The sequence below is a fragment of the Nomascus leucogenys genome, chromosome 22a (assembly GCF_006542625.1).
Source record: "Nomascus leucogenys isolate Asia chromosome 22a, Asia_NLE_v1, whole genome shotgun sequence".
NCBI classification, from domain to species: domain Eukaryota; kingdom Metazoa; phylum Chordata; class Mammalia; order Primates; family Hylobatidae; genus Nomascus; species Nomascus leucogenys.
The window spans coordinates 35,780,980-35,853,068 of NC_044402.1; the positions used below are offsets into that span (position 1 = coordinate 35,780,980).

Genomic DNA, 72,089 nt, shown 5'->3' on the forward strand with positions numbered 1-72,089 from the left:
AATGTGTAATTAATGAACATACTAAAATTAAATTACTGAATATCTTGATACAAATGGCCAAATGTTGAGGCTCCCTGTGTATTCTGGAGATGTTGAAGGCTTGATATGTATAATTCATTATGAAGAAAGGATTAAATTTTATACAATATACTTTTCAAGATGGCCAGATGGTATGTAGCTAATTGAAAAAATAAAATAAAATAAAAAAAACCTTGACATTTAAAATGATTAACATGAGAGTTTGATGTTTAAAATAAGTAATTCCCTCATTACTTATGTTAGATGCAAATTTTGTGAAATGAAGAGGGCCTCACTGAATTCTGAATATCATGATTTGTTTTTTATGCCATATTTCCTTACCAAAGCTTCCCAGTGAATCCAAAATATTCAACTGGATTTTGATAATTCTTCTGGATAGCAATTATTTCAGATTTGCTTGGGGCCTGCACTGATGCCTCCACACTATTTCTCTTCCGCTTTCATGTAAAAACTCACTTGTATTTTGATCTTGTCATTTCTAGATTAGCTGTATTCAATTTCTTTTTTTTTTTTTTTGGAGACGGAGTCTCGCTCTGTCGCCCAGGCTGGAGTGCAGTGGCGCAATCTCGGCTCACTGCAAGCTCCGCCTCCCGGGTTCATGCCATTCTCCTGCCTCAGCCTCTCCGAGTAGCTGGGACTACAGGCGCCCGCCACCACGCCCGGCTAATTTTTGGTATTTTTAGTAGAGACGGGGTTTCACCGTGGTCTCGATCTCCTGACCTCGTGATCCGCCCGCCTTGGCCTCCCAAAGTGCTGGGATTACAAGCGTGAGCCACTGCGCCCGGCCCAGCTGTATTCAATTTCTAATGGAGTCTATCTCATATAATAATCACGATCACTCACTTTATTTACTAAAAAAGTTTGCATCTATCTTAAGACTTCTCGTCAAGGGACAGTTGCATCACATGAGTATAATGACAATCATTTCTTCTTCCTTCTATTTTTCTTCTTTCTGTCTCCTTCCTTCTGTCTTCCTTCTCCTTATTGCACTGTGAATACAATGTTAGTTGAAGTGGTGATAACAAGCATCTTTTTCTCATTCCCAATCACAGAAGAAACATCCAATATTTCAAAATTCAGTATGACTTTTTGTAGAGATTTCTAGGTGCTATTTATTGAATAAGAAAGTTTTATTTTATTTCTGATTAGTAGCTTCTAATGAATAGACATGTAACTTTGAAAATTACTGTATTTTCCTGTATTTGAGTACATAAAACTTTCCTTCTTTATACTTTTAATACGGTAAATTGCAAACATTTAATTTCTATTGTTAAACCAATTCTAAAATCCTAGATTAAGTGTTTCTGGTCTTGATTTTCACGTGTTATTGGATTTGACTTACTAATATTTTGTTTGGGATTTTATTTCTCTGTGTTCTTGATAGAAGTCAACTTAGGATTTATCTGTTTCGCTGACTGTATCCTAGTCCGGTTTTGTTGTTAAGATAATGATGACCTGACTTTTTTTAAAGATGAGATTTATTTCCTATGTTATTGTTATTCTAAGAATTTTATTTGAATACTTTTATTTCTTCTTTAACTATTTGGAAGAAATTGCCGATAAAGTCAACCTGGGCCTATAGATTACTTTTTTGAAATATTTAAAAATATGAATTCAATTTCTTTGATAAATACAGAACTGCTTAACTATACTATTTGTGTCAACTTTGAAAACTGTACTTTCTAGGAATTTGCTTTTATCTTCCAAAATATATGGGCAGTAACTTGCTCAATGTCAAGTCCAGTTCCTGGTGATAAACCTATGAGTGATCATTCAGACCTCCCCATAGATAATTTCAGAGGTTTTAAATGAAAGGCAGGTAAAGCTAGGAAAGCTGCCCTTCCCACACCACAACTGGTGCAGCTAGTGCACTGCAACCTCTAAAGGAAGCTACAGTCAAGATATCAGCACCCTGGCCAATCATGGTATTTCACATATTTACCTTCCTGGTCTGGTGGTGCTCTGATACCCAGGGCTCTTTATCTGAGGCCTCAGGCAGAGGTCTTTCTCAGGCTCTTCTGAGCAGGCCTCCTGATAGTAGGAGGAGAGGAAAACGTTAAAGACACTTTTTCTCACTGATACAATCTCCAGTATTTTTTTCACTCCTATTGCCTCCTGCACTCCAACATCCCTGCCATAGTCCATAATAGTGCTAGAGATTTTTCCTTGAAGATCTCCCTGCAATGGGACAAACACCAAATCTGCACTCACCCACCCTACCCTGGAATATGCATCATTTCATTTGGGAAGATGGAAATGGGGAAGTTGGAGCTTTCACTGGATTTAGGGTGTTGCTTATCCCACCACAATAAGTTATAAAGGGCTGAACCCATTCATTTTTGGCTTATTGCTTTGTAGTGGTGGTGGGGTTTTTTTGTATTTTTTGTTTATTTTTTAACCTGTACATTTATTTTTTATATTTTTATATTTTTTAAATTTTACTTTAAGTTCTGGGATACATGTGCAGAACGTGCAGTTTTGTTACATAGGTATACATGTTCCATGCTGGTTGGCTGCACCTATGAACCCGTCATCTATGTGGTAAGCCTCTCATGCATTAGGTATTTGCCCTAGTGCTCTCCCCCTACGCCTTGCTCCTCACCCCTAACAGGCCCTGGTGTGTGATGTTCCCTCCCTGTGTCCATGTGTTCTCGAGTTCAACTCCCACTTATGAGTGAGAACATGCAGTGTTTGGCTTTCTGTTCCTGTGTTAGTTTGCTGAGAATGATGGCTTCCCGTTTCATCCATGTCCCTGCAAAGGACATGAACTCATCCTTTTTTATGGCTGCATAGTATTCCATGGTATATATGTGCCGTATTTTCTTTATCCAGTCTGTCACTGATGGGCATTTGGGTTGATTCCAAGTCTTTGCTATTGTGAATAGCACTGCAAGAAACATACATGTGCATTTGTCTTTATAGTAGAATGATTTATAATACCTTGGGTATATATCCAGTGACAGGATTGCTGGGTCAAATGGTATTTCTGGTTTTAGATCCTTGAGGAATTGCCACACTGTCTTCCACAATGGTTGAACTAATTTACACTCCACCAACAATGTAAAAGCATTCCTATTTCTCCGCAGTCTCACCAGCATCTGTTGTTTCCTGACTTTTCAATAATTGCCATTCTTACTGGCGTGAGACAGTATCTCATTGTGGTTTGATTTGCATTTCTCTAATGACCAGTGATTCGATGAGCTTTTTTTTGTATGTTTGTTGACTGCATAAATGTCTTCTTTTGAGAAGTGTCTGTTCATATCCTTTGCCGACTTTTTGATGGGGTTGTTTGTTTTTTCTTGTAAATTTGTTTAAGTTCCTTGTAGATTCTGGATATTAGACCTTTGTCAGATGGGTAGATTGCAAAAATTTTCTCCCATGGTGTAGGTTGCCTATTCACTCTGATGATAGTTTCTTTTGCTGCACAGAAGCTCTTTCGTTTGATTAGATCCCATTTGTCAATTTTGGCTTTTGGTACTGGCACCAAAACAGATATATAGACCAATGGAACAGAACAGAGGCCTCAGAAATAACACCATACATCTATAAACATCTGATCTTCGACAAGCCTGAAAAAAAATCAACAGGGAGAGAATTCCCTACTTAATAAATGGTGCTGGGAAAACTGGCTAGCCATATGCAGAAAACAGAACCTGGACCCCTTCCTTACACCTTAATACAAAAATTAACTCAAGATGGATTAAAGACTTAAATGTAAACCCCAAAGCATAAAAACCCTAGAAGAAAACCTAGGCAATACCATTCAGGATACAGGCATGGGCAAAGACTTCATGACTAAAACATCAAAAGCAATTGCAAAATAAGCTGTACATTTCTTCTTTAAATTTTACTTGTATAAATTTATGGGGTACATGTGCCCTTTAGGCTTACTGCTGTAATGAGCTACTTCAGCCACCTGAGTTAGAGCTTACTCTGACTCTCCCAGCTCAACTGAACTCATGAAAAATATGTTAATGACATGTAATTACCATTATATAACATAATCTATAATTATCATTATATATAATCTATTGTACTGTATAATAAATAGATTAATAATAGTATTATTTGTTTAACATCTCTAGAAGCTACGATACTTGTTTTTTTTTTTGCATTAACGAAGTCCTCCTTTGAATCTTCTCTCTCCAACTTTCTCTTTCTATTTGAGTCTTTCTAAAGATGGATTAATTTTTCAAATTCCAACTTTAGTATCTAATTTCTCTTTTACACATTTGTTTTATTCACTTTTTTGATAATGATTTGCTTGATAGTTTTATCAATTTCTGTTCTAATTCTGTTACTCTGTTCTGCCTGTTTCCTCTAGATGCAATCTTAACTCTTAAAGATGAATACATAATTGATTTTCAGCAATTTTTTTCTTGATACACATAGAAAAAGCTACAAATTTATCTTCTGAATGCCTTTATCTGCGTTACATCTTTTTATATTATGTTTTATTTTTATTATTATCCACCTCAATTTTTCTAATTTGTATTTTTTTTTTATTTTGATCCATGGGTTGTGTCATATGTTACTACTTACATCTCAAAAATTTGGAGGAGTTTTTTTCTTTTTCTGTTTCTTTTTGTATTCTAGTTTAAGTTCATTGTAGTCAAAGAATTGCCTTTATGATTTAAAATTTAAAAATCTTGTTGAAGCTTTTTTATGGCCCAATATACGGTCAACTCTGCTAAATGTTTGACGTGTGGACTAGAAAAAAATGTGGATTCTGCAATGACTTACATATATCAACAGTTTAATTTTTAACTGTGCTCTGATTATTTTGTTTAATTTTGTGTCATTTGTAGCCTACTTGTTCCTACAAGTATGAGGAGGATCTTATTATGGATTTTATTTTCATTTACCTAATGTCTATGACGTTGAGCATGTATGTGTTTATTGTTCATTTGCGTATCTTCCTTAGAAAATGTCTTTCATGTCCTTTGTTCATTTTTAGATTGAGTTTTTGGTTGTTGTTGAATTGTAAGAGGTTTTTAAATATATATTCTAGATACTAGATCCTTATCAGAAATATAATTCATAATTTTTTCCATTCTATTATTGATTAATTGACTAGTTACCTCAGGATATTAACATTTTATTCTATTTTTGAATCACAGTGCCTGGAAAATAGTAGTCACTCAATAAATGTTTGTTTAATTGATGTAATTAATTAGACGGTGAAACCTTAGTAATCTTTTCACATGCATTATGACATGTGTGTTTTACTCTGCTCATTACCACATATTTAGCCTTTCAAAATATATTTTGAGTTATGTATTTTTAATATTTAAATAATTAATTTAAATATTTTAAAAGAGACTTTGAGTCAGTAAAATCCATTGTTTGAGAATAATGACTTAAATTTCTACAAATCATAGTATGCTTACGTAACATTTAACTTATAAACATCAACTACTAGGGAAAAATAATTTTTAAAATATAAAATTTTCCGGTGTTTCTGATCACACAGCTATGAGCTAAAGAAAGCTATTGTATTTGTCTTTAAATATAGTTGCTTTATTATTTCTTAAGTATCCTGTCATGTTTCAAAGTCATCTGCTAAAAAGATATTAAACAAAATGAGGGAATCAAAACAAGAAAGAAAATGAGACATTTTTCATAGATTGTACAGCTTAGATATTTCATTAATTGGCTGAATTGAAAAGTTGGAATAGGTTAGATAAGCATTATCTCATTAATTTCTATTGTTATCTTTCATATATTTATAGAACAATAAATGCACTTTTTTTATGTATTTCCTTTCAAACATTCAAGATAATATCTAAACCAATTAAGTCAGTAATAATTGGACTCGTGTTTCTTAAAAAATGACATTAAAAATATGAACATGGATTTTATAGCTATAAAAAGTATAAAATAAATAGTATAATAATATCATTTGAATTTTAGCTTTAGAGATAATTATTTCTTTAGCTTTATTTCTTGGTTTTTGTTTGCTTTTGATAAGAGGAATGAAGTATGAGAGCTTAAGAGACTTGTCCAAATTGACCCAATTAGAAAATAGTGAAAGCCATGAAATAGAAAAGCATTTCCATGAATTTTGTCTTTTAAAATGTATCTGAGAAACCACTAAACTGGCAATTCTAAGCCCAATAAGATAAATATGCCATGCAAGAAAATTATGTTATTCTCATGTAGCAAAATAAACTAATTATTCGGTGAAGATAAAATAGTCAAGGGTTTATAACAAAGAACAGAAAAAAGAATCAAGTTGGTATTCAAATGAATAGAATACCATGGAATATGGTATATTGAAGGAATATATAGAAGGAACAATGTTAAATCACTTAGATATTAGAAATATCTAATGACAAGTTGGTTTTAATTTATGGCTAGTATTTATGAGATAACTTTTTCAAGGTTCCAACAACATATTTATGAAGACTCGGAAATAAATAAATGGTCAGACAAATTTTTAAAAGACAGTTTACAAATCTACTTCTTGCCAATATCTTGAAGAGATTTTGATAATTTGGCCAAGCCTAATTTATTATATTTACTTTATTTTTATAAAAACTATCAATATTCTTTTGAAGGGCAGAAATTCCAGTAAGTAACAATGAATGGTGAATAACTCCAACATACAAATGCCTTGCATTAATACAATTTATCTTTGATGTCAAATAATATAATGATACATGCTGTGTTAAAAACATGGGAAAACTTATTGACAGTGTATCATGTGCATTCTAATTCTATATATACCCCTCTTATTTCACTTGTCAGGCAAGTATCAATAAAACTATGAGAAGATGATTTTCAAATTCCCAGTGCTAGTGAATAGCCATATCATGAAACTCTGATAGTATCTTTGATTCCTTCTCTCCTTCATCCCTTGCACACACACATAAATTCACACCCACAAAGTTGGCAAGTACTAACAATTCTATATTTTAAATATTTTTAACATCTCTTCTGTCTGGCCCTGCATCAATTTTTATGCAAATTATGCTTACCTCCCAATGATCACTATTCTCCAGTACTGTCAATTTGAACAGGATAATTTACATAAAACATTAATTTAATTATATCACTCCCTTACCTAACCTATTATTAAAAGAAGTTCTGTTTATTATCTTTGAGCTGTTTTACCATATATCTTGTGATTTGACCTACTTGCTATATCTTCCTTCCTATATCTATTTATTATCTTTGAGTTGAGTTGAGTTCTATTTATTATCTTTGAGTCATCTCACCATATATCTTATTATTTGACCTACTTGCTATATCTTTCTTTACTATGAATTTTGTATTCAATACTCATCATAGGTCATTACATAATTTATTCAAAATTATTTAAGGATAACTTATTTATTATTTATTGACTTCTATAACTTCATTAACTAAAATTATTTAATGACTTCTCATAGGTCATTAGATCATTTATTCAAAATTATTTAAGGAACAACTACTTTACACATGACACCATGCAGGAACTGGAAAGAGACTACAAGACAAATATTTAAATGAGAATATTTGGATATTTATATACAGGCATATCTCATTTTATTGTACTTTGCAAATAGCATTTTTTAAATTGAAAATTGTAGCAACCCTACATTAAGCAAGACTGTTAGCATCATTTTACCAACAGCATGTGCTCACTTTGAGTCTCCTAGAAACATTTTGTTAATTGTTTTAATATTTCAAACTTTTTAATTAGTGTTATATCAGGCAGAGTGCTCTTGATTACTTATCTTTGTTATTAATGTTGTAATTGTTTTAGGGTACCATGAAACATGTCTATACGATACGGCAAACTTAATAAATGTTTTGTCTACTCTGATTGCTCCACAATAGGCCGTTTTTCTGTCTCTCTCCATTTCCTCACACATCTGTATTTCCAGAGACACAGCAATGTTGAAATTCAGGCTATTTAATTATTCTACAATAGCATCTAAGGGTTCAAGTGAAAGAAAGAGTTGCATGTCTCGGTTTAAATCAAAAGCTAGAAATGATTGAGCTTAGTGAGGAAGGCATGTTGAAAGATGAGATGTGCCCAAAGCTAGGCCACTTGTTCCATTTAACTAAGTTGTGAATGCAAGCCTGGATGACAGTACATCTGTTTGCAACATGGTTTACTGAATATTTTATGCCCTCTGTTGAGACCTACTGCTCGGGAAAAAAAAAGATTTCTTTAAAAATATTACTGCTCATTGACATGACCATTAGTGCATCTGGTCATCCAAGAGCTCTGATGTAGATGTACAGATTAATGTTGTTTTCATGTGTGCTAACAGAACACTCATCTGCAGTTCATGGATCAGGGAGTAATTTTGAACTTCAAGTCTTATAACTGTAGCCATGGATAAAGGAGTAATTTCAAGTCTTGTTTTATTTAAGAAATACATCCTGCAAGGCTAGAGTTGCCATAGATATTAATTTCTCTGACAGATCTGGGAAAAGAAAATTGAAATCCTTCTGAAAAGGATTAATCATTTTTAGATGTCATTGAGAGCATTCATGATTAATTAGTAGAGAACAGGATATTAACATAAATGGGAGTTTAGAAGAAGTCGACTCCAACCTTCATGGATAACGTTGAGGAGTTCAAGACCTCAGCAGAGAAAGTAACTGCAAACGTGGTAGAAATAACGAGAGAACTATAATTAAATGGCATCTGAAGGTATGACTAAATTGCTACAATCTTATGAAATTTAAATGAATAAGGAGTTATCTGAATGAGCAAAAAAAGTGGTGTCTTGAAATGAAATCTATTCCTAGCAAAGATGTTATAAACATCGTTGAAATGACAGCAAAGGGTTTAGAACATGCCATAAACTTAGTTAGTAAAGCTGTAGCAGGGTTTGAGAAGATTGACTCCAATTTTGAAAGTTTTACTGTGGATGAAAATGTGATCAAACAGCATCATAAGCTACAGAAAAATCTCTCATAAAAAAAGAGGAAATCAATGCAGCAAACTGCATTGTTGTTTAAAGAAATTGCCACAGCCACCCAAAATTTAGCAATCATCAACCTAATCAGTCAGCAGTCATGAACAAGGCAAGAACCACCACCAGCAAAAAAGATTATGACTCATTGAAGGCTCTGGTGATTAGTAGCATTTGTTTAGCAATAAAGTAGTTTTAAATTATATACATTTTTAAGATAAAATGTTATTGCACACTTAATAGACTACATTATAGGGTAAATATAACATTTATTGCACTGAGAAACCAAAAATACTGTGTGACTCACTTCATTGCAATATTTACTTTACTTCAGTGGTCTGGGAGCAAACCCATAATATGCCTGCAATATGGCTGTATTAATATTCCATATGGACAAAAGGGAAAATATAGTAACCTTTAGCCCTATCTATTATAAAATATGCTCACTATGGTATCATAGTTTTAATTTCAGAAAATGATAACAGAAATACTAAAATGACATTAACCACAAAAATAAATGCCCACATTATATATATGTATATATGTATATGTGTGTAAATATATATATGATTTCTAAAATTTTGTGACAATAATAGACATATTTTTATTACCCAGAAAAAGGATTTGTGAAAATGTTTTATCACAAATATATTATTTTACCAAACTTTTAAATAATTAAATATTATATAAGGTATGTGGCCTCAGCTTGGAGCAGAAAACACAGGAACAACATAAAAACAAATAAAAAAGTGGTGTTGACTTACATCAGAAATAATTTCAAGATAGTAAAACAATTTTTATTGAAGAATTAAAATTTATGACTCTGCAACAGAAACCAGAATGAACAAAGCAAAATAAATTTAATAATGGTCCTATTGGAAAAGCACCAATGGTAAAGTAAATACAAGTTTCTTTGTTCCTAGGTAAATAAATGGAAAGGTGAAATGGATTTTAGTGCTTTATTTTTTTTTTTTTTAGGTCTCCCTAAAAGATCTCCCTCTGTTACCCAGGCTGGAGTGTTGTGGTGTGATCATAGCTCTTAGAGCCTCAAACTTCCAGGCTCAAGTGATCCTCCTGCATCAGCCCCCCAAGTAACTAGGAATACTACTTGCCTACATGTAGTATTGACCTTATGTGCATGACACTATGTAAGGCTAATTTTTTTTAAATTATTTTATTGTAGAGACAAGGTCTTGCTATGTTGCCCAGGCTGGTATTGAACTCCTGGCCTCAAGCTATTCTCCCACCTTGGCCTCTCAAAGTGCTGGGATTGCAGCATGAGTTTCCACACCTGGTCTTCATTTTTGAAAGGATAAAAATAATGTAGAAATATTATGTAATGTATGATTTATAAAATATAAACCATGTTATATAAAAATTATGGTAATAGACTCAAATATACTAGAATAATAAGGAATGAGAGAAAAACATGAAAATAGTATGAAATTTTTTGCAAAAAGTAACATTTTTGCATATGCTGTTTAGAGTAATTCATTTTTTTAAAAAGAGATAATAAGATAAGTGGAAAACATACCAGAAACATTAAAATGTGCACAGTAAAAGGAAGAATACAGTAAGAAAACATTAGCAAACTAACACAAGAACAGAAAACCAAACACCACATGTTCTCACTCATAAGTGGGAGTTGAACAATGAGAACACATGGACACAGGGAGGGGAACATCACATGCCGAGGTCTGTCAGGGGTGGGGGGCTATGGGAGAGATAGCATTAGGAGAAATACCTAATGTAGGTGATGGGTTGATGGGTGCAGCAAACCACCATGGCACGTGTATACCTATGTAACAAAACTTCATATTCTGCACATGTACCCCAGAACTTAAAGTATAATAAATAAATAAATAATTAAAACCAAACTTAGCCTCATAACAATAAATGTAAATGGTTTAAATTATTTCAAAAGTAAGTGACACTCAAAATTTTTGTGTATGATATGTTAAATAACTGTATGCTATTAAGATGAGGAAAATCTAAGCACATAAAATGCCTTATTGTCATCTACATCTAGATTTTCCAGATCAATATTCTTTGGTCCTTTGTAAGATAGTTTTCCTTTTTCATGTTAAAAACAAAGCTATTGGTAGAATAAGCAGTATATGATCTTTTTAGAAAATAAACCTAAATTTCATATAGTCACCAAATTCAGCAATAATTTTGTGTTAATACAATGAAGCCATTATTATTTTTCCTATTAATTATTTATGGTACAACTCTTAAACATTTTTGAAAATTGCTGAGAAATAAAATCAGCACAGCCAACGAAAAGTACAGTATGAAATGTTTTTTAGATTGTTCTCTAAGGCAATTTTGAGTAAATTAAACTAAATTGAAATAGTAAGGAGAAAAATCACATAATGAAAATTCAAATTTCCCATATTTATTCTTGCTGGGTGCAAACATATAACTATAGTATTGAAATCAATAAAAGAAAATATAGCAATAACATCAACTTGGTATAATACAATAATAAAATTATAATATCTGATATAAAAAGTTAGCATCTCATGGCGATATCCACAGTGACATTAGGAAATGTACTTTAAAATTATACTTTCTTGGGTATCAAATGCTTGTGGTCCCAGAATATGCCAATTTTCTGCCAATATCTGCAACCCAAAGGTCTATTACTTACTTGGCAGAGCTCTCATCTTTCTACAGATCTCACTGTCACCCAGGCTGGAGTGCAGTGGCAAGAATTTGGCTCACTGGAGCCTCAACCCATATGGGTGCAAGTGATCTTCTCATCTCCACTCAGCCTTCTGAGTAGCTGGGACCACAGGCACATGCCACCAAATCCAACTAATTTTTTTTTGTATCTTTTGTAAAGATGAGTTTTATTTTGTCTAGGCTGACAGAATTGCCTTTTTAAAAATGATAAATATTTTCATATAGATGGATTGGAGCAAAATTCACCCCTAATTATCTAAAAGATTTACTCATATCAACTAGATTGTAATAAATTAAACAAATGTACCTCTCTTAAGAAAGGTAAGTATATGGACATCACAGGCAATTGTACTTTTTAGATTGCATAGTGCGTATGTAAAATTAAAATAATGTTTATTATAGTAGAGGAAAATGAATTGGCTTAAGGAAATAGGAAACAGAAAAATGTGTCCTTGTTCAAATGTTTATTACCTTGATATTTGTCAAAGTATATCACATATTTTAATTATTTCAGATGAGAAATTAGATTAATCTGAATAGAATACGATGTAGCTTGAATGAGTTAAAAAGTCATCCACCATTCATCCTTCATCCTGAGTGAAAAAGTCATTTATATAGGCCAATCAAAAGAGTTTATTTTATACACAAGCCCACACATGCACACATACCTCATTTACTTATCACAAAATGTCTGCAAAATATGTATTAAATGTTTTAAGAAAATATTTCTCAGAGTTGTTAAGTAACTGCTCCATTTTAAACAAGTAACTGGTGACAGACTGGGATCCAAAACTAATTCTGTCTGATTCAGATATCTGTTTTTTGTTTATTTTGTTTTTGCTTATTTTTTGTTTGTTTGTTTTCAAAATACTTGATGAAGGTATGTACAGTTCCATTACCAGATGGGTTTTAGTGGGAAGCAGACGTGGGGAGAGAATGTCAGTTTTGGAGTGACCTTAACAGCTGCGAGTAGATGCATAACAGTAAGTTATAAAGGAATATAAAGGAGAATACCTACAGTCATATCCATGTCCAAGTAAAGACTTCATTCCCAAACTCAGGCCATATTTAAAATAGTTTGGGGGGGATGTGAGACCATATGATATTTGAGAGACCATATGACATTTATCTTTGTTTCCTAAAACAAAATGCAGAAAGCATCTCATGAATAACTCAATTTAAAAACAGGTAAAATGAGGGCTTACATGGGTAGCCTGGGAGACACCTAATAATTCCCATAAAAATTAACTATTTCTTTTAAAAACAGGAAAATGGTTAAGGCTTATTATTTTGATGTCTCTAACTTGGAAAGAAAGCAGAGGGGAAAAGAGGCATCATCATAAACACTCTCAGAATTTATGTCTTAGCATAATGTAGAGAAAAAAGAAAATCCATAAAACTTTGAGTAAATACATTGTTTCAGCACACAAGATAAGACACCATATACTCCTTTACAGCCAAATATTGATTCCCCACTCAGTCTTAGAGTGAGGAATAGAGGGAGAAAGTGCCAGGAAAAGACTGGTGAAATGCGGGATGAAGGTACATGAGATGACTCAATGATACAAGCAAAGCCTTGGTGGCTCTGCGCTGAATTAAGGAAGAGATTTGAAAGCAAGGCTATTTCCCTGGCAGCAGTAAAACTGCCTCCTGGAAAGAGAGCAAACTATGGGATTAGATATTTAATAAAATTTCAGGCAAGAGAAAGAGTCCAGGTCTTTTACCTAAATTGCACACCAATTGAGCTCATCTGCTTATTCTCTACACACTCAGGCTAGGGAAAAAGTGGGCACATTTCAAAACTCAATCCTTAAACTATAGCTTGATGTGAAAAATTAGAGACAAATTTGCCCATGCTACATCAAAGTGTAAGAACTGTCAATCTTAAGCTGGGAAACCTGAAAATCATGGCAGGTATAAAATCACTTTTTAGTAATAAGACAAGGAAATAAAATAACATAAAAGCACATGCAGACAAACTATTAGGAATCCATCCTACGAAATACAATTTTTAAAAATGACACAATGTCCCAGGAATAATTATACAGAAAGATGCAATGAAAACAAAAATTCAAAGAATCCATCAAGGACATACACACAAAATTAAAATGAAATGAGAAATCCAGAGCCAAAGAAATACATCTGTGGCTAAAATAACACTGTTCACAAAATAACAGAATTAGAAATAGCAAAGCAAAGTATCTGTAATATAAATAATTTTAAACCATTTTATAGATTCAATGTTTGGCAAGGTTGTCGGCAAATAAGCACTTTTTACTTTTGTTTGTGGCAACCCTACATTAAGCAAGTCTATTAGCATCATTTTACCAACAGCATGTGCTCACTTTGAGTCTCCTAGTCACATTTTGTTAATTGTCATTATATTTCAAACTTTTTAAATTAGTATTATGTCTGACATAGTACTTATCTTTGTTATTAACATTGTAATTGTTTTAGGGTACCATGAAACATGTCTACACAATATGGCATTGTAAATTGGTGTAACTTTTGCACAGGAATGTGGTAATACGGAGCAAAATTTAAAGTATTCATATGATTTGACTCCACCATAATCTCAAAATTCCATCTAAAATATACTGGCAAAAGCATGTCAAGTTATGAATAAGAAGGCTTATCATAACACTACTTGTTTAGCATCAAATTTCCAATTTACAACAAATTGGAAACAACCTGGATGTCTCTAGCTAGTAACCTAGAAAAATATGTAACAGATTAAAAATTTAGATAAAACTCTATCTTTTGTGTGTATTGGGGATATATGAATAATAGTCACACTTCTGAAGAAATGGATACAGATGTCATAAATATGAACAGCTTTCTTATTGACAAAGATGACTCTAACAATGTGGCATAATCACTAGCCAGTTTAACTACTTTATTCCCAGAATTAAACATATTCATGTATCATTAAGGATCTCCAAAGGGTAATAGTGGACCCTGCTCTAGTAAACTCATTAAATTGAGAAACAGAATTAAAATAAACTGAGAACAGAGTGCTCCCAAGAGAGGTGACTTGAGACACATGTTCAGACCTTTATTTCCTCTCTCTCACCAATCTGATAATTCTCTGCTTCCTGAGGGAGAAGAACAGAGATAAAAAAAAGTTACCCTCTTGTTAACTGTACTGTCTGAAGGAATGAGTGGAAGTTTTTATTCCTTGAGCCATGGCCAGAAACAACTAGAGGAATAAAATATTTCCTCTAATGATGTGAATAAAGCAAAGTGTGGAGCAATGTTACCTTACAAGTATCTTTATGCAAATTAAATGCATTTTTTGTTGTTATTTGACATCTCACTTCATAAATGAGATTCGACCTGCATGTAGGAAATGAAAAAGATGATCTTGACTTAACTAATATTTCATCCATAAGGGTAATTTTTGATTTATGGGCTGAACTTGCCCATAAAAACATTGTGAAAAAGAAAGTTTATCTTCAACTTTCTTCACCTTCCTGTCTCCTTTTCTATGTTTCCTTTTCACTTCCAGATCCCACTGTTTTTTTCTGACAATATTCTTCAGGCTGTAGGTGTCCATACATTTCCTGGATCTTCATCTCTTACCACAGAATGTGGAGTTGGTATCTTAAGTTATTACATATCCTAAAAAAACAGGTAGATCCATATTAAACAGAGTTTCATAGAAAGGTATGGATTTGAATTCTGTTTATTTCCTTAGTATTCTAGATGTTATTTACTGAGCAAGTTACTTTAGATCCATTAGCTCCCTTGTTTTTCCCATACTTAAAATACAGATATCTAAAATTACTACAGTTTTTCTTATTAAGAAATTCCTAGATGAGTGGATATTTAATTACACTGTAATTATTAAGAAAAAGCAGAAAATACCATGACATTTTTCCAGTGGTGGCTTTCAGGATTTAGAAATAGTCCATTAAAAGGCTTATTTTTAAGTGAGCTTCTCTTCCTGGAATCCATGGGCTATGTATATTGAGTTTAGAAAATATTTGGATATTTTCTCATATGCCATATATATATGAAATATATATATTTATATTTATATATATCACAGTTGTATGATGATAGACCTGATCACATAATAATCAGGAGACCACAAGGTGAATTGGAGACATACTCAGTTAACATGTGCAGTTCTAAATATTTTTAAATATCCGTATGATCACTTGGTTTATTTGCCTAAAAAACAACCATTAACACATGGAAGAATTTTGTGAAAAATCCCTTGTCAGTGTGAATTAATTACCCATGACCATTTAAGAGAAATACCTATATGATAGCTACCAAAACTGTTAGGCTAAATCAATTAGTTGGAGTTAAGGATGCTACATAGAAAGATTAATTCAATTACAAACTAATTGGCCTAATACTAGCTAATATGGAATTTCCTTTATATAGACACAGCCTAGAGCTCCAAATGAAAATGCACTATACTGTGCCAGAAAAAAAATATAATGAATGCATAAAATATTAGCAAAAACTATTTTAAAATATGTAGTTACAGCTTATGACAGACTATCAGTGAGAGAATTGTAAATTTGGAAATAAAATCTCATTCTTCTCCACTTGATCTCTTCTTTGTCTTCTATTTTTTATTAAAATATTTCAAACATCTGGAACTTTACCATTTAGGAAATTTGTGGTTAATTTATGTGGTAGAGCATGTTGATACGTAACTCTCAAAATTATTTGTTGTGAACTATGTCTGAGACCGTGCAATACTGTTCTTACATCTATTTACTTTATAATCCTTTCACTCTCCTTCCCCTAAAATGTGCTGATAAAGCTAGCATTATGTAAATGTTACTAGTTACTATAATCAAAGAAATGCTCCTATGCAGGCATCTTCCCTTTCCAGTGTATGAACACACACACACACACACACACGCACATGCACGTATTATTCATTTTTAGAAATGAGCCTAATCATATATATATAATATATACATTATATATATATGCAAGAGACACAGCTTTAAATTATACAGAATGACAGTTTACTAAGTTGTCATAGAGCCTGCTATCTGAGGGGAAGAATATCTATTGGATTCTTTCTATAGCCAACCAAAAAAATAAAAAATAAAAAACAAAAAACAGAAAGCCCCTCCCTCCAATGTTTGTCATTTAAGTCCCAACTGTGCTGTAGCCTTTAACTGTGTAAGACAGCAAGACAGCACATTTTGTAGATTAAACCAATAAACTCACAAACATAAAAGAAACAAATCTCATAATTGCGGATTTCAATTAAAGGAAGGGGGATCAAAGCAAACATTCTGCTGGAAATTACACAGCTGCTATCTATACAAAATGAGAAAAACGTCTAGAGCCAGCCATAATTTTACAGAGGGAAAAAAAAAAACATGCAGCAAACCCTGCAGTAGGACAGATTGTCTATGCTCCTCACGTCCCAATCAGTAATACAGAAATATTGGGTAATAAATTCCCTGCCTCTCTCGATCTGAAAAGCTCCCACCATCTGTGAAAGACAATTTGTAACAGCCTCAATATTAAGATTCAGTAAACAGACAATCACTCCCCTTGTGCCAAGCCGTGGCTACATTTGGATAAAAGCATAAAGCAAAACAATTAGTAACACCAAGACCCCTCTATTACAAATTATCGAGCTACCAAAACAACTAGTTTCAATCGCAGTTTCCCTTCAACTGGAGAGGAATGCAGGAGATCCTACATATTTGGCTACCTCTGTGGCCCATGCGTAGGCCTCATCCTAATGCGTTGAATTATTATTGATGGCTGAGAGGCAGTTCTGCTCTGTTGGTGAACCAATAATGTCAAGGCACTACCTGCAAGATTAATTATAGGAGAGAATAGGCTGAGGTTTCTCGGGACTGAGACATTAATACAGACTGAGCATTAGTTTCAGGGGATTCAACAGACAGCTGAACTAACGCCTCAAAGAACGTGATTCCAACTAAATCCCGGTAGCTGTATATTAGCAGCATGTGGAAGCTTAGAACAATTGTTTTTAACTATGGGGTACAGCACATTATATATAATAAAAAAAACCCTAAAATACAAAATCAACAATTCTACCTGAGTTACAGATTCATCCTGAGCTTTGTAGAGAGCATAGATGATTTTCACCACTAAGAAAAGATCACACCACTTTCCTCATGCGTTTGTCCTTGGAACATGTAAAATATGTTCTTATTTACTGTATTTTATAGGGTTTTGAGTAGGGTGACAAATCTTCTTGGTTTTCCTGGAAAAATCTCAATTCACACTTGGTATCCTGGAGTGATTATTAAAAGCACACATATTTTATTCTTAAACTGTCGTGGTTTGGATGATAAGTTACACAGTCATTTTAGTTCTAAGGCATATGGAGCCTGAAGCATTTTCTCACTGTGGCTATAGCCATCTTTTATGTAAATATTTTATTTGCTTATGATATGCAGATATTTGTACACTTTCTTGGAAATAAAAATTTTAAAGAAGCTGAAGTGTGAAGTTAAATAGAAGGATATGCTACAGTTTTAATCTCAATGAAATTTAACTTGGGGCTTCTACCTCACTTTGCCAAATTCAAAGTTGTATGATATACAATTATATTATATATGTGTGTATATACATAAATGCATATACAAATATTTATATATATGTATATACCCATATGATATCAGGTAACAACATTCATTTAATTCTTAATTCTTAATCTGTACTAGACACTCATCAAAGGATTTTACATACGCTAATTCTTGTTTTATAGATAGATAAAGGGATATGTGTGTGTGCAAATATTTATGCGTATAGAGAGAGATGTATGGAATCTGTATGTATCTATATATGTGTATATATAGATTCCATAAATATATGTATGTGTGTATATATATGTAGATACATATAAAATATGTATGGAATCAATCTCTCTCTATATATATACTCTATATATATGTTCTCTCTATATATATTTTATTAATATTTTCAACTGAGAAAAGTGAGGCACAGATGGATGAATTATGTTCATGGTAACAGAGTGAGCAAATAGTAATGTTCAGATTCAAATTCAAAAACACTGTCCTTAGGGTCCAGTCGGTAACCAGTGAAAAAGCTGTCTTATAATTCATATACGTATGCATTTAATACATGCATTGCGGAGGTTTCTGTATCAGTCTCACTATTTAAATCATCTGGAGTATACCAGAGAAAACAAACCATGGTAGCAAAACTAGTAAGCGTGGAGAATTACAACCATGCCCTGCTGAATTTTTTATTGTAACTAGGAGGCTGTTTTGTATTCTAATATAGAATAGTTATCTCAAACTAATTTATTTTACTTTGCAAGTTAATGCTATTCTCGACTATCTCTCTATTCTCCTCCCAGCAGCAATCAAAAGGAACTCGAAAAAAAAAATCCAGGATAGATTTGATCTATTGTCTTAAAATGTCATGACTGTGGAGCGTATGATAGTTAGAAATAAGTTATCAGGCATCTCCACATTAGTAAAGACAAATGTCTTTGTCAGTTTTAAATAGACAGGGAGGAACACTTTGCTTATGAAGGAACCTAAATTCCAAGTAACTGGAAGGACTGCATTAATATATATGTATACACCACCTATCACTTGCACTCCTGTTTAGAGTGTTTGAATAGAAAATTTATAATTAAAAGATCTTGTAATCTGAATACACCATGTACAGTTATGCATGTTAAGAGTCTGTCTAGTTTTATTGATGTTATTATTTCACATGAGGAAAACATAAGATTAGAGACCACACATTTTGCTAAGCAGAGAAGATAAGGAGCAAGGGTCAACCTGTCCATGAGATTCTTTCCACAGGGCCTTAGATCCCATTTAAAAGACTAAGTAAAGCAAAGTTTAGAAAGATTCTGCAGCTTTTCTAGCATTCCATAGTTGTGCCTGCCTCCAGGAGATTTTCACGCCAGTTCTTAAAATGGTCCTCTTTCTATAGCTGTTCATCCTAAATATACTCTTTAGTTATTAAATAAACATTATGTTTCAGTCACCATTCAATACTGGGGTAGATGCTTGAGCAGTGAGGTGAATGAGACACACAAGGAATCTGCCCTCATAATGTGTAACCTTGTGGACAAGGTAAGTAATGAATATAGAAATGAAAAGGCAGTTGGGATATTTGCTCACTCTTCTTTTTGCTGATAAAACCCTTAACACTTTTCTTCCTTTTACTTCAGTGTCACCTCTGACTTTTCTTATTTCTGTTATCAGTACCTCGCCAAATTCTTTTGATTTGATATTTCAGAGAATTTCCTTCTTGTTGTTCCTCTTTTCCTTTCCATTCTTACGAGATTTTCAACCGCAAAAGGTATGTATAAAATTTATGATAGCAGCTACGAAGTCTTTAGTATTACTTTCTTGGGTTTATTGATTTTCTGTAATTATCTTTCTAAAATGAACTGCACCTTCTGTTCTTATATATTGTTTGGCTTGCTTATCTTTAGTATTGAATATATATTATGTCTTTATACTTGTGACTATCTTAAATTTAGTTAATGATTTTAGCTCAGAATTCTCTCTGAATCTTATTTTTTAAATATGATTTATTGTTAATTTATTATTAAAATGTGGAATTTGGGTGCCGTGTGTTGAATTCATAAAACTCCTTAGTTGATGGCACATCATCATAACTGATCTGTGCCACAAAAGTCTTGAAAAATGTTATTTACTTTATTCTGTATTCTTTATTCCTATTTTCCTCTCCCTTATACCACATAGAAAGACATTTTATAATGTTGAACATGGAAAAAATTTTGGTATACATTTTTTTTAAAAAAATAGGCATTTACATTCAGTGCTTGAATTTTAAGTTGCATAATAAAAGTGTTGGATATTCAATTTTAGAGATTTGTTCATTTTGTTATTTTCATATCTAGTCTTTTAACAGCTGGCCAGAGTTCCATGGTGCATGCCCATCAAAGCAAACTGCACACTTGCCTAATGACGTACAACTTGCTACAACAAATCTCACTGTAATACCATACTTGAATATATTCCCTCATACTTACCTATGAGATAATGTCTTTGGTTATATACCAAGTGGAATTTCTATGTCATAGTTTATGAAAGGAAAGAGTTAACAGCAGGCCTGTGATCTATTTTTTCCACCTCTTCTTTAAGAATGGGACAGAATGAAAGATGTTCCAGTCAAATCATCTTTTAAACATATTAATGTCAGGACTTCTGCGAACGTATGTTGTTATTTTCTAGTGGGCGAGCCCTTATCTTTGAAATATTTTGGACAACTCTATTAGTTTGCCAGAGCTACTGCAACAAAATACCATAGACTGAGTGGCTTCAACAACAGAAATTTATTTTTTCACAGTTCTAGGGGCAAGAATTACAATATTGAGGTACCAACAGATTTGATTTTCTCTGGTGTCTCTCTCGTTGGCTTGTGGATGTCCACCTTCTTGCTATGTGTTTACATGGTTTTTCCTCTGTGTAGACACATTGCTGGTCTCTCTTTGTATGTCAAAATTTCCTCTTATGAATACACAAATCAAATTGAATGAAGGTCCACTCTAACAGTCACTTTTTAACTTAATTATCTCTTTAAAGGCCCTGTCTTCAAATACAGATACATTCTGAGATACTGGGGATTACAGCTTTGACCTAAGAATTTTGGGAGAACATGATTCAGCCTATGTACCTGGTTGATCTATGTTGCTTATTGTAAACTCACCTAGAATATCCCCTTAGAAAATGTCTTATAGACCAAATAATTTTCAGAACGTAACAAAAACATTTCATGACTTGCATACCTCCTTTTTGTGTAAGTTATATCCTTCTAGCATAGCTGAGACCTATATGTTAAATCTGTGTCTGATGCACCATAAAATAAAAAGTTAGGACTCAAGAACAGTCCTGGATTTCTCCATGCCTCTTCTATGCTTCACAATTACCCATGTGTTCTGTAAAAGGGTGATATATGCAAAATGGCCTCCAAGTGCCAAAGGAGCCAAGAAGCTGAAGAGGGAGGCAAATAAATCCAGTTTGTTGGTTTTGAGTGATTTATTAAGGGAACTTGCAGAAAGAATAGTGGCCTTGAGCAACCACAATACAGGTAGACCCACGGCTTACATCTTGGGGGGAAAGCCTATGTACGCTAGAAGGAATGTGTAAGTGGCTGCAGACATTTCAGCCTATGATTTCTGTGACTATAAGGGTTGTTTTGGAGGAAACTCTCTGTGAATAGGTGTTCTTACATAAGGAGCAATAATATATCAACTAGACATTTTGGCGGCATTCCTGGACTGGAGTTAGTCAGATGTTACATGGCAGATTAGCATTTAATAAAGTCACTCTTGTCCCTACACCATGGTCCTAAAATTATTAGTAAATTTTGATATTTAATAAGATCTCAGATTCATGTGTGTCTTGTTGAACAACTAGCACTTTGTGTTGTGACATGCAGTTATAGAAACTGATGGGGTTTTTTGTTCTTATGTCTACACGTTATTAGTCCTTCTATCACTCTATTCATAAGGACTTTAGAATCATTACACTTAACTCACATTATTAGTTTTAAAACATATTGAGGATCTATTGATCATATTTTTGTACCATGTTATTAAACAACTCATTACTATGTATTATCAGTTTTTTTGTATTGAGAAATGTTGAAAGGTATTCAAAAAGAGAAGCCAAAATACCTTGTAGTATAAGAAGGAGTAAAAAAATATGAAAAATGTATGATGACATGTATCCATCATTTATTATCATCTGGAGTAAATTTATTGCCCCCAGAATTTTGTCTTCTACCTATTTATCCTTTCCTCTTGCAACTCCTGTCAACCACTAATCTTCTCACTGTCTCTATAGTTTCGCCTTTCCTATATGCCCTATAGTTGGAATCATACAGTATACAGTCTTTCTAAATTGATTTATTTCACTTAATAATATATGTTTAAGGCTCCTCCATGTCTTTTCGTAGCTTTATAGCTCTTTCTTTTTAGGAGTGAATGATATTCTATTATTTTAACACAGTTTATTTATCTGTTCATATACTGAAAAACATCCTGGTTGCTTCCAAGTTTTTGACAGTTATGAATAAAGTTGCTATAAACATCTGTGTGTAAGTTTTTTATAGACATAAGTTTTTAACTCCTTTGGGTGAATATAAGAAATGTGATTACTGAATAGTATGATAGGACTATGTTTAATTTTGCAAGTAACTGCCAAATTTCATTCCAAAGAAACTGTACGATTTGCATTTTCACTAGCAATAAATGAGATTTCCTGTTGCTCCACATCCATGTCAGCATTTGATGTTGTCAATGTTCTAGACTGTGGCCAATTCTAATATGTATGTAGTAGTTTTTTATTATTGTTTTAATTTTCATTTTCCTGATGACATATAATGTGAAATGTGTTTTCATATGCTTAGTTGCCATCTGTATATTTTCTCTGGTGAGGTTCTGTTTAGGTTTTTCACCAATTTAGAAACCTAGTGTCTTTTTATTGTTGAGTTTCAAGGGTTCTTTGAATATTTGGCTAATAGTCTTTTTTATCAGATGTGTGTCCTGAAAATATCTTCTCCCATGCTTGTCTTTTCATTCTCTTGACAGTGTCTTTTTCAGGACAGAAATTTTTAATTTGAATAATGTCTATTTTGTTAACTTTTTCTTTCATCAATCATGCCTTTGGTGTTGTATCTAAAATGTCATCCCCAAATCAAAGGTCATCTATTTTTTCCTATATAATTTCTAAGTGTTTTATGGTTTTTCAATTTAACATTTAGGTCTGTGATTTATTTTCAGTTAATTTTTGTGAATGGAATAGGGTCTGCGTCTAGAGTCATCTTTTTGTGTGTGGATGTCCAAGTGTACAAGGACTGTTTGCTGAAAAGACTACAAGGGATCTTCAAAGAGTTCATAAAAATTTTCTAAATTTTCCATGAATTTCAACTTTTTTCACAAAAACAAACTTTCATTGTCTTGTTGTAACATGTCTAAACAGGATCTAGTTTGAGGTACTAAGAAGAATATGACACCAGTTTGAAAATAACCCCTATCAGAGCAACATGATTTCTGCTAAAATGAAGCAAGAACAAGCATCAGATTTATGGTGAGGCCTGAGCAGAAACAGAGAAATAATTGACCAAAAGCCTATGGGGACAATACCCAAAAGAAATCAGCAGTTTACAAATTATAACTCAAGTTAAGAAGGGACAAGATGATGTTGAAGATGAAAGCTCACACAAGCAGACCATCCATATCAGTTTGTGAGAAAAAAAAAAATCTTGTCTGTACCCTAATTGAAAAGCACCAAAAATTAACAGTTCAATTAGGTAACAGCCTGGAAACCTCAATTGGTCCAGCCTACACAATTCTGATTGTAAAATCAAAGGTGAGCAAACTTTTCAATTTGTGGGTGCCAAAACCATTGCACATAGATGAGCTACAGATAAGAGTAGAGTTTCAACTGACATTTTAAAAAGTGGAATCAATATCATGGAGCATTTCTTTGAAGAATTGTAACAAAAGATGGAACATGGCTTTAACAGTGTGATCCTGAAGACAAAGAAGAATCAAGGCAATGGCTACCAAGAGATGGAAGTGGAATAGTCAAAGTAAAACAGATCAGTCAAGAGCAAATATCATGGCAACAGTTTTTAAGGATGCTCAAAGGAATTTCGATTGTTGACTTTCTGGAGGGCCAAATAATGATAACATCTGTTTATTGTAAGAGAGCTTTGAGAAAGTTTGCCACAGCTTTAGCAGAAAACACCTGAGAAAACTTCACTAGAGTCTTTTCTCTGCCATGACAAGGTTCCTGCTCATACCTCTCAAACAAGAGCAATTTTGCAAGAGTTTCAATGGGAAATCATTAGGCATCCCCCTTGCAGTTTTAATTTGATTTCTTCTGATTTCCTTTTCTAATATTAAAAAAAAAAATCTAAAAAGGGCGGCCATTTTTCTTCAGTTGATAATGTAAAAAAGCATTGACATTATTAAATTCCCAAGACCCTCAGTTCTTTAGGGATTGACTCAATAATTGGTATCATATCTTACAAAATTGTCTTGAACTTGATGGAATTAATGTTAAAAAGTTTATATCTTTAATTTTTATCTTTAAATTCCATTTTTCTACATATTTTTAAAATTTCCCTCATATCTTTCCTGCATTGTATTGCCTTTGTACTTTGTGAAAGATCAATTTGCCATATTTATATGGGTTTATTCCTTCACTCGCTATTCTTTTCCATTGATCTATTTGTGTATTTCTTTGTCAATACAACCCGGAATTGATTACCCTAGCTTTATAGAAAGTCTCAAAGCAAGGTAGTATCAGTCCTCTAACTTTATTCTTTTTCTTTAGTACTGTGTTTGCTATTCTGCATCTTTTGCCTATTCATATCAATATTAGAATCAATTTGTCATTATCCATAAGATAATTTGTTGGGATTTTATATTGAGATTACATTGAACCTGTAGATTAGGTTGGAAAGAATGATATCTTTACAGTATTGAGTCTTCCTCTTTATGGACATGAAATACCTCTCCAAGTTTTTAGCTCTTCTTTAATTTCTTTTATCACAGTTTTGTACTTTACTTCGTACAAGTCTTGAACATAGTTTGTTAGATTTATACATAAATATTTCTTTTCTGGGTGCTAATGTAAAGGTTATTGCATTTTTTATATGCAAAAGTTACCAATGTAAAATATAACAAATAAGTGCTTGCATTATAAATACATTTATTGCAAATAACAGAAAGTCCAAATATCAGTGGCTTTAACATAAAATAGATTTACTGTTTCCTTATGCTTATAAGATGCTCCTTCAGGTAACAGACTGTATTCCAGGTACACAGAAGAAGGAATAAAAACCAAAGACATTTATGAGCCTCTTTTTTAATCAGGAAGACATTAAAACTCTCACTGAAGCCTTTTATCAAATTCCTCTTACATATTATTGGCTAGAATTTTATCTCATGATCAAGCTTTGCTGCAAGAGAATATAAAAAAGGTGTGTATTTTGAGCATTACATGTTGAAACTTCAATATACATATTTTTACAGTGGGGAAAAAAGAGTACAAAAGATATTGAATAGACAACTAAGAGTTATGGCTAAATTAATACTTCAGAAACTTATGTGTAGAACAGCTGAATATTCGAAAGAACAGGCCAACAAACTTATATTAGACTTGAGTTCTCTAATTTATATATTTATTTTAAATTAATATAAAAATAAGCGTCTGTTTCTGTAAAGCATGTGGTTGTTAAATAGATATTCAATAATAAAGTTTGCTTTGTTTATGAAAGAAATAGTTGCTCAGAATTTTTTCCAGGAGACATTAGCAAATGATGCTAGGAATCAAAATTTATTCATGATTTCTCTATTTTCCAATACTATGAACAAATAATCACCATTAGAAAATGTAAAAGGGACCTGGGGTTTTAGTAAATCTCTGACATATCCCTTGCCATTATCACAGAATCTGTACGCATATGATCTTCTTGTATAATCTTGCCAATCACTACTCTTTGAAGTAATCACTCCTTTGATTGAGATTTTAACCTCTATTGTTGCATGAAACTATTTTTAACTGATTGTATATTTACTTGAGAAGTTGTCTTTTTTATATGACTACACTCTACATATCAGATATATGACTTATTCATTTATATATCCTTTTATTATCTAACCAATTTTTAGCAAAGTGGGTTCCTCACATACACTTGTAGAACAAATATTAATAAGTCATATGAATACTGATGGCCTCATGATTCCACCAACTTGTTGTGTTTAGCAAACTTGTCTGAAACATAATTTCAACCCTAAACAACATATGAACTAAACTTTATGCTCATGAGGGGTGTGTGTGTGTGTGTGTGTGTGTGTGTATGTGATTTTCACATTTTAGTAACAATCTATAAGCTAGGGATGCTGTGCAAAGTTCAGTAGAAGTTTTTAAGGGTTTCTGTTGTTGCTATTGTTGTATTTTATACCCTCATAATGTCATGAGAAAATTTATGAATTCACACATGCTGAGTGATATGATTTGGCTGTGTCCCCACCCAAGTCTCATCTTGAATTGTAGCTCCCATAATTGCCCTGTGTCATGGGAGAAACCTGATGGGATGGAATCGAATCATGGAGATGGATCTTTCACATGCCATTGTCATGGTAGTGAGTTAGTTTTCACAAGATCTGATGATTTTATAAGGGGCTTTTCCCCTTTTGCACTGGACTTCCCTCTTGCCTGCTGCCATTTAAGACATGACTTTGCCCCTCATTTGCCTATTGCCATGATTGTGTGGCCTCCCCAGCCATGTGGAACTGTGAGTCAATTAAACCTCTTTCCTTTGTAAATTACTGTGTCTCGGGTATGTCTTTATTAGCAGTGCGAGAATGAATAATACAATAAATTGTTACTGGGAGTAGGGTGCTGTTGTAAAGATACCCAAAAATGTGAAAGTGACTTTGGAACTGGGGAACAGGCAGAGGTTGGAACAGTTTGGAGGACTCAGAAGAAGACAGGGAAATGTGGGAAAGTTTGGAACTTCTGAGAGACTTCTTGATTGGCTTTGACCAAAATGCTGATAGTGATATGGACAATAAAATCCAGGCTGAAATGGTCTCAGATGGAGATGAAGAACTTTACTCTAGTTGGGAACTAGAATAAAGATCACTGTTGCTATACAGAGAGACTGGTGGCATTTTGCCCCTGCCCTGGAGATCTGTGGAACTTTGAATTTGAGAGAGATGATTTGGAGTATCTGGTGGAAGAAATTTAAGCAGCAAAGCATTCAAGAGGTGACAGAGCATAAAAGTTTGAAAACTTTGCGGCCTGATGCAGTAGAAAATAAAAACTCTTTTTCTGTGAAGAAATTCAAGCCAGCTGCAGAAATTCATATAAGTAACAAGGAGTGAGATGCTAATTTCCAAGGCAATGGGGAAAATGTCTCTAGGGCATGTCAGAGACCTTCATGACAGCCCCTGACATCACAGGCCTGGAGGCCTATGAGGAAAAAATGGTTTTGTGGGCTGGGCCCAGAGTTCCCCTCCCTGCTCTATGTAGTCTCCAAACATGGTGTTCTGCATCCCAGCTGTTTCAGCTCCAGCTGTGGCTAAAGGGGCCATCACACAGCTCAGTCTGTTCCTTCAGAGGATGCAAACCCCAAGCCTCAGCAGCTTACATGTGAAGTTGGGCCTGTGGGTGCACAGAAGTCAAGAATTGAGGTTTTGGAACCTCCACCTAGATTTCAGGATATATGGAAATGCCTGGGTGTCCAGGCAGAAGTTTGCTGCAGGAGTGGGGCCGTCATAAACAACCTCTGCCAGGGCAGTTCAGAAGGGAAATATGGAGTTGGAGCCACCACACAGAGTCCCCACTGGAGCACTGCCTAGTAGAGCTGTGAGAAGAGGGCCACTGTACCCTAGAACCCAGATGGTAGATCCATTGAAAGCTTGCTCCACATGCCTGGAAAAGCCACAGGAGCGGAGCTTCCCATGCCACAGGAGCATACCTTTTGCTTTAGCATGAACTGGTTATGAGACGTGGAGTAGAAGGAGATTATTTTGGAACTTTAAAGTTTAATGACTGCCCTTTTGAATTTCAGTCTTGCATGGGGCCTATAGCCCCTTTGTTTTGGCCAATTTCTTCCATTTGGATATTTACCCAATGTCTGTACCCCCATTGTATCTGGGAAATAACTAACTTGCTTTTGATTTTATAGGCTCATAGGTGGAAGGGACTTGCCTTGTCTCAGATGGGAATTTTGACTGTGGACATTTGAGTTAATACTGAAATGAGTTAAGACTTTGGACTGTTGAGAAGGCATGATTGGTTTTGAAATGTGAGGACATGAGATTTGGGAGGGACCAGGGGTAGAATGATATGGTTTGGCTTGTCCCCACCCAAAAGTATCATCTTGAATTGGGAGGAACCTGGTGGGAGGGAATTGAGTCATGGGGATGGGTCTTTCCCATGCTGTTCTCATGATAGTGAGTTCTCATGAGATCTGATAGTTTTATAAGGGAATTTTCCCCTCTTTTGCACTGCACTTCTCTTTTGCCTGTTGCCACGTAAGACATGACTTTGCTCCTCATTTGCTTCTGTCATACTTGTGAGGCCTCCATAACCATATGGAACTGTGAGTCCATTAAGCATCTTTTTCTTTATACATTACCCAGTCTTGGGTATGTCTTTATTAGGAGCATGAGAATGCACTAACATGTAATTTCTCTGTTTTATAAGATTTGTCTCATTTTTGCCTATTTTTGATAAGAAATTATGTTTTGTATATATTTAATTTGTTCCAACTTCAACTCTTGTGGGAACCATTAAAATGTTCTTCCCTCAAAGTTGCTCATGTTTAATGCTGAGAACCTGTGAATATGGCAAGAAGGACTTTACAGATGCAGATGTGATTAAGCTAAACATCTTGAGATGGAGGGATTATCCTGTATTACTCAATGGAACCAATGTAATCACAAGGATGCTTATAAGAGGGAAGCAGGAGAGTCAACCTCAGAGAGAGAGAGAGAGATTTGAACATGTTACACTCTTGGCTTTGAAAATGGAACAAAGGGCCATAAGCAAACAAATGAAGGTGGCATCAAGAAGCTTGGAACACAAAGAGAGATTCTCCTCTAGTGTCTTCAGAAGCAATACAACCCAAAAATACCTTGATTTTAGCCTAGTCAGACTCATCCTGGACTTCTTTCCTCCCAAAATTATGCTATTTAAAGCTACTATATTTTAGGTAACTGTAACAGCAGTAATAGGACACTAATACAACTCCCTACCACAGTTAATGAAAACAATCTCTTGGATGACACTTCAGAGTCTCTTTAAGTAAAATGTTCAATCCCTCAGAATCCTGCTTAATCCCTCTTGTGAACTCATAATATAGGCAGTGACTTTCAGTGTTTTTATATCACAGAGTTAAAGGGGACCGCAAAACTAGGCAGAGACCATGGATCGTATGTCTTCAGTCAAATTTGTTCTTTTCTGATTATGCTGCAAGTGTTGATTTAATGGTCCATTTTTTACCAGTAAGTATAATGATAGCTGTAGGGTTTTTTGTAGATTATCTTTACCAAGTTGAAGGAGGACTCCTCTCTGTTCCTGTTTTTCTGAGAGTTTATATAGTAAATGGGTGTTGACATGTTTCACGTGTTTTTTTCTGCATAGATTGTTATAATCAAGTGATTTTTGCTTTCTAGGCTAAAATTGTATGTCATGGCATTAATTAATTCGTGACCCTTGAACTAGTCATGTGCTCCTAGTGTAATCTTAATTGGTCATGGTGTATAATTGTTATTACTAAATTAGACTTGCTAACATTTTAAAAATAATTTTGTGTTTATATTCAGAAGTGGTGGACTCTATATTTTTGTGCTTTCTGTTTTGATATCAGATATCATCATAATAGTAGTCTTATAAAATAAAGATTGTTGCTTCCTCTTTACTTATCTGAAAGAGTTTGTAAACTCCTATTAATACTTCAAAAGTTTGATATAATTCTTGATGAAAACCATTTGGGCATATAACTTTGTTTTTCAGGAGGTTTATAATTTAAAAATCCACTAGCTTAATAGCTATAAGGTTATTCAAATTATCTATTTCATCTTGGGTGAGTTGTGAAAATATTTTCAAGACTTGGTCCAGTTTGTCTAAGTCGTCAAATTTATATGTTTTAGAGTTGTTTATAGTATTCCTTTATTACTTTTTTTATATCTATAGGATTTATAATTGTATCCTATTTTTATTCCTGATATTTATACTAATAATTTGGTTATGCTCTTTTTCTTACTCTTACCAGATATATGTTAATATTACTGATTTTTTCAAAGAATTAACTCTCTGTTTCATTGGTTGTTTTCCAATATTTATGTTTTTATTTTTTATTTTATTCACTTATAGTCTTATTATCTTCTTTCCTATGCTTACTTTGGGTTTATTTTACAGCTTTCTATATATGTTAAGTGGGAGAGTAGATGATTTATTTGATGCTTTTAATTTTTTTGAATGTCTTTATTTATAGCTATGCATTTCTTTCTCAACACTGATTTAGCTGTCTCCCACAAATTTTGATACGTTGTCTATTCCATTTCATTTTATTTCAATATATTTTCACAAATTCCTTTGAGACTTTTTTGACCCATAGATTATTTACAAGTGTCTAGATAATTTTCAAGTGTTTGAATATTTTTCTGTTATCTTTGTGTTACTGATTTTTAGTTTGATACTATTGTGATTAGAGAGCATACTCTGTATGATTTCTAGGGTTTTACATTTTTGAAGATTTTTTTAATGTTCCAGAATATTATCTTTATTTGGTTATGTTCTGTGGGCACTTAAAATTAATGTGTATTCTCCTGTTGTTGCTTGGCATGTTCTAGAAATATTGATTAGATCTTAGTGGTTGATGGTGTTGCTGAGTTTTGTTGAAATTCTGTTTAGTTGCTCTACTAATTCTTCAGAGAAGGATGTTGAAGTCTCTGATCATTATTGTGGTTTTGTTTATTTCTTTTTCAGTTTTTTCAGTTTTCACTTCACATATTTTATAGCTCTTGTGTTCAGTGCATGAACTTTAGGATTGCTGCGTCTTTTTGGTAGATTGCCCTTTCTGTCATTATATAATGTCTCTCTCTGTCTCTAGTAATTGTCTTTGCTCTGAAGTCTACTTTATCTAATATTATATTCAAGCTTGTTTTCACGTTAACATGATTCACATTTTCATGATTTGTCTTTATCCATCCTTTTAGTGTCAAACTGCCTATAGCATTATACTTGAAGTGAATTTCTTGTTTCCAAAAAATAATAGAGTCATGTTATTTAATCCACTCTGCCAATCTTTTTATTGGACAATTCAGACCATTTCCATTTAATATAAATATTGATGTTAGGTTTAAAGTCTATCATTTTATTTTTGTTTTAGTTTATCTCTTTTTAAATATTTTTTCTGATATTTCTGCTTTTATGATGAGTACTTTCACTGTTTTTTGACTTCCATTTCTCTCTGTGTGTGTATGTATGTATGTATGTATCTATTTCTTTTTTCTATAAGCTTTGTTGGTGGTCGTGCCAAGTATTTCATAATATATATACATAATTTATCATGGTATACTGGTGTTATCATTTTTATCAGTTCAAGTGAAATATAGAAATCTTACCTCTGTTTACATTGTTACTACTCCCTGCTATAACTGTCTTAAATACTTCCTCTACATATAATAAGAACAAAATAAATCAGTGATATAATTTTTGACTCAATGTCAACAATAATTTAGACAACTCAAGAGAAGAAGAGTGTTTCGTATTAGCTGATTTTTTTCTTTGTTTCTTCATTTTTAGCTTTATTTTTTAAAGAACTTTTTCACTTTTATTTAGTTTTTTTTTTAATTTTCAATTTTTATAGATACATAACAGCCGTACACATTTATGGGGTAAAAGTGAAATTTTGATCCAAGCATACAATGTGTAATAATCAAATCGTGGTAATTGGGATATCCATTACTTAAAGGACTTTTTTGGTTAGAAACATTCCAGTTTCTTACTCTTACTAGATGCATGTTAATATTAACAGTTTCACTTGTTCAGTTATTTTGAGATATACTATATACATATATATATATATATATATATATAAAACTAGATACATGTTAATATAAACAGTTTCACTTGTTTAGTTATTTTGAAATATACTATAAGTTCTTATTATGATAGTCATTCTATTGTGCTACAGAACACTAGATCTTATTCTCTCTAACTATATTTTTTATACCACTTAAGAATCCCCGCTTATTCTGCCCCTACTGTCCCTTACAATAGATTTACTGGTAACAAATTTTCTTAGTTCTCACTCCTGTGAGAACGTCTTGATTTTCCTTCCATTCTTGAAGGCTATTTTCACTGTCTATAGGATTCTGAGCTTTCCTGGCCTCCATTGTTTGTGAAGAAAAATTTCTGTCATTATAATAGTTTTTTTCCTATAGTTTCTAAAGTATAATGAAGATGTATCATAGTGACATCGATTTATTTAGTCTTATTCTGTTTGGTGTTCATTCAGCTTCTTGAATGTATATCTTTTATTTTTTTGCCAAATTTGGGGAAGTATCCCCTTATTATTACTTCAGGTAATTTTTTACCCTAGTCTTTTTTCTTATTCCAGTGCTTTGATGACAGAAAATGTAGATATTTCACTATATGATCGTTTGCTACATAATGATGTTTTGGTCAATGATGGGTCATATATATTATGGTAGTCCCATAAGATCATAATAGCATGATTTAACTGTACCATTTCTACGTTTAGATAAGTTTAGATAAACAAATACTTACCATTTTGTTACAGTTGCCTACAGTATTACATGTTGTACCAGTTTAGCCTAGGAGCAATAGGCTTTGTAGTATAGTAGGTTATACCACTGAGATTTGTGTAAATATACTCTATAGTGTTTGCACAATGACAGAATCACCTCAGGATGTATTTCTCAGAATATATCCTCGTTGTTAAGTGATACATGGCTATATTTTCACAGGTTGCTGGAGAATTAGTGTCTAATTTTCTCAGTTTTGCAGATTGTATAATTTCTACCTATGGTCTCTCATTCATTTTTTTCTCTCCTCTATTCTATATTGAACCCATCCACTGAACTTTATATTTTGGTGATTGAATGTTTTAATTCTAAAATTCCATTTGGCTCCTCTTGATATGTTCTATTTCTCTGCTAAGATGTTTCAACTCTTTATTGACACATCCTTTTGTTTTTTAAGGATATTTGTTTATAATTGCTTACTGAAGCATAATTATTATAACTGCTTTAAAATATTCTTAGATTACATGAACATCTCTGTCATCTCATTGTTGGCATCTATTGCTCACATTTTAATCAACTTTGATATCTTCCTACTTCTTGGTATGACAAGTGATTTATTATTGAAGACTTGACATTTTTATGTTATTTTGTGGGACACTAAATTCTCTTTAAACTTTCTGTTTTAACTGGCTTTCTGTGACACTGCTCCAGTAGAGGAAGAAAAGCAACTGGTTATAAATACAAGTCCAGGTTACTTACTCATCCTTCATTGAAACCCAAGGGGAGTGGTCTTTTGATACCACTAGGTGAGTGCTGATGTGTTGGTGCCTCACATGAAATCTACCAGCATTCTGGTGAGAGTGGCTTTGTTATCACTGGGGAATGGTGAAATTCCTGATTCTCCAGTAGGCTTTCTCTGACGCCACCAGGCATAGAGGATGAGGGGCACTACATTACCAATGGGTGAGGTGAAAGCCCATGTTCTTCATGTGGTTTTCACTGACGTTGCTGGACAGAGGACTTGTTGCAGGCTGATGGTGATGTATCGGTTTCCTATTTCACTTTCTCTACCATCAGGACCAGCAGTTATCTTTTAACAAACTTGTGACTGTGAAAAATCAAGATTTCCAGGTCAGTCTTTGCTGACTCAGTTTGGGATGGGGCCACAACTTTTGTAGATGTTGCTTTCTTGGTTTGTTTTTTGGTGTTTGCCTAGAGTAGAGTGGTTATTACGTAAAAGTTTTCTCTCTAGTTAGGCTGCTTTTCTCCTAGTCCTTTGGCTAGAGAAAAGACCCATTTTCTGGAGGTTTTTTTCCTGTGCCCATCGGCATTTTCAGGCAGCTTTTTCAGCTCCAAGTCTAGTATATATGAGATAAAAACCAAGCCCAGGAAACTATCATTGTGTTGTTTTTGGTTCCCGAGGTCCCTCACTGGTCTACTGTCTTCTTTACACCTATATAGGTCTTTTTACATTTATTTTATGTACAATGTACAAGGTTTTAGCTACGATTAGTGAGAGGAATAGGTAAAAGTATTTCTACTCCATCTTCCCAAAAGTGGAAGTCACTCCTAAAAATGTGGTTTCAAATTTCCAATGTTAGGAATTTTATAGATGTCTGTTTTTCTTATTTCTGATTATATTCCATAGGAATAACAAAGCCAGATGATTTTATTCTTTTTAAACTAATTAAATCATACACACATCTTAATGAATATTCCATTTTCATCTGGAAAGAATGCATGCTCTTCTGTTTTGAAGTAGAATGTTCTATAAATGTAATTTAGAAAAAACTGGTTAACAATGTAATTTAAATCTTCTATATTCATATTTGATTCCCCTATAAATGTTATATAAATGAATAGCAGATGTGTGTTGAAATCTCAGTCTTATAATGTGAATTTATCTATTTCTGTTTTCAATTATTTTAATTTTTGCTTCATATATTTCGAAGTTCTATTATTAAGCATGTATATGTTTGAGATTATTATGTCATCTTGGTGAGCTAGTCTCTTTATCATTAAAAAAATCCCTCTTTTTCCCAGGGAACATAAATTGTTTTGCAGTCTCTTTTCTTAATATAAATATAGATACATCAGATTTTTATACATAACAATGTCAAGGTATGATCTTTTCTACTTCTTAACTTCAAAATATTATGATGAAACTATCTTTTAACTTTTGACCTGTTTACAAGTAAAATTACTTTCTTGAGGTCAGCATATAGATTGACTTTGGTTCTGTATTAATTCTATCAGTGGCTCCCTTTTATTTGAATACTGTAGTACCTTTATAATGAATTTACTTTTCTATAATGTTGAGGTTAAATCTATCATTTTGCTTTTCATTTTCTTTTGTTCTCGAGGTTCTTTTCTATTTTTTTGTCTTTTCTTGGCTTCTAAGACACTAATTATTTTAAAAAATTATTTTATTTTCCATATTAGCACATTATCTATACCCACTCGTCCTTTATTACATAGAGGAATGAGCACCAGACAAATAGAAAAATGAGTTGTGCTGTGTGCTTTGTTTTGTTTGTCATTAATTGATATTAAATTGACCAAGCTGGGTGGGCATGGTGGCTCACACCTCTAATTCCAGCACTTTGGGAGGCCAAAGCTGAAAGATCACTTAAGCTTAGGAGTTCAAGACCAGCCCTGGCAACAAAGCAAGACACCATCTATACAAAAAAATTAAAAAATTAGCAGGCATGGTGACACGTACCTATAGTCCCAGCCACTCAGAAGGCTGAGGTGGGAGGATCAGTTGAGCCCAGAAATTCTAGATTGCAGTGAGCTATGTTCACACTCCTGCACTCTAGCCTAGTTGACAGAGTGGGACCTTATCTCAAATAAATAAATGAATTTTTTAAAAAGTATATGTATCTTTTTTGACCTCTTTAACCAACTGTAGTATTAGATGGTTTTAGCTGCTCAATTCTGTTTTATTACCTATATATAAACCATTGTAATGTACTTGCAGAGGAAGCTTATTTTAAATAGAGCTTCTAAATTTTTAATTAAATGATTAATTAATTTAACCAAATAAATCACATAAAACATCAAATATGCTTTGAGGCATAAACCAAAATTATCTGCTCCAAATAATATTAATACATATATACAAATGTTATACATAGAATTTTCACTACTTAAAAAATTTAAAAGCAGATTTTAGTAACATTTTTCTTATTTCAATTAGTGTGTTAATCATGTATAAGCTATTGCAATCCATGTTTACAATTCTACAAAAACATAAGTAATTATAAATTCTTGTAAAATGATATAGTCCTAAATAAAATTTGGAAGTTGAAAATATTTGTTTTTATTGTCTTCTAATTTTTCTTCTCTTCCTTATGAAGTGTAATAACACATGAAGGTGAGACAAGCATTTAAATTGCAAAAAAAAGAAGAAGAAGAAAAGCAATTAACTGATTCAATCAACTGGATGAGTTCTTGAATACACCAGGGAAGAATATCAAGCTTTAAGTAGTAAAAGTTTCAAATAAGGGGTGCAATAGAAAATTTTGTTGCAACAAGATAGCTTCAAAGACAGCTTAACTACGTACTGGTTATACTTTTCAAAACTTATTTTATAAGCTATAAATGAATGCCTACACAGCATAATATCTGATATTATAGTAGTCAATTTTTTTATAAAAGGACCCTGAAAATTTTATTATTATTATTATTATTATTATTATTATTATTACTCCCTGTACTTAGCAAAGGAAATAGTAAGTATTTATGCCCCATTATGAAACATTACACAGTATTACAACAAGCAGATATTATTTTAAGGTTCTCTTTTATCCCAACATAATATGTTTCTCAAATATTTTTGAGATACAATTACCAATATTCTTTAAAACTCTGTTTATTCTTGTTTAAGCATTTGGATTTCAGAAAAACATTATGTCACCTGAATTTGAATTTTTTTTTTATTTTTATTCAAACTGTGAACCCAAAAGTATTTGAGGCAGGTTTCAATCAATTTAGAAAGTTTATTTTGCCAAGGTTAAGGATTCACATGTGATAAAGCCATTCATATGGTTTGGGGACCTTAGAATTTTATTTTGGTTTAAAATTCTCCCCCTTCTGGCCAAGGTTTGCCAGAGACAGCATCAATGGCCACCAAATGTTTATTTTGTTCCATAGCATTGCCAGAGCTACAGGACTGTCTGCCTCAGGTCCATCCTGTCCCTCGGTGGGACACTCTGTGGCAGAGGGACTTAGAGTCAAGAGACTTACAGCCAATTAAATATTCTAGGCCAGATAGGAATGAACATGGACAGGCATTCATTATCTCTTAATTTTTTTGTTGTTTTAAAGAGCCAACAAACAAAAAGCCAAAGGTGAGGTTACAAAACTGAATTATATTTAACTTCTGTGTGTTGAGCTACTGCAATCTTGGTTTTAGTTAAAGACATATAACAGTTCACTATATAAAGCATAGCATTGTTCTGAAAAATAAATTTTAAATATATATTTAATTGCACAACTCATAACTAAGAGTATTATACTCAGGAGGCTTGGTCATGAGGTATCATAATCCTCTTAGTAATTATTTTCTCTTAATTGTATGGGAAGCAGGAAATTCCTTATGGTTGAGGTGAATGAAAAGATGCCACATAATAGCCCAGAAAACAAAGTCCTTTGTTTTACTAGCCATTTAGGTGTATTTGTACCTATCTTTGATTTGGAGTGTCTGACCTTGATCTACTTCTATCCCTCATAACCAGCCCTTACAATCTTATGTGCCAACCTCTTCCATGACAGTCCCTGGGCCTAGAGGGAGGGGGCTTCTATAGCCTTAAACAGTAGGGTATTTGCAGTGAAAAACAGATCAGGCCCAGTGGAATGCCAAATGAGGGAAATTTGCATCTTGTAGCCAAGAAATAATTCGTGATTCAATCTACACTCAAAAACAAGTCAGGGCTGAAATCTAGTAAAAAGTGTAATAGTTTTACTTTGAAACAATTTCTTCCTCTCTAGCCCTCCTTTCCTATTGAAGAGAAATTATAGTAAGACTAATTTGTGTGTAAAATAAGTTTTAGGCTCATTGTACTTTGCCTGATTATTTGCATAAATTGCAGCAAGAATTGATTGCCATATAGGCTCCTTCTAAGTTGGCTTTTCTGAAACTTTACCTGACAATATGTTATTCTAGTTAAAGCCTTGGTAAAATAACCAGTGTCTCAAATTGTCTTGTTTTAAAAGAAAAGACTCTTACTAAACTTATGTAAATAAATGTATTTTCATAAAATCAGAATACTCACGGTTTCTGAATTTTGGAGAAATCAGAGAGAAAGGTAAATTTGCTCACAAAAATATACTTCATCCAATTGCTCTAAACTATAAAAAACAGAAAAGAAAAAATTTCTAGAATTTTCCTTGGAGCAGCACCTTTCCAAACAAGATGTTGTTTGTTCACCTTGGAACTGCTATTCACATGCTAAGTAGCTCCTCTTAGATGAGAGCTGTTTATTAGGCACGGTAGAATCTAGCAGCTCCTCACATAGAGTTACTTCTAGGGAAAATGGAGGCTCCCTGCTCATGAGAATTTCCTTCTGCCATCCCTAGGTAGTAAGATTCTATTTAAACCATTTTTATTTTATTATAGAACTCTTTGGGGCACCATTATTTCCATTAGCATAGGGGTAGCTTCAATTAACATTTCATAGCAAGGCAGTAAATGCTCCTCAGGTGGAAATTCTCTAGTCCAGTACTTGTCATTGGGAAGTGCTTGCAGTCTTTTGTCATAAGTCCCAATAAATGTTCCACAAAGGGCTATAAAGTGGAGGATTTTTCCTGATTAGCACTCCAACTTTTGCCCTATTTTCTGTGGGCTCAGGCAATCTTACTAGTTCCTATTTATTTAGCATGTCCATGTTCTCTTCGGGAAATGCAGAAGGGGAGAGGAAAAGACACACACACAATACCTTTAAAAGTAAACAAACTTTATCCCTTGTATATGGCAATGCAGATGTAATAAGCAAATTATATAATAATAAGCAAATGATATAATAAGCAGATTGACATAATAAGCAAATCGCAGTGGGAAGGGGAGAAGGGAAAAGATTTTTACACTCACCAGACTGTGGAGGATTCACCACCAGACTGGATAGCAACAGCCTGGGCTCCAGAGACAGCTACTTATCCATCCACAGACAAGGAGCAGTCTCATTAAGTTTCGGCACAGTCTGGGACCCTAGCTCTTTTTGTAACAAGTTGTTTGGCATGAGGCCCAGTCACAAGGGCCCTTCATGACTGGGCTCAAGGAACACAAAAATATCAACTTGTTTTTGTGACTGTCTATTGTTTTTCAATAACTAACATATAGGAATAGATTGAAATAGAGATTTGTCTGAAACAGTGCTGGATAAATGCCTCAAAGGGCTCACACAACCTTTTCCAGCACTTGGTGACCAGTGTTTGTGTCCATGTTCAATTGAGTTCAAATTTAATATTTAACTTTTCCTCCGCAGTCCAATGAACAGTTCTCATAGGATAGATTTACATGCCTTCGGTTTTATGGTACTAGATAGGGGAACCATCCCCCGTCAGATACAATACCTATTTTCATAGGCATTTATGTAAAGGAGTCACAACTAACTTACATGAAATCTGTTTAAACATCTCAAATTTCATAACTCTATTAACTTATACATTTTTATGTTTTGGTCCCAGGACCTTTTTTTTTTTCCGACCCCTAGTCCATTTTACCTTTTCCCTTGAAAGAGGATCTGGATCCCCAACAGCGGGTTGAGCCAAGGAACTCAGTCTCTTTTGTCAATCTTTATCATAATTTGCCTCAGCCTTGCTTCACGCAGTATTAGCTTCTTATTATAACCTTTGCCTTTTGATATTTCTTAAATTTCCCCAATTTGGGGTAAATGCAGAAAATGGGTGTGGGGCCTTCTAATGTTAGAGAATGAACAGGGTGGATCATCATAAAGCCAGTCCCACAGGGCTTTCATATGAAGCACATTAACTGCTTCGTCTGGGGTGCTCTACTTGGCATTTATAGGGAGAGTTAGGCAGTTTCCTTCTTAGGGTAAATAGACCTTACAGTGGCATTTATCTGGGTCACTGGGCTGGTTGTTCTCTCAGGAATAACTTCCTGTGCATTTGGATTACATATATTCATGAGCAATTGTTTAATAGTAAGCTATGGGTCTCACATCAACTTAAGCCCTTTCATTCTGTAGCATTTAAAATTAAAGATTCTGTCCTTAAAGTAGTTATTTTTACGTTCACTATGGTAAAGATTTTTCAGGAAACTGATGATACCAATCAATTTCCAATCCATAAGGGGATACAAAATGGAACAATCCCCTTATGTTATACACTCTGGTTTTAATAGTTGCTTGGTCTTGCCGTTCTCCTGCATTGACTAACTTCTTGGTAACCACAAGTCTAAGAGGTAAGTTTTGTTGCCCTGGCTTAATCTTTCCTTTTGTGTGTAGCTTTCAGGCTAGTGGCCTGCCCTGAGACGGACTCACATCTGAGCTTGGCCCAACCTTAAGGCCAAACCCAGCACTCTTTTACTTTCATTTAGCTGTTACAGATAACAATAACCAAGAGATTAAATATTTTGTTTTTTCTTACTAATTTGCATTTCTGTAATTAATTAGTTCAGTGAACTAATGCCCTAGGACTATGAGTATGATCCATCTCTGCATTCCGCCATAGCTTTTACCTTTAGTAATTGAATGCAGCCCAGCTGCAGCTCTTTAGGATGGGTAACCACATGGCCACTCAATAATCAAGCTTTCTCATCACCCGCCTTTTTATTTTTCTCTTTACCCATTTAGTTTTATTTATACGTTCTTTTTCTTTATTTTAAAGCAACTGAAAAAGTCTCCAAACTAGAAAAAAAAATTACATTTTCCTCAGCAAAAACCACATCATTGTGTCTTTACAAACTTCACCAAAAACACCTTTTACTGTGTATTATTTTAACTCATAGTAACCCAAATTCCCAGTGAAAAAAATTGAAGTTATGTAATGTAGCATAATATGACTTTAAGATTTTAAACTACTAGAGATAATTTTGAGATGAAATTTACCAAATTAAGCTTACCAAAGATTACCAAGGTCATGTGAATTAAAAAGGATCTGAGCTGGCTTCTGTCAGTCTGATAGGCACTTTCTTTTCTTTAAACGAATTGATTAGAGCCTTTTCATATAGTTTGGTAGTGAAATATCACTTCCACATGACACATACAAACATATAGATATAACAGACATACAGACAAGAGCAAATTCAAAAGATTTTTCTTTTGCTTATTTTCAAAAATTCTCTCCTTTACTTTAGATAATTAATTTTAAAAGTTACAGGAACCAACAAAAGGTGAAAGAGAGAGTTACCATCCCAGGTCTTGCAAAAGAGAGAAAGAACTGAAGCAACAGGTTGCAGTTTCTGAGATATTAATCTGAATAATTTCAAAAAGAAACATTATAGAATTTAAAAATTATAAACCTCTCACACTAAGAGTAACTCAATATTTTTAATAAAATCTTCTAATCAATTTTTTAGTTTTATATTTGACCATTTTTAATATCAAATTTCAATTTTTAGAAAAACAATTTACTATAATTTTCTTTAATTATAGCCAACTTAATCATATAACATTTTTATAATTTCCTTTTTTACTAATCTTATTATGACTTACACAGACCATTCACAACATTTTTGGACTTTCTTGTTTGTCTTAAATATTCCTCTTTTTTGAACAATGAATAATTTCATTTTAGGACAAAAATTCGTTATACAAGATTTTTTCTCATATGATATTGCTTTTCTTTTAAGATTTCTTACCAAAAATACCGCTTCATATCTGTAACTTTCTTTATATCTCCCTTATTTCTTGGTTCATTTCACCTTGTTTTATATATAACCTTTAAATAACCTTTGGATTAGACAAAAAATATTTACCTTTTAATAAAAACATATTTTAAAAAGCGTTTTTCCTATAATTTTTAATTTGGTAATTACTCATTTAACTAATTTAAAATATTAATTAAAAGTAATATCAGATATGAAGCTGGCAGAAATAATATCTATTATTTAATATAACCTTAGATTCTAAATTATTTGACAAGTTTGTTTACAAGCATTTATTCTAGTACACTTACCTGGTTATTTCATAGTTTACCTAGATTACTTATAAAACTCTGAATATTATCATTTAAAGTTATTTTGCTGTTAACTATCTTTAAAGCCTATGAATTTCAGTTGTGCACCTAAGTAAAATCTTAAGGTTAAAAATACAGGTATTTTACCCATAACTCAGAATTTATCTGTTTTCATTGAACCAAAAAAAAAGTTTTATTTATTAACAATTACACAAGGAAAGATCATTCTGTTTTGGGATGGGGTTATAATTGTATAAGTGTTTTGGCAAATTTTGAAAGCTTATAATAGTGTTCTGCACCCATAAGTATAAAACTGCTTGATTAATTAATGAAAATAAAAATGCTGACAATTCTTAAGACATTTCTAACACTACTTTACTAATATTTTTAAAGCCAGTTATTAAGGATTTTACTTAAGTCACATGAACTTGAAAAGCATTTGGGCTTCTTATTTAATTTATGGATACTCTTTAACTTTAAGCCAATTTGGTACCTAGTAGCCAAAAACACGTAACAAAATATGTGTACGTACACATAAAACACACATACACACTCATACAAACAAAGATCCTGTAGCTTTTGCTTCAGAACCATAGCTATGAGATATTCATACAAACTCAGCAGTTTGGGAGGGAAAAAAAAAGTTGTATCTAAACTGGTTTTTATCTCAATAGAAATGTAACATCTGATGTAAAGCAGGCAGCAAATAAAATAAACAGAGAACTTAGGAACTCTATAGTTGCAGGTGGACTTTGGGGCTCTGAATTTTTTCTTGATGTAATTTGCCCATCAGTTTCAAATGCGCACAACAGATTATAATATATAGACCAGCTGGAGTACTAGAAAAACCTGACATGCCTTTGAAATTTCTCATTTTACACAAACACTTGGAAGTATAGGTGCCATAAAACTAATGGGGTACCCAAAAGGAAGCCATTCTCTTTTGCCTTTTCTCATTCTTAGACTATTTGTCTTCTCCTTCTCCTTCTTTTTCCCTAAAGGGAGGAACTGAGCTGTGACCTAGGGTTTAGTGTAGTAGATCGAAGTGTGCTGGTTGTAGGTGGGACTCCACAGGGTGTCACCATTGAGTTCTTTCTGTCCTCTTACATGTCTCAGTTACTCTCTATAGAAGTATTGCACCTTCAAAAATCCTCAAAATGTTGAGCGCCCAGCTCCTGTATGCATTTTCCTTTTAAGCTAACTTTGTTTAGGGCTCCCTGTAGGGCCACTGTATTTCATGGGGTGTCAACCCCCCAGACATTTCCAGTTGGCCCTTGGTCACCCAGGGACACCTTTTGGCTGAGAAGAGCAAAATGCCTTGCCTCTTTGGAGCTGAGGAAACTCAGTCTCTCATTTAACTATAAAAATGACAGTTCAGTTTCTCACCCAAATGCACATACAAGCCAACCAAGCTTAATTTGGAGAGAAAAAGTGATGGAGAAAATCCTATAGAATGCACCTCCAAATTAGAATTAAGATCCTAAACGACAACTTCCTAGGGGAGGGGGGTGGAACCCACAGCTAAGACCACTTTATCTAGACTGTCCTCAGCCACCCCTAACTCTCTTTTGCCAAGGTCAAATCTTCTCATATTACAAGGTAATTTCTGGTACCCAAAAGTCAAAGAGGTCAAGTAATGTAATACAAGAAAGCAGGGCTGTAGACCCAAGAAGAATCTGTCCATGACTCTTGAAACTCAACAAACTAAAAAGAACACCCCCAAAAGGAGTGAGTAGTGCCTTTGTTCTGTGTTATTTAAGGGGTTTGAGTCATTAGAAACCTTTTCTAGATTTTCCTTGGTACCAAAGATGGCAAAGGTGGAAGGAGGAATAAAGTGGAAGAAAAGGAAACAGAAGAACAATGTTTTTAAGACAAGAAGCAAACAGAAACCAAATGCATGTCTTTGTTGTTGTTGCTGCTGTTGTTGTTGCAGCTGTGAGGAATTTTAGCCAATTTAGAGGTCTTGTTCCCTGTAATTTGAAATTCTCACTCAGATTAGATCAAGTCAGGTAGCACTGGTCAAATTCGATGAGAGAAAGACTAGAACAACAACAACAAAAAAAAACCAACAATATGATTAATGAGCACTCTAATGTAATTAAAGAAATTAAGACCAGCTGGTTGACAATTTTAACTTTTAGTCATTGAGGACAATTTCTAAGACAAAAATCCCCAATTCAGCTACTTACCTAGGAATGGGGCCCCAGCTCAAGACTGTGCTTTACCATCTTAGAAGCAAGAAGAAAAAAACCTCTCAAACTCACCTTCCCTGTTGGAAATTAGCTGAAACTCCAGAAAGGGGTTACTTGCTCTCCATTGTCATGGAAGCAGAAAAACTCGCCTTCCTTGTTGTAAGCAAGTAAAACTCCAGGAAAGGAGTTGTACAGCAAAATAAACCTCCGATCTCAACCAAATTTGGGAAGATCACGAATTCTCTGGAGGTGGGGGAGCTCCCATACCTCAGCAAATTGTCCTATTGGTTTGAGCTGTAAGGATAACTCAAGCTGGTACCAAGGACCAATAGATTTGTTCAAAGTCAGGGACACCTCTATTCAGAATTCTTCTGTGGTTACCAATTTGTAAACCCAAAAGTATCTGAGACAGGTCTCAATCAATTTAAAACGTTTATTTTGCCAAGGTTAAGGATGTGCCCATCACACAGCCTCAGGAGGTCTTGATGGTATGTGCCCAAGGTCGTTGGAGTACAAGCTTGCTTTTATATGTTTTAGGGACACACAATACATCAGTCAATACATGTAAGCTTTACATTGGTTGTATCTGAAAGGGTGGAACAAATAGAAAGGGAGGGGGCTTCCACGTCGTAGGTGGATTTAAAAATTGTCTGATTAGCAATTCGTTAAAAGAGTTATTATCAATATAAATAAATGTCTGGGTAATAATAAGGGGTGATGGAGGCCAAGGTTTCGTCATGCAGATGAGACCTCCAGGTAGCAGGCCTTCAGAGAGAATAGACTGCAAATATTTCTTATCAGACTTAAGGTCTATGTTGATATTAATGCTGGTTGGCTTTTCGTGAATTCCAAAAGGGAGAAGGGGTCCATTCATATAGTTGGGGAGACTTAACTTTTATTTGGTTTAAAAACTGACATTCAATTTTGTATATTTATGATGTTTTAAGAAATAATTTTAAAGGTTGCGTGGGTTAGGACTAATAGGGAGTCAAAACACAATAAGTAATTTGAACATCACAGAGAAACTAATATATGAATTAATAACTATAATTTGAGATTAGAGTAATGAAGAATTGGCAAAGATAACACAAAAAGAATAGACAAAAGAGGCAGTAGATGAAGCACCTAAATAAGACTCCTCCTGGGACTGAGATCCAGACCATGTTGCAGATGGCTTGGCTTTTAATCAATAAGTGGCAAGGAAATTGCTCTAATCTTGTGCCAGTGGAACTTATTTTTGTTCAAATGTTGCATATCGTTTATTAGCATCTATAATAAAAGATAAGTACTTGGGTATTATCTTGCATCCTTCCCCAACCAACATACAAATAATAATTTTCCTCCCCATTGTTCAAATATAGTTATAAATAAATATTTGATTCTCCTAATTTCATGTTTATATTATACATTGACATAAACATTAAGCCAAGCCTTGTAGTACACTATCAAGAATTTTTATTTCTTGGGAAAATTTTATTTTTTTGGAGTTAATCATTAATGTTTTCATTTGCTTAGTTTTCTAAGCTTAATGGATCAATTTTGTAATAAATATTTTAACTGTTTCCATATAACATAATTTTTATTATATTATTTTTTCCTGGAAGATATCAGTGCTGGATCATTAAGAACTTGGCATCACCACCAACTCTTCAACATTTTCTTCTGCAGTTTAGAAGAGAATGTAGCACCTGCAATTCCCAACATATATTTACTCTTACAGTTTTAAATTAGAGTTAGCTAGTGAGAGACACTGCTGTAGATTTAAATGGCAGACAAAAAGGTGAAGATTTTACTGGAGAAGGTTGTTGTAGCCAGATGCTTGGGTCTGTGTGAAAAAAACAGTAGTGTCCATAAAACCAGTCTTCCTGCAGCTGCAGCTGAAATTGGAAAGAACTTCCTTGACTTTCTTGAAAATTTCAATAGCTTCCTGTTTAGGCAGTTTTTCAAAACCACTTTCCCTGGTGCCTCAGGCTAATACTTTAAGTGGTACTTTCCCTGACTGGAATTCCTTCATTATCATCTTGAGAAATCCCCTTTCTATCTCTAAATATTTGAGTCCCCTCTTCCTTGTTTTACATATTTAAGTATTTTCCTATATACTCAATCTATTTTATTGCAGTACATTGGCCAGTATCTTTCTGGAAATAAGTGAACGGGAACTTTTTTTTGTCTTTGTTGTTGTTGTTGTTTGTTTTTGCCCTTTGCAAGCCAGGAAGCAAATATAGTTTATATTTATATTGATAAATCATTCAGTTACAAAATTCAGTGTAGAAAACTTATTGCTGCGTAGCATTCTAAATTTTTGTTTATGCAATCCTTTGGCTCCCATTTATTTTGTTTTTCCTTCCAGAAGTTTTTTGGCATTTTCTCTTTGTTCCTAGAATTCTAAGATTACACAGTAACATGTCTTGGTGCATATTCACTTTTTTGAGGTGAAATATATATTTAGTAAAATTATCTACTTTTAATTAATTTATGAGATTAGGGAAATGTGTAAATTCATGTAACTACCCCTGCAATCAACAGAATATTTTAGTCATCCTGTTACATAGTTTAGACTTTTCTAGAATTTCACAGTCTTTAGTGTCTTTTTTCTTTAACTTAGCATACTACTTTTGAGATTCATCCATATTGTTGTTTTGTCAGTACTTTATTTCTTGTTGTTAATGAGTAGTATTACATTTTATGAAGATACCATAATTTGCTTATATATTTTAGTTGATGTATCTTTGGGTGTGTTTGGGGAAAACACTGAAACTGTGTTTTTTCTTTACTCTCACACACCACAGCAACAATCAACACAGAAGATTTCTGTGACCAAATGTGAGTGGTGGTTCTCTCCACCACTAAGCAATCAGCCTATGCTGCAATGGACACAACTAGGTGTCCTTCAATTCAACTGTGACACTGTCTACCCAGAGATAGTGTCAGATCCTGCACATTTGTTAGAGGCGTTAGAACCAGAGCAGCTCCATTTTGAATAGGAGCTGGGTAAAATGAGGCTGAGACCTACAGGGCGGCATTCACAGGCGGTTAAGGCATTCTAAGCCACAAGATGAGATAGGAGGTTGGCACAAGATACAGGTCATAAAGACCTTGCTGATAAAAACAGGTTGCAGTAAAGAAGCCAGCCAAAACCAAGAAGGCAACGAGATTGACCTCTGGTCGTCCTCACTGCTACACTCCCACCAGTGCAATGATAGTTTACAAATGCCATGTCAATGTCAGGAAGTTGATGTTTAGCCCTATCTGGTCTAAAATAGAAAGGCATGAATAATCCACCCCTTGTTTACCATATTATCAAGAAATAACCATAAAAATGGGCAACCAGCAGCCCTTGGTGCATCTCTGTATATGGAGTAGCCATTCTTTTATTCCTTTACTTTCCTAATAAACTTGCCTTCACTTTGCTCTGTGGACTCGCCCGGAATTCTTTTTTGCCCAAGATTCAAGAATTGTCTCTTGGGGTCTGGATCCAGACACAACACACTGAGGGCTCAGTTTTACAAAACTGCCCCTCTTTTCCACCAGTTGCAAATCCTCCCCTGGAACTTCTGACTACTATCTTCAAGTTCAGATTCCCGTGATATTCTCTTCAGGTTTGACTAATTTGCTGGAGTGGTTCACAGAACTTGGGGATGCACTTAACATTTACTGGATTATTACAAAAGATAACAGATGAAGAGATATATAGGGAAAGTCATCAGAGAAGGGGTACAGAGCCTCCATCTGCCCCTCTCACCAACACCAGGCTCATCACTCTCCAAGAACTCCCACTGGCTCAACTATTCTGAGCTTCTCGTAACCCTGCTCTTTTGGATTTTTATGGAGACTTCATTAAGTAGACACGATTAATTAAACTACTGGCCATTGGTGAACAACTTGGCTTTAGGCCCCGGCTGAGAGTTGTAACCCTCTAATTCTACCTTTGTCTTTCTCCTGAGAAGCTCCATTCTAAATCTATCAGTCAACATTTGGATACAAAAAGACAGCACTTTGGAGATTCCAAAGATTTTAGGAATTGTATGCCAGGAAACAGGAAAGAACACCAAATATATATTTCACAATATCACAGGGTGGTTTTGGATATTTGTCATTTCAAATACAGTTGCCATGAACATTTACAAACATGTCTTTGTGCAGACATATATCTCCCTTTCTATTGCATAATTATCCAGGAGTGGATGGATTAACTAGGAGTGGACTTAATAAGATGCTGTCATTCAGTTTTCTAATGTTGTGGTATAATTTTTATTCCCACCATTGTGCTGGTAACTGATGGCCTTTGAAATGTGGAAACCCATGCCGTTTTGTTTTTGGGAGTCTTGTTATAGCATGTCTTTGATAATTTCCTTTTCTTTTTGCCAAAATCATTAATTAGGTATAAGACATTCTGTATAAAGATTTTAATTTTATGAATCTTATGATAAATCAGAAATCCATAATATTTTTCCCAAAAAAAGTGAGACTAATATGTGTCAAATCTAAATTTTTCCTTTTTTATGAAGATGACATTAAGTCTCCAGAGCACAAAAATTCTACAAAATGAAAGAAAACAAAACATGCTATTTTGACGTTTGTAGTGATGAATATGTTAATATTGAGCTATACACATACACTTGCAAGTAACGTCTTTATTATATTTTATTGGATTTTCAACATTCTAATTGTTATTCTATAATGGTATTTGCTTTTCTTGATGTTTTTCTTTAAAGACATTTGCTTAAAATGTGAATAGAATGGCTATGCTCTGTTTCTTCAGAATGAATAAAAACAACTTAGTAGCAAAGTCATTTTCAAAGAAGAAATATCAAACTTCAAAAACAATTAAATAGATTAAAGCATTTTCTTAAAAGATGTACTTATTGAGAGCTTGGGGAGTTAAACACAGAATTTTCATTAGAATGACTGAGAAATTGTGCATGAAGTTTCTTACTTGCTTTGATGAACATTCTGCTTTTCCTATTGAATTTGAAGAAAGCAAGTAATTCCATAGTTTAAAGGGTACCTGGCAATCTTCTCAACACAGACATTCTCTAATTTTAAGTATAAAGTATTTATGAGTGTTTTTGAAGTTCAAGCTGAATAACAGGTATACCTGTTTTACATTTCACTCCTATATGCCTTCTTACTCTAGTGAAAAATGTTATATCTATTTCTATTTTTTAAATATAATTCTGACCATTCTGTTATAGTAAAACTTAACACTAACAATTTTTTAATTAAATTTAAGAAAATTCAGTTGAGATATTCAACATTGAGTTTTTCACTTCCTTCATAAAAAGAGTCAGGGTTTTCTAACACAAAGTTGATTTCTGGCAAATGATGTGCTAGACACTTATAACACAAAAAGAATTAGGGACAAAAGAATTACCTGTATTCAATTTTTTCTTTTGCTTTTTTAGGGGAAAATTTAAAAGTTTCTGGCACCCAAGTCTCACAGAGCAGCGTTTACTGGATCCACAAATTTATCCAAGGCTACTCTCTATATCTTGCATTTCCAGGTCTCTTGTACTTACCTAGTCAGATTCTTTTTTGACTTTTTGCCCACACAGTAATGAAAAAAAATCCATACACTTAATCAATTTATCACAGGTTTTGTAGATAACATAATTAAATTAAACCATTTACATGAAGAAGCAAGACGAGTATTTTTGACACTGGGTGACACTACATAGATCTAAAACGTGAATTCAAAACCATCAATTGCAGCAGAGCCTGTTGATGCCCTGTCTGACATCCCCTTGGTGCATTTGCATAACCTGAAGTTGTGATAGACCATTTCAGTATATTTGTAGTTTCCTATTCAAATGCCTGAATGGCTCAGCTTCTCTGCTAGAAATTTGGGAGGGGGCTTTCTCAGGTACTGTGTGAGATTGTTGAAGCCTAGAAGAGTGAAGAAGTAACTGTCCCTGGGGCAAACCTCACCACGTACTCATCCATACTCTTGTAGGACAATTCAGAGGTATGTTACAGATAGTCACTTAGGTTCCCAGTGTGTTTCATCCCTGTTTCTCACAAGGACGTTCCACTCATTAATACATGTTCCTGGCTTTTCTCCATTCCCTGTCTCACATTTACTACTCTTTAACTGCACACCCTTAAATTACATTATAGATAAGCTTCTTGTACCCAGTCCTTGTTTCAATATTTGCTTTAGGAGTAACCCAATTTAGAGCAACAGATAATTATTTCACATTATTATTCAAAACTACTAAAAAAGAAAAAATCTTCTTAATAGAAATAATGTGATTTTTTTTAGTGGAAGAAATTTGAAATATCTGGATATTCATTTCAATCTTTTAGTTCTTTTTACATGGAAATATTATAGATTATTAATTTTAATGACATTATCCATACCTTTTGTGTTTTGTGGAAGACGGTATCGAAGCAGGAATCTGTGTAAAAATGCCCTAAACATCATTTTTTTCTAGAGCTACACATTTATCCAAGGCTATTCTGTATATCTTGCATTTCCAGGTCTGTTGTTATTATCTTATTATTCATTATGTTCAATTCATATGTTCTAAATTAATTTTCTCAGCTGTTTTACATTTAATTCTACTACCAAACCTTACATTTTCATATATAAAACTTCTTAAGGCTAGATTGCATTTCTATAAACTGGTTTTTAATATGTGTCTGATATATCACTGTTCCCAGCAAATAGAAATGAAGTAACATGTATTCTCAATTGAAATCCAGGCCTTCAAAAGCATGTTGCTAAATTTACACGCAAGAAAATGTTTATGAATGTATTTTTTTTTTTCTGAGACAGAGTTTTCACTCTTGTCGCCCAGGCTGGAGTGCAATGGCGTGATCTTGGCTCACCGCAACCTCCGCCTTCTGGGTTCAAGCGATTCTCCTGCCTCAGCCTCCCGAGTAACTAGGATTACAGGCATGCACCTCCACGCCCGGCTAATTTTGTATTTTTAGTAGAGATGGGGTTTCTCCATGTTGGTCAGGCTGGTCTCGAACTCCTGACCTCAGGTGATCCACCTGCCTCGGCCTCCCAAAGTGCTAGGATTATAGGCATGAGCCACCACGCCCGGGCTTTTTTTTTTTTTTTTTTTTTGAGACAGAGTCTCACTCTGTTGCCCAGGCTGGAGTGCAGTGGCCCGATCTCTGCTCACTGCAACCTCCACCCTCCGAGTTCAAGTGATTCTCTTGCCTCAGCCTCCTGAGTAGCTGGGATTACAGGCACCTGCCACTGGGCCCAGCTAATTTTTGTATTTTTAGTAGAGACAGGGTTTCACCATCTTGGCCAGGCTGGGCGTGAACTCCTGACCTTGTAATCCACCCACCTCGGTCTCCCAAAGTGTTGGGATTACAGGCGTGAGCCACCGTGCCAGACCATGAATGTATTTCTTTTGGTAACATTCTAAGCTAGTTTGTAAATGTTACATTGGTAACTAATATCTTATTACTATTCTCTCCCACAAAGTTCATCTATTTAATAATGAACATCATGATGGAAAATATTATAAAATTTAACTTGGTCTATTTAGGGTCCTGTAGTGCATTATCAATTAGACAATAAAACAAGCAGAAGAGAAGTTGACACTTTTCAAGGTTTCAGTCTACGTAGATGACATTTATATCTTTTTTTCCTTTAGGTATTAAAAAAAGTAATATCACAGTTTTGACGGAAGTAACATGAGATACGTGGTATCTCAGTGTGTTGGTGCTGCTATAAGAAAAGACCACAGACTGGAAAATTTGTAAACAATAGAAACTGATTTCTCACTTTTCTGGATGTGGGAAAGTCTAGTACACCTATCACAGGTTGATTGTGAATTTACATGTTAAAGGCAAGCTATATTGATATTTAAGAGTTTAAGATCAATACTTCTTATAGAGTATATTGCGGTAAACAAGAACCTACACTATGTTTTAAGTATAATATTTTAGAAAAATTTTAGCTTTCTTTGTAAAATAAATTTTTGTTATGAGGAAGTATCTTTAGCTATGTTCTCAGGTTATTAAAAAAATACAATTTTCTATACCAATTGAGCTACTAAAGTTACAGCAACCACATCCTTGAAGTTATTTTCCTTACAGAATCAAAGAGAAGAAAATCAAAGTTCTTGTAAGTATATATTATATCGTTGAGTCCAAATAATGTCTGTAACACCCTCATTAATTTAGTCCGTATAAAAACGTTTAATATCTGAGTCATAAGTTCAAAATCCTTGTATATATTAGGGTTTGCTGTTTCAAATCAACTGTGTAATGTGCGAAAAATGTCCATTGTTATTAGAGATCTTCCTTATCAAATGACAGCTGTTGTTTATAGCCTATAACTTCTATTACCTTTCTATTCAGTGCCAAAAAGATGTGCAATTTATAATTTTATGTTTCTATAAGTATAAATTCCAGATAGATAAAAAATAAATAATACATAAATACAATGTCTAAATGCAAACTATTAACAAGTGAATCTTAACTTCATTTTACATATTCAATGTTTTAAAATGTTTTCAGTGAAATTTGTAAGTATTATCACATTGTATATCTATTACAATATGTGAAGAGAAAAGAATAGTAGCCCAATTTTATGGAAATGTTAATTTATTTATCATATTAGATTACAAACCAGCTTTATCTTTATATGGCTTAACATCTTGCATTGTTTCTTAGCATTTTTCTTCCACTGTCTCATAGCAATAAGTTATTATTTGGGAAATAAAACAAATTTCATTAGATCTCATAATTTAGTTTTCACAATATACACCCAATGAACTATTAAAATATAGAATTTGGGGTCTGGGGACCAGAAATAAAAGTTTTAATAGAGACCTAAATTGATTCTAATATAAGTTGTTTATTAGTTCTTGCTCTCTTTTTGTTTCTCTTGTCAAGTCTCTAGAAACACATTTCACAAACTGTAGCACAGTACAGTTGTGTACAGTTTTTACTATGGTTTGTGAAATCCCAGAAGGCTGAGAGGAGGAAAAAAAAAAGAGAGCAGGGACTCCTACAGATCAGTTTGTGTAAGAAAAACCCACAAACTGGCAAAGTGGAATGGAATATGTCAATAAATATGCACAGGCATAAACCTAAAAGCAGAAGAAGATGTAAAGAGAAAGTCAAATTCATTATGGGATAGAGACATAATAAATCAAATAACAATGAGTTATCACATTATAGCAGACATGAAAAGTAAATGCTGCACTTTGGCAGGCCGAGGCGGGCGGATCACGAGGTCAGGAGATCGAGACCATCCTGGCTAATAAGGTGAAACCCCGTCTCTACTAAAAATAGAAAAAATTAGCCAGGCGTGGTGGCGGGCGCCTGTAGTCCCAGCTACTCCGGAGGCTGGGGCAGGAGAATGGCGTCAACCAGGGAGGTGGAGCTTGTAGTGAGCTGAGATAGCGCCACTGCACTCCAGCCTGGGTGACAGAGTGAGACTCCATCTCAAAAAAAAAAATGTAAATGCTGGATAATGTCCGTATTAAAGGAGATGTGTGGATGTACAACACAGTGTCCTGATAGTTGCATGGTAGACTGGTATACTTGCTTCAAAGAGGAAACTGGAAGCTCTTACTTAAATTACATATACATATGACTTGACCTAGCAATTATTTTTGAGGTGCAGGTATAGGCTTATAAGGAAACATGTGTAAGGATGTTCATTAATCTGCGTACCAGGAAAGGAGATCCTCTTTTCCTTCCCTTTCTAGGGTGGTGGACAGACAAGCTGTGGTAGTGCATACCCACACAGTGCTATACTCTATAGGGATTATATGTAACAAACCAGAATTATACATAGTAAATAAGACAGATCTTAAATATAGTGCTAAGAAATGAAAAGGGTAAGGCACAGAACAGTTTACAAAATATTATTATGTAAACTAAAATACATCAAAACAGAATGTCCACTGTATAAAAACATGCTGCTAAAGATTGTACATTATCTGTATTAGAATGGTTATCTACAGATGGAAAGAAATGAAAGAGGGATTTGGGAATAAAAAGAAATAAATAATTTAAAAAGAGGAAAAATTTATGCATTGAATGTGATGATGTGTCATAAACTAGGGAATAATTATAATTGTATATGTGACTTTTCTGAGGCATAGTTGTTTACCTGTAGCTTTAATGTATGAGAACTGGCCAACTTTTCATGAAAAAATATAGCAGACTTTTATCTACATACTTCATATACAGTATTGATTCCATTTTTATTTATTTTAACTGTACCTTCAATTGGAGCAGAGGATTATGTTTTGCTTTGACTTTTGCAATTTCTTTTCAAGTAGTTGCTTTAAGAAATAATGTATAGATTTTGATCTATTGTGAAATAGATCTGCAAAAGCCTGTGTGTAGACCCTAAAGTTTTGGGAAAATTACTGAATTCTTCTAAAAATAATAAAGGTAAAATGTATGTAAAACATAGTGATTATATCCAATATTGATCCATGAAAAGAAGAAGAAAGAAATGGTCTGGGTGTGAGTATGGGCCTTGTGTAAGAGCTATGGGGAAAGGTATTAATATAATGTTCTTCAAAACTGTTTACTAGCCATATTTTACATAGCATTTTGAAAGTAATATGCTTTACCTGAAGAGCCTTAAATAAATAAGGCATGCAAATTTGCTTCTCAGAACTGCATTACTCTTTTCCCTCCACCCTCAACAAAGGAACATAATGGAATTCTAGAATGCACGTTTTGTTGTTTTGTTTGTTTGTTTGTTTGTTTTGAGATGGAGTCTAGCTCTGTTGTCCAGGCTGGAGGGCAGTGGTCGATCTTAGCTCACTGCAACCTCCGCCTCCCGTGTTAAAGTGATTCTCCTACCTCAGCCTCCCAAGTCACTGAGATTACAGGCATGCCCCACCACACTCGGCTAATTTTCGTATTTTCAGTAGAGATAGGGTTTCACTTTTTGGCCAGGATGGTCTCAGACTCCTGACCTGCCTTGGCCTCCCAAAGTGCTGGAATTGTAGGCGTCAGCTGCCGTCCTGGGCCATTTTGCTGAACTTAATACTGATTTCAAAGGCAGTCAAATTAATATTTAAACACCATATATAATTTGTTAAATCTTCAGAAAATTAACAAGGAAATGTTAATACACTTTCTAATAGAATACAGCTGCATATAAGGTGAGTAAATAGACACTCTTCTCTGACATATTCACGGACCATAGGCTAAAATAAATATACTTATTTTTTATTTCCCTTTTTGTCTTTTCTTACATAAAAAGATGGTACTTTGTTTCCTTCAAGATCATAATGATCACAAACATATGTTGGTTCGGTAAATGCCCACCCCTAAAAAAAGTAAAATAATATGGACCTGGTGAAACTATTTCTAGGAGAACAAATGCAAATTGTATTTTTAGTGCTAAGAAGCTTTTGTCCTCATCAATAGCTTCATCTGCTTATAGACACATCTTGAGAATCACAAATTTAATCTCTTTTTAATGTACACTGTAACCAATCAATTCTTATAAATGATAGATTTCATTTTCATCAAAATTTCTGTGATTCAGTATAATGTCATTATTTATCATCTATGCTGTTGAAATAGGCTTTATACAATTCTATGTTTACTTCATCGTGAGTGAATTCATCACAGTTCCAATCATTTCCCTTACCATCTCACAAACCTTCCATAACTATTAGCTGCTTAGTTATTAATATCAGACTCCTACTTATTGATATCAGCAATCTACAATGTTTAAGTCTGACCTAAGTTCTAAACTTATGTCTTGCTACTTCATTTACCTTAAACTGGTTCCAACAGAATTGCTCCATGCAGTTAATATAGTTAATTGATTAGTTAATTTACTTTCGAAATAGTTAGAGGTTCTCGGGAAGTAACAAAAAACAAAAACAAAGCTGTAGAGGACAGTTCCAGTTTTCTGACATTCAATTTTCCCCAGTGCTATTCAATGGTAACATCGTGGAAAACTATAGTACAATATTAAAACTAGGAAGTTGGTGTAATCCACAGGGTTTTCTTAGATTCCACCAGTTTTATACTCACTCATTTCTTTGGTTGTTTATGTGTATATGAATGGGTATGTGTTAAGTTCTGTGCAATTTTATCACATATGCAGATTTATATAAATATAACCACAAACAAGACACAGAACTGTTCCATACTAATCATAAGGTTTCCTCATGCTACCTTTTTATATGTACAAACCCAGTTTGACCCACCAATGCCTAACTTCAGGCAACCACTAATCTGTTCACCATCTCTATAATTTTATTTAATGAATGTTACATAGATAGAAACATCCTTTGGCAACACTACTCCTCACCCTCTGCCCCTGGTAACCAAGATTCTACTCAGCCTCTATGAGTTTGAGTTTTTAAGATTCTACATATAGGTAAAATCATGTGTTATTTATCTTTCTATGTTGTCACAAACAACGGGATTTCTTTGTTTTTATGGCTGAAAAGTATTCCATTGTGTATTTGTACCACATTTCCTTTATTCATTCATCCATCAATGAACACTTAGATAGATTCCACATCTTGGCTGTTGTGAACAATGTGCAATATACATAGGAGTACAGATATCTCTTCCACATACTGATGTGATTTCCTTTGGCTTTATGCCCAATAGTGGATTGCTAGATTACATGGTAGCTCTATTTTTAACATTTTGTGGCGCCTCCATCCGATTTTCCATAATAGGTTTACTAATTTACATTCCTACTTTCAGGGTACAAGGGTTCCCTTTTCTCCACATCCTCACCAACACTTGTTATCTGTCATTTTTTTTTATAATCACCATTCTAACACGTATGAGATAATATGCATTGTGACTTTAATTAGCATTTCCCTGAAGATTAATGATGTTGAGCATTTTTTAATATACTTGTTAGCTATATGTATGTCTTATGAGAGATGTCTGTTTAGGCTCTTTGTCATTTTTTAAATTGGATTATTTGTTTTCTTACCACTTTGTTTGAGTTACTTGTATATTTTGGACTAGCCGTTCTGGTAGGTATGTAGTGTTCCCATGTAGTGGTTTTAATTTGCATTTCCCTAAGTATATCCTCTTCATTGAAATAGCTGTTCATGACTTGCTTGTTTTCTAATTGGACTATTTGAATTTTACTGCTGAGTCTGAGAATTCTGTATATATTCTAGATAGGAATTTTTTGTCAGGTATATGGTTTGAAAATATTATCTTTCACCCATATAATTTTAATGAGCTATTTGTGTGGTGTACATCACTTACTATCTGTATTTTAATATTATGTATATGTTTTTTCTTTGAGCTTCTTGAAAAGTATAACTTTGAGTTATGCCTTTGAGTTTCTTGAAAGGTAGAACTAGAGTTAATTTACACTCACATAACATAAAAAAGTGTTTATTGCTAAATACACCACTAACACATTACTGATGGAGTGGTGAACAAAGAAATAACACTATTAGAATATTCATTCCAATAATAAACCACCTCATAAGATTGTTATTATATATTAAATTGATGTAAAATTAAATCATACCCTTTAAAGTCTCTAAATACATTTGTTACTTTTATAACTCATTTGCAGATTTCCTCTTCTATGCAACCAGACTTTAAGTTGAAGCTTTTTAAGTCAGCCTGTAAGAGTGCGATATGTTTCCCCGTATAAGCCATGATGCAATCATTTGGTTTAACCTGGTATGAGTTCTTCTAAGTTTAATTCAGGATTTAAGTTCAGTTTGGAAGGTCAAGGCATGAGAATCTAGATGTATGCTCCAAATAAGCCTATGTAGTTGCATGGCCTTCTCTTCCATGGTATCTAATATTTAGGTGATGATGCAAGCCCCTCTTTTACTGCCTTTAAACTGTTAGCCATTTATTGATTCACTTGGGATATAATTGCTTGCTCTCAGTAAGTGTTCTAATCAGAACCACCAAAATCACTTCACTACTCCTAATTCCAGTGGAGTCAAAGAAATTAGAGTTGCAAATAACTTGTTAAGTCACCCTTTTAATCTTTTCTCTAGGCAGGGCTATTCCCCATGATGTATTTTTCTTTTTTGTCAATCTAAACTTTAGAGAGGTTCAGTAAGTGTGTCTCCTGGTGCTTCCATTCCAAGGCTGAAGCTGGCAAAAGGTCTCTGTAAGGAATGAAAATTATATGCTTTTATCAGTATCCAGTCTGAACTTCTAGACATGAACCGTGATGGTTCCTTTTACCATTATCCCATAAAATTTTATGAGTTCCTGGTTGCAAGTCCAACAGCCAAAGAGGGATGTATGTTCCTGCCAAGATTGTCTTTCCTTGCTACTGTCAGTTTAATCAGAAACATGATTAACAGAACATTTGTAACATCGATAGTGATTACAAAGTTACGCCACTGGGAAGGATAGAAAACTCAAACAATTTTATGTCATTTATATTCATCCTACATTTTTGTTTCCTGAGTCACTTTTCCTAAACATAGGCCATTTTCTTCCTGTGAAAGTTAAAGATGTAGGAAGTCAGGCAAGGAATATAATTTAACTTTAAACATCTCACTTAGGAATCATATGAAATTATTTTTGTAAGATACTGCCACATATCTCATTATACTTATAGTGATGAGGTGAAATGGAATGGATTATTATCTGTATTTTATAGTTGGTGATATTGAGGTTCTGATCTAGTAAGTTGCTTTAGGTTACTAAAATAAATACATTCTCAAACCCAGTTATTTTGAACACATGTGAAATCCAGAAATGCAATACAGGCATTTATTTTTTAGGGCCTATAACATGCATAAATGGTTCATTAAACTATACTCCTAGATTTTCTCCAATCACACTCCCTATTCCTTCCCAGTCTCCTTTGTGAACATATCTTCTTATGTTTTTCCTTAAATTTGATATTTTTATAGAAGCAGTTATCAAATTTTGTTGCATGATTGAATCACCTGTGTAGTTTTTAGATATCATGATGCTAAGGTCCTACCCTATAGAAGTTCAATCAAAATACAGACCCAGGTGGATTCAATATATTTTCTTAAGCTCCTCAGTTGAATCCAAAGTGCAGCCAAATTTGATAAGCACAATTTTAGATTTGCATTATAAGCATTCTTATCACTTTACCTTCAGTCACACAAGTCAGCAAGAATTCAGTGCTTTATTAAAATACAAGGTTTTCCTCAGATGACAGTCTTAAGATAAGCAGTGCAAGCTACTAGAGCAGTTTCCTTGTCAACCTCCTGTTCTCATCATTTCACAATCAGTAAACTGGGGAAAGGGGCCTGGAAGTCTAGGTACATCCTTTTAAGGGTAAGGGCCCAGCAGTGGCACATATTACTTCTGCTTTCATCCTATTGAAAAGCTGTAAGGGCAGATGGATGTCAATAGTCTTTAGCTAAATATCTAGGTTAAAACTAAGAGGAATGAACTTCTGACTATGAAAGAGAGTCACAAGGACATGAATTACACTGCTGCCCAGAATAACAACAAAGACAAAATATATGAGAAAACAGTTTTTGAGACACTGTATATGGGTAAGAAGGACCTAAGAGATGTGAATCAACCATACAACTTCCCCCCTTACTATCGTTTTAAATCAGCCATACAACTTCCCTCCTTACTTTTTTTTTCTTATTTTTAAGTTCTAGGGTACATGTGCAGGATGTGCAGGTTTGTTACATAGGTAAACATGTGCCATGGTGGTTTGCTGCACCTATCAACACATCACCTAGGTATTAAGCCCAGCATGGATCGGCTATTTTTCCTGATGCTCTCCCCGCCATCCTCTGCCCTACTCTGATAGACCCCAGCGTATGGTGTTCCCCTCCCCATGTCCATGTGTTCTCATTGTTCAGCTCCCACTTATAAGTGAAAACATGTGGTGTTTGATCCTAGTCCATGGTGCGGGGAGGGGTACCTCATCTTGATCCAGGAGGATTTCCTGATGAGAGTCAAGGGAAATTGGCATTTTCTGGGCAGCTAGAATTTAAAGGTCAGAACATCAAAGAAGTTAGAGTGGTACAGACAGAGAACAGCAGGTCCAGAGAGGTGACACTTTGAGTATTCAATACACAATTAATCAGTGCATGCCTGTGAGGAAATCAAGGCTGATCAATGAGAAAGGATTAAAGAGAAGAGTGCTTGGTGCTCACAAGGTGCCAAAAATTGTACCTTTTCCCACCAGACCACCTAGAAAACCTCATGAGTCACTGGGCATTTGGTAGAGTACACAGAAGAATCTTGCCTCAAATATGAAGTATCTTAGCCCAGCTCCAGTCATTTCTTAGAAAGTGTTAAAAGCGTTATCTCAAAAGTTAAAGCTGTTTCTAAGTAATTTAGCTGCATCCCAGAACAAAGCTCAAAAATGTATTTGTCATAAAAAACCTCAATGCTCACCTAGGTAAAACTCATAATGTTTTATATTCAATCAACGATTATAAAGCATAAGGAAGAAAAATTACCCATAATGAGGACAAAATTTTATCAATCAAAAGTGACCCTAACATAAAACGGATGTTAGAATTAGCATACAAGTACATGAAAACAGTTATTGTAACATCATTCTATATGTTCAAAAAGTTGAGTCATGAAATATATATTTTTTAAAAGAACCAAATTAAACTTTTAGAGATGAAAACTACATGTGAGATAAATAGCATATGTGATGGGATTAATAGCAGATGATATACAACAGAAAAAAAGATTATTGAAGCAGAGTACAAAATAAAACACACAAATTAAATACAATGAACACAGTATGAGTGGGTTGTGAGACAACTTCAAGTGACCTCAGATAGAAGCAATTGGAGTCTCCAAAGGATAGGAACTATCAAATGGGGGAAAGGGGAACAACAACAACAAAAAAATTAATTAAAGTGATAGCTGAAATTTTTTCAAAGTTGATTAAAATTACAAACCCATAGTCCAAGAACCTGAATAAGACTCAAGCAGAAGACACACTAAGGAAACTATTTCAGGGTACAAAATAATAAAATTTCATGAAGACAGTGATAGAAAATCCTTAAAGCAGCCAGAGGAAAAATACATCTTTAATGTAATTAAGTTTTTAAAATAATACATGCTATGCACAAGGTAACAAAGATAAGTATTACTTCTTTTCTCACAGAAAATATCCAAGAGAGAAGATAGTGGAATATCATCTTCAAAATATGGAAACAAAGAGTGGTCAACATAGAATTGTATGCGTGGTAAAAATTTCTCTCAAAAACAAACATGATTTAAAGAATTTTTCAGACATCACTAGCAATCCTGCAATGCAATAAGGGTATTTTCTTCGGGCAAGAGAAAAACAAAATAAAACAAAACAACGACAACAATAAAAACAAAAGCAAAGCAAAAAAAATAGAATAATCAAAGAGAACTATGGAATGCAGATGACTACAAATGGAAGTTACATGGGCATGTATATATATATATATATATATATATATATATATATATATATATTTTTTTTTTTTTTTTTTGAGACGGATTCTCGATCTGTTACCCAGGCTGGAGTGCAGTGGCATGATCTCGGCTCATTGCAACCTCTGCCTCCCGGGTTCAAGTGATTCTCCTGCCTCAGCCTCCCGAGTAGCTGGGACTACAGGCATGCACCACCACACCTGGCTAAATAAAATATGTGTTTTTTAATGATCCATTTTTTTAAAGATAAATGACTGTCTAAACAAAAATGATATTAATATATTCTGGAATTTAGAACATAAATATAGTTATAAAGCATGACAACAATAGCACAACTACAGAAGGAGAGAAATGCAAAAGTGCCACAGTAAGACCTGAAAGTAGACCATCATAAGCTAAAGATGTATACTATAAATTTAAAGCAACGAGAAAATGACAAAACAATGAATTATAGCAAATTAGACAACGGTGATAAAAGAGATTCATAAAATTATTAAATAATCTAAAATAAAGAAAAAAGAAAGATAAAAGGAGCAGAGATTGGGAAAATAGAAAACAAACAGTATATGATATATTTAAACCCAACAATATCATAACTCACATTAAATTCAACTGTCTAAATATCTCAGATATGAAGATCATTCTTAAGACAATAAAATATTTTACAGCATTTAAGAAATACTTCCTTGTTTAAAACTTTTTTAGTGACTTTCCGTCACTCAGGATAATTTTGGAAATCCCTTATTTTCTCCCACAAGATTCTGTATAATCCAATCCAATCTCCCTTATTTTGAATGTATCTCATATGATATTCTTCTTTTCCATCAAGCTGAAATTTGGGTAGTACTAAGATGCTGTGTGTTCTCTCCCAATTTAAGCAAAGTAGTTTTTTCTTTCCTAAAGAATCTTTGTCCTGAACTCTTTGTCACAGTTAAATCTTACACAGGTTTAGAGTGTCATTTTATATTCTCCATCTAGGATCTGACCTTAATATTCTGAGTTAACTGTTCCTCCCTCTATTTCTATATCAGCCTCTCCTACTCCCAAATACCTGGAAAGAAAGTAAGCTGATTAAAGTATTTTTTGTACCCTGGAAGGTATATTGATTTTTTACTTAATCTAGGATTTGAGCAATAGAGAAGACAAATGATAGTGTCAATATATTGGGAAGTAGAGCCAAATAAAATTAGTGATATTTACATATGGGGGTGAGGAAACTAGCATTATCAAGAATGCCTTATAATATTTTGTCCTAATTACCCATTTACTCATCATTATTGTTTGGTATTTCATAATGATAAGGAATAATAGGCCGGGCACAGTGGCTCACACCTGTAATCCTAGCACTTTGGGAGGCTGAAGTGGGTGGATCACCTGAGGTCAGGAGTTCAAGACCAGCCTGACCAACATGGAGAAACCTCATCTCTACGAACAGTACAAAATTAGCTGGGCGTGGTGGTGCATGCCTGTAATCCCAGCTACTTGGGAGTCTGAGGCAGGAGAATCTCTGGAATAGGGAGGCGGAGGTTGTGGCGAACCCAGATCACGCCATTGCACTCCAGCCTGCACAACAAGAGTGAAACTCTGTCTCAAAAAAAAAAAAAAGGAATACTAGTATCCCAAGACTTAGCATATTGCTCAATGCATAGCGGGTATTCTTTAAATACTTTTAATCGAAAAATTGAATCCTCCCAGCAGTCCTACACATTTTAATTTATAACTTCCATTTATAAATGAAGAAATTGATCCCTGGAGAAGTTACATGACTAGGGCGTGGCATAACCTGGAAGTTAAGAGTACAGTTCCTGTAGCCATACAATGTAAATTTAAATTCTAGTTCCACCATTTTAAAGCTGTATGAATTTGGAAAATCACTTTCACTTTCTATAACTTGATTGCCTCTTCTGTAAAATTGTGATAACATTATAAATAGGCTGTAGGATGTATTAAGAGATGCATTAAGAGATGCATGGACATCATTTACATAATGTCTGACCAGTAGAAAGCTCTCACTGTTAACTATTTTAATTATATTAATTATTACTATTATCATCAGACCAGTATTATAATTTTTATTATCCAAGGTTACCTAGCTAATTAGAAGCTGAGCTCACATTTGAACTGAAACTTTTCTGCTTCTTTCAGTAGAAATTAATACATTACTGTATAGCACACAAAAACAATCAGATTTTCAATATATTATTTTTCGTATTTTTTCCCTACTTATGTTCTTCTTTGGGCTAAGTACCTTGATTCTAACCTCACTGATAATTTCAACAACTTAGAGTTTAATCACTTCTTTATGACATATGGGTTTTTACTCTCTAGATTTATAATATAGATATTCAACCAAATCTGAGGCTATGATGATTATTTTGGGGAATGTTTCATTAATACTAATAGATGACAGTTGCATTATCATTTCTATGACCTTCATCTTGTTTTTAATCTGTGTAATCTTTTCTGACTTCAAAATCAATTTGAATTGATTTAACAAGTAAGAACCTTGACATATATTTTGAAAGAGTTTAGGTACTATTATATAATGTAGATATTAAATTTGGTAAATTGCTTTTGAAGAGCTTAACCTAAGTGTAAATTTTAGAGAAAAAAATATTAAAAGCATTAGTACATATATATTATTTCATGTAAGTTTGCTTCATTTTGTGTATCTATTGAAATAGCTTTTCTCAGTCCAGTACCTACATTATTCAGTTGAACTTCAGGAATCCGCATTGATCTGCATTAGCATTCCTAGACCACTAGGGTGTTATTCAGAAATTACTACTTCAGCCCACTAGATAGTATTGTAATGGCCTTAAAAGACCATAAATAGAACAAGGCAAACTTTTAGCCCCTAAGTCTGAGGGGGATTATACCTATGACAAAATCTGTTGAGACTTAACTATATCAGTAGCGTTAACAGTGGCGTTTCACAAACTCTACTATAAAGAATGTTTTACTTAAATGGTAAAAATACCATTTTTAACAAATAGTTTAAATTTTACTTTAAGGATATGCCAAAGTGATGATTAACCTGTTTCCTCAAATACCCTTAATTTGACTAAAGAAATAAGCAAGAGATCTTAATTGCATGTCTCAAATCAAGAAAGGGAAAATGTTATTCAGATAGAGCCTTACCAGAGATGCCACCAAGAAGAATTCCAGAGTTACAATATACGTGAACAATTCTGGAAAATCAACGCAATAAGTAATACATTGTAAAAAGAAATTCTTACAAAACATTGCCAACATGTGTTGTTACTTTAATTAAAACAAAAAACAATTTAAGGAGGATTCAATTGACTATTTCAAAGGGAACCTAGATCATAGACAACATTTCACATTACCAGGAAAGGGGGAAAAGATGTTAGCAATGTTAAAAAAAAAAAAGGAAATTGGAAAGGTATATTTTAAAAAACGTATGGAACTTCTTGGAGTGCTTCTTGAGAAGGTTAATGAAAGACAACTGCTCTGGAAAAGTGAACATTTGTTGGAAGGATGATTGTAAAGATAACATTTTTTGATATCTTTTTTGATATCAAAGAAATAGAAAATATAGATTTAATCACATAAGATTTGGAATAATTACTACTTAAAAATAAAAGTTAGGCCAGGTTGTCAGGAGAATTAATGAAGTCTCAACAAGATAAATTTAATTCAGACCATATTAATTAGAAGTGAATTAGCACGAAGATTATCTTAGTTTAGCCTTGAGATGTATTTATAGGGCTCTGGGGCATATTTAATACTTTATATTATGAAAAATTTTGTGACCAGCAAATGAATGTTTAACCTGCCTGAAAAATAATAGATTTTCTTCCATTTTTGCAATATCATTTGCATGTTAAAGGCAATGTAAACAATACAAATGTTAGAATACTCTCAAATCTGGAATAATTAATGGAAAAGAAAATAGCAAATTATAATTTCATCAAAAATGTAGACTTTTAAGAATTTGTGGCAATTCAAATGAGATCATTGAACTGTTGCCTAATGAAAGGCATTAAATGTTTACAGTTAACATGAATATTGCAGATAGTTATATTTTTTTCCTGGAAAGATATTTTATTTGTAGAAAATTCCTCTAAGATCTTATTTATATTCATATATTGTTTTGTGACATAAAGACTATAATAAATATCAGCCTAACATATTCTAACTCATGATATAGCCACTGAAAACAAGTCTATGCCAGTTATTGAGCTAGATGGGCTAAATGCTTTACACATGTTCTCTCTATTAATCTTCACGACAATTATATATAGTACTCTATATTTCCCAAATACATATGATATGTATAATATGCCTATATGTATATATATATACCTGTATGTAAATGTACATATTTATTTATTTCACAATTAGAAGCATTTTGTTTAAAGGGATTTTCACTGCCCTTTTTATCAAGTTATCACAATTTGACTTTTAAAAAATATGAATTACAATAGCTAATTCACACATACATTTTATGAGCATGAAGCAGTTTTCTTTAAGATGATAATACTAAGCTATCTTTTTATATGTAGCTAGTGTATATATCCTAATATAGTTATAGTGGTTACCTCTGGGGGAGGTTATTAAAATGTTAAATTTTTTTGTATAATTATATAATACGTAGTATTACTTTTATAATCATAGGCAAAATTACTAGTACTAAAAAATAACCTAAGTAAATACATGCTGGATAATAATGCTTTCCCAGCATGGACATAATAGTCTAACAAAATATAAACTTAAGTGGAATGATCATTTTGAGACAAAGGAGCTTGGTCATATATATATTAAATGGCATTTCTTAGCTTGTGCCATAAGCAGCTACAGTCACTTATACATGTCTTTGAGACTACTGGATACTTTGGTTTTTATTATTAACCTAATACATACATGCAATGATCATCTTCCTCACTAAATATTAAAAATAACATTTCTCTGTGACACAAATGTTAAAAAACCCTTTAGTGGAAAAGTTACTGGGATCACGTCAGTGCACTTCCACCACAGCTAAGCTCTATTTAAAGTTTCTTCTTTTTAGAATTATCTCTTGAGTTAAAATTTAGTTCTTCTCCCCTGTTCATCATTTGTCCTCTATGGTCATTTGCCCAGGTCTAAATAAAATGACTGTTTATTCATGAAGTTCAAATAGTTTACTACACTAAGGGGACTTTTTAGCATGCAATCCAGAAGAACTGGACTTCTCAAATGGACTGATATCGCTTAACACTTAAATGTTGTGATTTTCAGTTTTTACATATGTTGCCTCCAAGGTGAATATTTGAAGCAAGCCCTTTTGTTGTTTTTGTTGTGTAAAACAGAGATACTTTTAAATGAACTTCAGAAGTATTATTAAGTTCTAAGTTACAACTGTACCTTGATGCTCACACATCTATCTATTTGAATTATGTTATGTAGTCTACTCTCATGGCCTCTGTTTAAGCCTCTGTAGGTGAATCAACTTCGATTATTGAGTCTTCTTTTTATTCTGTAAGGATTTGTTTCTGGTCCACCATTTCCATCATCCATTATTAAATTCATTTTTCCAGCATTGGCTCTGAGCTCCCGACATTTCTTTCCCCTATACCAATTACTTTGGTTATTTTTAAATAATAGTTTATAAGTACTAAGAAATAGTTTATTATTATATAACTAAGTAAATTATTTATATAAATAAATTATTATAAACTAATAATTTATAAAGATTAAACTAAAATTGCATCATGTTAGCTTTTCTCACATATTAAACACACTGTCATTAGAGATATGGAAAAGGGAATATATTTATTTAAGTGTTTAAAATGGCAAAGGTGTTTGATATGATCATAGGTAAAATAGAGTAAAATGTTACAGGACGCTTTACATAGCCTGATCAAGTGATTCCAAATTCAGCTTAGTTTTAATTGAAAATATTAAATAATAATTTAAATAATAATAAATATTAAGGAAAGGAACCTTAACATCTACCAGATTATACAATATTTTCTGCAAAAGTAATTATGAAAACAGTATATATAGGTTATATTTAAATGGAAACTGAAAAAATATCTGTATTCTAGAAACAAAAAATTACTTTTAGTACTTTAAATATGTAAAAAAGAAAATAAAAATGGATAAACCACATATTTGAGGAAAATAAATCTATTAATTTAGAGTTAAAAGGAAACAAATGGCATATGTGACTTCATAAATATTTACAATTAACGTAGTATGCCTTGTTATTTTAATTCTATCTCAATATTCACTAAAATGACTCATAAGTTTTTACTCAAAACCTACCATCTGAATACAAAATTGACTATAATGAATCAGCTTTCAAGTTTCACTGAAAAGTACTTAAGTGGTGCTTTTTTGGTAAGAAAACGTATAGTTAAGGTAGATGTATTTCAGCATGAGACCATGTTCTCCTGAGCAAATCTTGGGCATTTAGTCTTTCAATTATCTTTCTTACTGTCATACATCACCAAACAGCAGCAGTAACTCCAGCCTCCTTTTCTTCCCCTGCCACTTAAACTAACTCAGGCTACTCTTCATTTGGCCAATAAAAAATTTATGTTTTCTTATTTGATGTTTACTTATTATATTTGCTAAGTGCTCTTTGCATTCACCATGTCCCTTTAACATATTTTTTTCTGTGTGCATTACAGGATATGTTCATTGAAGAATCAAAGAAATCTAGCTCATGTATGCACGTATATGTTTCCACAAATCTGTTTAGCAATTGATGTTTTAATCACCTACATGATACTTTTTGATTTTCAAAAATAAATAACAAAATTTAACACGTTTAATTTATTTACCACCTTCTCTATGCCAAATATTTCACAACTATCTTCATATTAGTATTACTCTTATTTAGCTTTTTCTTGCTTTTTTCTACATCAACTTTTTCAGTAATAAATTTCTATATTGTAAAAAAAAGGCAATTATTACTCTAAACTTTCCTACATCTTTCCAATCTCTCAAACTTTTACATTCTCCAGTCTAGTCCCTACATTCCTGAAAATAGATTTCCCAAAGTTTAAAGTCACTTTGTCTGGCTCCACATGAATCTGTTTCTTTTCCTACTCTTGGTGACATTCGTCATAGTGGAAATTTTCTTCATCGCTTGTCAGAGTTGAAACCATTGCCACCCTACAGACATGGCTTGCTATTCTTGGTATATGTCTGCTTTTGTTAGAGTAATTATTTTCACTACTTATGCTAAAGTGTGTAAAAGGCAAACTTCCAAAATCCTAGCATTGCTATATATAGCTATTTATATAATGCTGTAACATATTAATAATAAAACTCTAGATTTAAAATGGGTTTTCTCTTGCAATATTGACAAAATTGCTGTAATGTTGTTAGTACACTGCAGCTGCTAAAACCAAAGGGATATAAATCTGCTTTGTTCCTTTCTTTTTCTCATTAGAAGGTTTTACATCTCCTTATTTTTGGTCCTTTGATGTTTCATAATAAAGAATCCAAATATGAGACTATTTTTAGTCATTTTTCTGGGCCCTTAGTGGAATCCTTCAATTTGAAGATTTATATCTTCAGGTCTGGGAAAATCTCTATTGATATTTCTTTGATATTTCATAGTCAAATTTTATTATTTTCTTTCCAAGGACTCTTATTCATCAGCTACTGAGCCGCCATGCATTGATCATGTACCCTGTGCTTTTCTTTGTGTTTTTGAATTGCTTTTCAGAGATAGCTTCCATTTCCCTCCAGACCTTTTATTTAAATAGTATTTTAGCAATTTTACTCATAATGTCTAAGATTTTTTACTCCTTTTCTTTTTTTTATCTTTCATTTAAGGTTCAGGAGGTACATGTGCAGATTTGTTACATGGGTAAATTGTGTATCCCTGCAGTTTGATGTACAAATGATTTAATCACTACGTATTGAGCATAATGTCTAGCAGGTCATTTTTTTACCTTAACCGTCCTCCCATCCTCCACCTGCAGGTAGTATCCAGTGTCTACTCTTCTCTTCTTTGTGTCATGTTTACTCAATGTTTAGCTCCCACTTATGAGTGAAATCATTCAGTATTTGGTTTTCTCTTCCTGCACTAATTTGTTTAGGATAATGACCTCCAGTTAAATTCATATTGCTTCAAAGGACATGATTTCATTCTTTTTTCATGACTGTGTAGTATTCTATGGTATATATGTACCACATTTTCTTTATTCAATCCACACTTGATAGGGATCTAGACTGATCCCATGTTTTTGCCATTGTGAATAGTGCAGCAATGAACATGCAAATGCATGCATCTTTTTGGTAGAACAAATTATATTCCTTTGAGTATATACTCTTTAAAGGGATTGCTGGATCAAATGGTAAGTTCTGATTTAAGTTCTTTGAGAAATCTCCAAACTGTTTTCCACACTGCCTGAACTAATTTACATTCCCCCCAACAGTGTACATGTGTTCCCTTTTCTCTTCAATCTCATCAACAAGTGTTATTTTCAAACTTAAAAAAAAAATAGCCATTCCGTCTGGTGTGAGATGGTATCTCACTACAGTTTTTATTTGAATTTCTCTAATGATTAAGGATGATGAGCATTTTTACATGTGCTTGTTGGCTGTGTGTGTATTTTCTTTTGAACAAGAGTATGTTCATGTCCTTTGCCCATTTTTAAAAATGTGGTTGGCTATTATTTGCTTATTGATTTAAATTCCTTATAGAGTCCAGATATTAGATCTTTGTCAGATGCATAGTTTGCAAATATTTCCTTTCATTCTGTAGGTTGTCTGTTTACTCTGTTGATAATTTCTTTTTCTATGCAGATGATCTTTAGTTTAATTATGTCCCATTTGTCTATTTTTGGTTTTGTTACATTTGCCTTTAGAGACTTCCAAAATGAAATCTTTGCCAAGGCCTATGTCCACAATGATATTTCCTAGATTTTCTTCTAGGGTTTTTATACTTTTAGGTCTCACATTTAAGTCTAAATGGTGAAAGGAAGGAGTCTAGTTTCAATCTTCTGTATATGGCTAGCCCATTATCCTAGCACCATTTATTGAATAGGGAGTTCTTTCTCCATTGCTTGTTATTGTCAACTTTGTTGACTATCTGATGGTTGTAGGTATGCAGCTTTATTTATGGGATTTCTAACCTGTTCCATTGGTCTGTTTGTCTGTTTTTGTACCGGAACCATGCTGATTTGGTTACTGTAACCCTGTAGCATAGTTTGAAGTCAGGTAACATGACACCTACTGCTTTGGTCTTTTTGCTAATGATTTCTTGGTGATTTGGGCTCTTTTGGGCTCCATGTGAATTATTTTTTAATTTGTTTATTTGTTTATTTTCAACTTTTTTTTTTTTTAGATTCAGGGGATACACGTACAAGTTTGTTAACTGAGTATATTTTGTGATGTTGAGGTTTGGGATATAAATGATCCTGTCATTCAGGTACTGAGAATAGTACCCAAAAGTAGCTTTTCAACCCTTGTCCACCTCTCTCCTACCCCTTTCTAGTAGTTCTCAGGATCTATTGTTGCCATCTTTATGTCCATGAGTATCCATATTTAGCTTCCATTTATAAGTGAGAATGTGCAATATCTGATTTTCTGTTCCTGCATTAATTTGTTTATGATAATTACCTCCAGTAGAATCCATATTGCTGCAAAGGACATGATTTCTTTTTTTATGGCTGTGTAGTATTCCATGGTGTATATGTACCATGTTTTTCTTTATTCAGTCCATCACTGATAGGCACCTAGGTTGATTCTATGTCTTTGCTATTGTTTTGGTAGAACAATTTGTTTTCTTTTGGAAATATATCCAGTAATGGGATTGCTGGTTCTAATGATAGTCCTGTTTTAAGTACTTTGAGGAATCTCCAAACTGCTTTCCACTGTGTCTGAACTAATTTACGTTCCCACCAAGAGTGTACAACTGTTCCCTTTCTCTGTGCAGCTTTACAACATCTGTTGTTTTATGACTTTTTAATAATAGCTATTCTGACTGATGTGAGATGGTATCTCACTGCGGTTTTGATTTGCCTTTCTCTGATGATTACCAATTATGAGGATATTTTCATATGTTTCTTGGCTGCTTGTATGCCTTCTTTAGAAAAATGTCTGTTCATATCCTTTGCTCACTTTTTAATTGGATTGTTTGTTTCCTCCTTGTTCATTTGTTCAAGTTCCTTATAGATTCTGGATATTAGGCCTTTATTGGATGCATAGTATGTGAATGTTTTCTCCTATTATGTCTGTTTACTCTGCTGGTGGTTTTATTTGCTGTGCAGAAGCTCTTTCATTCAATTAGGTCCTCCTTGTCAATTTTTATTTTTACTTCAATTGCTTTTGAGGACTTAATCATAAATTATTTCCCAAGGCCAATGTCCAGGATAGTGTTTTTGAGTTTTTCTTCTAGGATTCTCATAGTTTCAGGCCTCACCTTTAAATCTTTAATCTATTTCAAGTTTATTTTTGTATATGTTGAAAGATAGGGCTCCAGTTTTATTCTTCTGTGTATAGCCAACCACCTATCCCAGCACCATTTATTAGGGA

At 33.6% G+C, this 72,089-nt stretch overlaps 1 long non-coding RNA gene across 1 annotated transcript; it reads right to left on the reverse strand.

Annotated features, from left to right (window-relative positions):
• Positions 1-12,097: 12,097 nt before the first annotated feature.
• LOC101179399 lies at positions 12,098-39,097 on the reverse strand. Its single transcript, XR_180098.3, has 5 exons — positions 39,008-39,097; positions 38,193-38,268; positions 31,771-31,821; positions 17,341-17,443; positions 12,098-15,263 (listed from the first exon to the last, which is right to left on the reverse strand). It is a non-coding gene; the product is annotated as an uncharacterized LOC101179399 (long non-coding RNA).
• Between the last annotated feature and the right edge of the window lie 32,992 nt (positions 39,098-72,089).